The 62,993-nt window shown below is 42.0% G+C and overlaps 1 protein-coding gene across 1 annotated transcript; it reads right to left on the reverse strand.

Annotated features, from left to right (window-relative positions):
• Positions 1-14,459: 14,459 nt before the first annotated feature.
• On the reverse strand, positions 14,460-60,271 carry LOC133133828 (forkhead box protein O1-A-like). Its single transcript, XM_061250069.1, has 4 exons — positions 59,258-60,271; positions 20,658-20,849; positions 18,886-20,121; positions 14,460-18,039 (listed from the first exon to the last, which is right to left on the reverse strand). Exons 1-3 carry the CDS (start codon positions 59,840-59,842, stop codon positions 18,916-18,918), a joined length of 1,983 nt encoding a protein of 660 aa, XP_061106053.1. The 5' UTR covers positions 59,843-60,271; the 3' UTR covers positions 14,460-18,039; positions 18,886-18,915.
• Positions 60,272-62,993: the final 2,722 nt, after the last annotated feature.

The following is a 62,993-nucleotide window of genomic DNA, read 5'->3' on the forward strand; positions in this document are numbered from 1 at the left end:
AGAAACGTCTGTTCCCCTTTGTCCATGCTCCTTCCTGTCTCTGCCTTTAAAAGTTCACAAGAGTCCCAGGCAAAAACTGCAACAGACAACAGGTGTCAGCCGAACACAAGTTCAGCACTGTACCTTGCTCAGAGAAGACTCCTCTTACCATGACTCTGTGTTTTAACCTGAATTCCAAACACACTCCAGTAATTCCCCGTCTTATGCTTTATATTACCTTTCTTCCAGACATCTGCCATTTGTGCAGTTTTTACAATGCAAGACAATGCAAATATCTGTCAGTGGTTTATAGGGGAACACCACTAGCTCTTTAAATACTCTCAGTTATGCAATCAGGGCCTAATGCGTTATTTGTCTTTTGTAGTTTTTGCATTTTCAGTAAGGACTGCTTTCTTCAGGCAGAGGACTGCTTTCTTTCAAAGTACCTTTTAGCTACAGAGTCTGATGAAGGGGCCTTTCTCTGTAACACATCAGTCTCCTTGCTTTCAATGAATATCTCTCAGGAAAAGTGCTGTCCTCAAGTCTCAAGCTTTATAATATATACAGTATATAATATTATTATTATTATTATTATTATTGTTGTTGTTGTTGTTGTTGTTGTTGTTATTATCATAATAATAATAATAATTATTATTATTATTATTTTTATTTTTTATTATAGTAGGTGTTTAGTAGTAGGTGTGCTATTATAAAGGTGTTTTATGCCTTTATAAAAGCTTGGAATATTTAAAGGAAATCCAGGATGTCAGTCAGGATGTGTAGTCACATTCCACTCTCTTCATCTTTGAACATGCAACAGAAAAAAAGAACTAAAGTGTCAAAGTATGTCATTTCCTGTAAAATGATTCCCCTCCATTGTTAAGGAGGTTTTCCTTGTACCCATCTTAAATCAACTTCCTTTTGTCTGCACTAGGTTACAGTGACAATAGGACTGACATTCCTTCAACAAGTATCCTGTCCTACTTTGATTCCTCCGAGCTGTCGAATGAAATATTATTTCTGCTCCCCATTGTAATGTGACTCTAAAATGTGATCCAAAAAGCATTTTTGATATCTTTTCAAGATTAGTTATGGCATCCACACAAAAGCCAAAAGCAACACATTTTCTTCTGGTATTCAGTGCAATAGTCAAGCATGCAAGTAAAGACTGGAATATTTTTTTGTTTACTATGCTTATTCATGAGGCATGAGTCATGACTAAGCATAGTAAATATACAACTGTTGCATTGAAGACATGAAAATTAATTGCAAAGGCTGCGGCACATTTCCACATACTTTTTAAATATTTTTTAAGCAAGACTATTTCTGTTTACAGGTCTGTCCTTGTCATGCAAGTATCATACTCTTTGCTTGTTTTTTATTTAATTAACATTTAATTACTCTCCTTTCACATACATTCCACAGAGGAATTTCAGTGTGAATTTACTTCTCACATGTGAAATCAGGAATATAATAAAACTGCATTGAAAGGAACATTGATGAACATGATCTGCCTTCATTTTGTTATTTCAACTTGTGTGCTTGTCTTCCCGTTTATTTATTTATTTATTTATTTATATTTAGTTACTTATTTACTTATTTACTTATTTATTTAGTTACTTATTTTATTTTATTTTTTACAGGAAAAATCAACAGACTGGAAGTGCATGCCACTGCACATGGCTGCACCAATTAGGGCCACTGCAGCAGCCCGGGCCCTTAATTCCCCGGCGCGATGCCTCAGCTGGTCCCCGGCATTAGGAGCAGGCCTTCACCCACTGTGCAACCCCATGAGGACAGACTGGGCCTTATTGACTTAAAGCACTCTCCATTAAGTCAGAAACAATGACTGAAATATAGATCAGTCCAACGCGTACATCTCAGGCTGGCCAAGGACCATGGCCCGCTTTAGCATGATTAAGAACTCAGGAAGTAAGGGTGGGGGCAGAGGGGCAGCTGTCAATAACATTTAAACAATAATATGGGAACATCAGACGACATGCTATGCTGGCCTGACCTTGTTTTCTCAGTGCTGATCAGGGTCCTGTGTACATCGCTGGAGCTTAATGGCTTAACAAGGTCTACTCTGCGGTTGCCATGGAGGGCAGAGTGTGCTGGCGGTGGAAGAGCAAGGTTTGAGGACAATTATTTCATGGGTGGAGCTACAATGAATTGTCCATCAAATTAGTTGTATCTCCACAGCAACACACATTGATGAAACCAGGCCATTGCTGATATTCAATCAAAGCCATTGGTTTCTAGAAACATTACTGTGCTGTCACAAGTGTATACATATAGTTGAGCAAAAAGGGGACCTCAAACATGACAGTGGAACATCAGAAGAAGGATGCTTATGATCATACTAATTGTGAAATACGGATTTCTGATGGTTTTTGATGGGCTATTTTTCATCTAGATGGTCTTGGGCTTTTGTAGAAGCTTCCCCAGCATGCTAAAACTTAGCCACTACTGGACCATTGCACAACATTAGGATTCAAATAATACCACAAAATCATTCAAACCAACAAATAGTAAAATGACTTTTCCAATGACTCAGACATTCAGTACAGTTATCCCCCATGAAGGTCCATGAAATACTGTAAGCAGGGATGTCAATAACATCTGACTGTGGACCTGACTGCATTTTATTTCCATATGATGGGAGAAAAGCTGTATTCAGATGGACATGAGGCCCCCTTCACTAATGCTTTCCCACTAGCCTGTGCTGCCATGGCAACAGTGCAGCTGCTGAAAAAACATTGGCTAATTAGGTCTATGGTTTGTCATCTGGTTCCCAAGGCTGATAGCACCTATGGTACTATACTATACCACCATCAGCACAGGTATCTAAGCACCACAGCATCAGTCTGCTGTTCCATGACTAAATTAAATATTTGGCAGGGAATGTTTCATTTATATCCTGAATTAGATTTTCACGGCTCTTGGAACATACGGACAGATGACAAATTAAAGGAAAAACCAGCCTAAAGTGTCTCAATAAGGTGTTGGACCGCCACAAGCCACCAGAACAATATGCATCTTGGCATATTGCATTCTACAAGTCTCTTGAATACTGGTGGAGGAATGGAATAGCATTCTTCCAAAAGTTATTCCTTCATTTGGTGTTTTGGTGATGGTGATGTCTAACATGTCAGTCCAAAATCTCCCATACAGTAGGTGTTGAATTGGGTTGAGGTGAAGGATGATTGAAGGATGATTAATCTCACTATAACACTTTTCTACATCTGTAGACCAGTGCCTTTTGCACCACTGAACTCGCAAATGTGCATTCACTTTTGCAATGAGGGGAGTATGCAACTCAATGATCATATCCCTCTCTACATATGTAGTTGTTGATGGACTTTTCTTGCTGACAGTTTTATCACGTCATGCATTCCATTTTCATTCACCTGATGAAAAGTTGCTCTTCTGGTTTTCCTTACAGTACACCCTAATTCACAAGTCATTAAATGTATACTTTCGACGACAATTTACAGATGCCTTTTCTATAAATCGAAATGCAGATCTGATTTATACACTTTCATCAAGCTGAGTAGTCTTTATGACTGAAGCTCCTGCCAAACGTGCCCCAATAATAAACCTTTTCAAAGTCGCTTCTTCTTGTTTTTTACATTCATTGAGGATTTTTCCCTTTTTCTCCCAATTTAGTAGCCAATTGTACCCCGTCTGATTCAATTAGAGCTAGTCTTAGATACACTGCCCACATCTCTCAGCGGCCCAAAGGAGCCGTCTCGTCTCATGCTCGTGTCCGTGATTCCGAGGCGTCCGTGGTGCTTTTTGTTGTGCGGTGTTATACTAACCCTGCCAAGTCCCTCCATCTGGAGCAGCGAGCCAATTATGCTGCTCCACGTGAGCCAGCCAAACTTGCCTTTTGGCATGACCGGGAATCGAACCTGGGTGTGCAACTGCAGCAAACTGCAACCACAAGTCCGCTGCATCTTAGCCACCACTGTTGCGCCACTGTGGCCCTTAAAGTCACATTTTAATATGTGCCACAGAGCATGATAGGATGTTAATTGCTTAATTGTATCATGCAGTAAACCTGCAAGGAAGCATCTGCATTTGTTATATTTCTCCACTTGTTTATTGAGTTTTTTCCTTTAATTTGTACTTGCATTTTGGAAAAATTGAACCTTTTGGAAAATACTATTTTACATTTACTTCACAGTATACTATACATATACAATACTGTGTAAAAGACTTAGACGCTTGCAAACTGTATTGTTCACCCAAAAAATGTAAATTTTGATATATATTGGAAATATTGGAGTGCATCCATATTCTATGTTCAAAAATATTTTTCAAGGCATATGATGTACATGTTCAATATATGGAAACATATTTTCATTGCAGTGATGATAGACTTATTTACTTAGCACTCAAAGGTCCAATAACAAGGTCTGCCACCTCTTGAAGTCTATACCAATATCGACTGTCGGCTGCCCAGAAATAACCTGTGGCACAAAAACAGGGGAAATTGCTGGCTACCTTTCATTTAATAATGAACTGGACCAGAAAGGCCCTATACAAACAACAGAAAAAGGACCAAAGCTTCAGTCACCCATGCTGTAATGACCAGCCTGGCATGAAAATAGAAAGTGATTGAGCTTACTTGACACCCCCTTGCACTCAAATAGAACTATAAATGTTACTAGCTCCACCCATTCCCAAACAACTCAACACTCTGATGTCCAATATATCCTGTAGCATGTTAAACACCTTTACCCTACCCTCCCCCTGCCCCAAACATCAACCAATCAGAGGGCAGGGATAAGGCCCCAGATATACCATCCCTGGAAACAACAACAAATTAAGGATTTTATTGTTAGTTGCCTGCCATGCTAAATGGCTCTCCATGCACTCAGGTGATCAGTTAAGACAGGGTTAATTGAGTGTGAAACCAGCAGCATCTGGTAATGTGCCTATTAGTCAGAGAGGAAAGGAAGGAGAGTGATAGGGGAGGTGATGGGAGCAGCCTTTGAGTGTGTGAGGAGCCTACTAGCTGTCATTCTGCATTCTGTTTATCTTCTGACCTTTTATTTCATGCTGTAAAGGGATATCTTCCCATCTAAGGTTTCTACTTCACAGAATTGCATAGTGTTGTGGAAAAAGTAACGGCATATTTCTTTCAAATTAAAATATAAAATCCATGGATTCGAAGACTTTGACCAGTCTATGGAAAATAAGGTCATCGGAGCAGCAAAGAGACTTTGCTTCCAACAAGGAAGCGTGCACTTATCTTTTCATGCTCTATCAATTCATCACATTAAGATAAGACAATGAGGGGAAGGGCCCCTTTCTCGGAAAAGGGGGAGACGTGGCTTTCTTAAGCAAAAGCATTAGTAGGGCTATTATGCTCAAAATAAACAGTCACGGAGCAGAAGTTGGCAAAAATTGCACAAAGGTTCCATAACCTGCAGTTCCCTTCTTATCCTTAATCACCAAGGTTACAGCACATCCGGACCCTCATTAAGAGCAGACTTTAGCCCCGTTTGACTGCCAGCCCAACTCTCAGCGTTGCACCATTGCTGATACGTGGCTATCAGTGTCACTGAGACTGGCTCTGATATCCCTGTCTGACTTTGACTTGTGCCTTCAGCTTCAGTGCAACTAATCACATTCTCTCACAATGGCCATTATGAATCACTGGAAATCAATCAAGTGTTGCAATATATTGGCTATATATTTATTGCAACATGTTTTCAGACATTCAATTACATATGAGATTTCTCAATAAGCATGTAATCAATGCTGGGGAAATCCCCGTTTTGACAGAAGTACATGTCATGGGCTACTGATGCACATAAAGGCAATGTAAGGAGCTGGTTCAGTCAGTTTACAGTATGATTGTGTTCAGACAAGGAAAACGATGGTACTGATAGGTTTAACAAAGGAATCACAATTACATCAGGTGTGAAAGTAATCCTTGCTGATATGTTGTACCTTGCTGCTGGAAATTACTGTTCAGTTACAGATTGCATCAATGTCTGTTGAGTTGGATTTGATTTGTTATTGCATTCTGTAATCAGATTATGCAAGATACATGTTTAAATTATATCAGGAAGTCCTCAATGGCTTGATGCCAAATGTACCGCATTTAACCTGCAATGCCCTACATTGTGGCACAAGTGAGAGGCATTTGGCCAAGTAATGTTCAGAACAGAACATTCCAGATGATATGTTTCTTTCAACCAGCACAGAAAATTCCTGGTGACTGTTCAGGTTTGAACCCAAAGCAAATCTGCACACGCAATTTGACAAAATTCCAGGATTAATTCCAAACAAATCTATTACAAATATGGATATTTTTTCTATCCCAAGCATCATCAAGCAATGAAAAAGTTGGGGAAATCCCACCTAAAGTGATTTCATCTATTTAAATCACTTTCCTTTGAAAAAGAAGCCTAACCCTGCTACAAACCATTTCAGTACTATGAATAGACTGTGGTGTCAAGCGAGGTCAGGTGTGCAGTGTAAAAAGATTTATGAATCACATTCACAACTTTTGAATTAATTATCAATGAAAATGATAAAAAACCATCATAATCTAGACTGCCTAAATTTACAATATCATTACATGAACTTGCCTTGGCTATGTTTTTGACTGTGGCAGCTAATTTAGCAAGCACAGCATATCATGAAAAAGTTTCCTCAACCAAAAGAGCCCAACTCCTGACCTATCGCCATCCATCATGTTGTGCATTTGCGAGGTATTGAAATACATTGCTAAGTAGCACCTGCATTGAATGACCTTCTAAACTGTTATGAAAGCTGTAACATTTTCATACATGGCTTCTGCATGGTGGCTTCATTTTGTTTGGATAAATAATTACTAGTTAAAATGTAAGTGAATATTTATTTGCAGTTAGATGTATCTACTGTAAGGAATGGGTGAGCTGTAGATGAGGGTATAGTTATGTAAAACTAAGCCTACTTTCTTTTTCACATCATTATGTATTGTCAATGGTTTATTTCACTAAATCACCATCTGGGGAAATTGTTGTTACATAAAGTAATGTTCTGTGCATTTAAATTGTCATCAAACCACATTCACCGATTTGTTTTAGCACATTATTAGTTCAGAACATGTGTCCTCAAACCCATGAAATACTGTATCTGCCCGTGAGTTCTTCATAAGTGGGCCCAGAGATGGGTCACTGCCATCTGTGTTTCCCCCTCTGTCTCATGGACAGGAGTCACAAGACCTGTGGCTCAGCACCACCCTGCTTGCACCAGCAATGCCACTCTCTCCTTCCGCCAAGCTCACAGCGACCAGTCACGCCACTCCTAACTCAAAATCATTTCTTTTTTTTACTGTTTTTATTTAAGAGTTTTTTTGTGTGTGTTTGTTTTCGTGATTATTCTCTTACAGGTTCTCAAGAAGAGAAATGTAGTAAAATGCTGAATTGCATTGCTATTGTAATAAGGCAATCATTTAAGTAACAATTGTTCACTCAGTGTCCCCAACCAAAATAAATTGCTAATGATACATTATGGTAATCATAATTGATAAATCAAATGGTTAATTTAACAAAAAAAGTTAAATGGATTCAATGTCATTTCAGTGAGGCAGACTTCTTTTTTGCCACCATTTTGTTTCCTCCTGACATTTCTAAGCATTTTAAAATGTTAGGAAACCCAGCACTGAATGTGATTTTTGTGAGTATAATATTGAAACAGAGCTGAGTGTGTTGAGCAGAGACATGAATTTCAATGATTGTGATGTTAATTAAAGCATCACACAGCCCACGTTGGAATTCAACAGTGCTGAATGGTCTTTGGAGTTCCTCCCTGATCTCCATTCCCTCCTCTTACCAAGTGAGTAATTAAATACTGCACATTAGAGGCAGAACAGAGATCTTTAGTCCACAGCTCGCTGAGGTACAGTAAGAAGCCACAAGGCCTGGAGGGCAAATGTGATGTGCTCTAAACGCTGAAGTTTGTGAAGCTTTTTTTGGAAGGACTAGGAAAACAGTGATGCCCATTCAAACCCAGCACATGACCCAACAGTGGGGGAAAAACTCACAAGGCCACATTGTGACGCCAGAGACTAATCATATTACTTTAGCAGCAGTGCATGCACTGGAAATGTACAGTATGAATGTACAGTATGACGGACAATAACTTTTCAACATCTGCCTTAATTGAACACTTTTAATTTAAGGTGAATATTTGTATTTTTTTATTTCGGATCAGCTCATACATATTATCTCTTGCAAATTGGTATAACAATATTTACCTGAGTTTAAAGGAGCAGTAGGTTATTTGAAACCTCATCTAGCACAAGGAAGAACTGTAATCCCAACCCAAAGCATGACACCTCTTTGCTAGTTGCTTTTGATCAAAACTCCACCCTCATGAGTGGTTGCCAGGTTCTTTCATGACCTGTGTCTTTGTGTATGGTGGTACTGTACTGAACACACAGTGATAGGAAGCTGGCTTTTGTAGCATCCCTCCATTGTCAAACAATGAGTGTTATGTCAGACAAGTGTTAGGGAAAAATGCCCTTAAAAATCAATCAAATTACCCTTACACAAGTAATGAATAATACATTTAAACAGCAACTTGCTGGTGATGTAATTTGTCTTACTGTATGTTGGCTAGCTGTGTGTGGTGTCGTTTCATGTGACAGCTTGACAGCTAACACTAGCATTCTTCATTGTTTATACAGCTTGAAGAATAATTTGGGCTTAGCTAACACTCTGGTTGAGCCATGCACTTACCAACAAAGTCAGCCATTTCTTTACTGTAACTAACTGGCAGCTAGATGCACATTTTATTTGTGAGAAGCGTATGGGAAGGCTACTTGCTCAGGGGTGTTTTTGGAGGTGATAAGCCTAGTGTCTGATGTCTCAGATAGACATTAACACAACATGGCTTATGGGCCATAAAATATATTTGAAATTAAATTCATCGTCAATATAATTTTTTGGAGGAAAAGCAATACTCTGCATCCTTCTGCAAGCTCTGTGGATGTCTTTTTTAAAAATGATTTGTCAGTTAGACATAGCATCTTTAAAACAGGCATTTAAATGAGCTATTATGAGACCTACAGTATATACAGTACAGTAACTGACAAGTATTGCTGTCACTAATATTGAGCAATTTCAAAATATTTCAAATTTGATTTCAGTTTGAAAACTAATATTTTAGCTGTTGGGGGGAGTACCATTTATCTCACTGTTCAAGGTATAAATAATAAAGCTAATCAGCATCAAACGTGATCAAAGTATTGGTTTTGAGATGCTCTGTTCCAAGTGTCTGATTGCTTTCACACAGACCAGCAAAAAGATCCTGTTTCAGGGCATGCACTCAGCTCGCCACCCACACTAGATACCTCACCTGGTGCACCTGTAACCTGTCATTACCTGCCTCAGAATACCAGGCCTAGGCCGTGATCTGATCTGATTTAGCTTCCCTCTGGAAAAAGGGAGGGCGAAGGAGAACACACACGACCTCTGCACTCGCCAAGCCTGCAACTCAAGCAGGGGCGCACTAATCAGATTGTCCATTCAAAACCTTTTCAATAAATCATGCAAATAGAATGGACAGAAAATGCTAGAACAGAGGTTGTCCTGTGCGGGCTGGTCCTATTCATTTCGGTTAGCGGCTCACATCCATCAGGTCTGTGAAGGACTAACCCGGGGCCTCCTGAAATACTCAGTCAAGGTTGTGACCTTTTAATCTTTCTTTTTCACTGTCAGCAAAAGAATGTCTTTGAGGCAGGCTGAATTTTATAAATTCATACCTTTCTGTGAAATCTGCCATACAGGTTAAAATTATAAAACTACATGAGTTTTTGATTTATTTTTAATAAATAGATTTCTAGATTTGATGACCTTTGTAGCAAAAAAAAAACCTGTCCTATCTTTTTAAGCCAAATTTTAAACCATTGTTTCTTAGTTTAACATAAAAATCCACAAATAAATAAATAATAATTCATCCATAAATATTTATGTGTGTGTGCGCGTGTGTGTCCACGTGTGTGTGTGTGTGTGTGTGTGTGTGCACATCCTGAAAATGCAAGACAGAATTAGGTTGAAGGGGAAGCTATTGACAGATGTGGAGGACTTGTGACTGGAGAACTGAGCACAAGGATCTGCTTTCCCTTGGCTATGCAGCATAATTTTTGTACACACACACACGCACTGGCATACACTCATGCACATGCACGCATGCAAGCTACATCCTTAATATCCGCTTGGTATTTCTCAATCAACTTCCCATTTATTTGGCTTCATTTGTGGTTTTCTCTTTTAGAATCATCCTTATTTTTCCTCTCTGTACTGACTTTTGATCAAACTTCTGAATTAACAAAAATAAAGCAAATGGCAATAAGCCAAACATATACTGTGTTACAAATAAGTTTAGGGACGAACACTAGCAGGCCAGTAGTACTGACCTCTATTGTTATGAAGATCTTTGATAAATATATATTTTCAACCTACTGAGCCAATAGATCTGTGGAGGATGCTGTATCTCTTTGCTAACATTCACCTTCAGGCCTCACACACCTATGTCCTAACATTATTAGTAAATTACAGCTTTGCTTTTAATACTACCCTACCTGCAAGACTTCTATGGTGACTTGATATTGAGCAGTCCATTTGCCTTTGGATTTTAGATGTTTTAACCAACAGGAAAGAGGCTGTAAAAATCAATAGTATGCTCTCAGAACCCACTGGAGCATCCCAGGTCTGTGTGTTATCACCACAGCTCTACTCACTGAACACTAATGAATGTGTATCTCATTCAGATACTGTGAAAATCTATAAGCACCCTGATAACACAATGGGAGTAGGTTTTATTACTAATGGGGAAGAATCAGCTTATAGAAGTGAAGTTGAAGCATTCATGTGGTGGTGATCGGTTTCCAATTTCAGCCTCAATATTACAATAGCTAAATAAATGGTAGTTGATTTTGGAAGGAGGAAAGATTAACTGTCACCACTTGTCAAACTGTTGGGAGAGTGAACTCCTTTAATTAGTTTTTCTATCTCTGTCTGGTATGGGTACACTGAAAAGAAGAAAGCCTGCCCACTGAGATGCTCCTTTACACACCTTTAATGCAGACAACGAATCGATCCCATTGGACCTTCATCAGGTCTAACCAGATCATGTGCTACCATACCCATAAATATAGTATGTGTTTCAAACTATTTGATCACCCATGACCAAAGGCAGAGACTTGAATGTTCAGCACTGGTATACAGGAAAGATAAAAATTTGACGAGCGACAAATTCAAGGAAAAACCAGCAGAAAAGTGTCTTAGAAAGGTATTGGGCCATCACGGGCCACAAGAACAACTTCAATGCAGCTTGAAATAGATTCTACAAGTCCCTGGAACACTACTGGAGGGATGGAACACCATTCACTGCAGTTTTATTTACAATTTTTTTAATTTTTTTTATTGGCTCAACAGAAATCAGCAAACACTGACTGGAAAAGCTCAGGATGGAATTGGAAAAACCTTGCCTGGGGTGTTCTCCTCCACTGGAATGTCATTAATTAAATGGCTAGAGGGGACAAGGTTACTGTAATTGTTTAGTGAACATGACCTGAACTGAGGAGGTTCAAGTCTGTAAGTATGCTCACATAGTCAGACTGCCAATGCTTATGGCTCCTGGGTGGAAGAAATATTGGCCTGAGAATTTCACTTACTCTGCATTTCAAGCATCTCCAACTCCAAGATACAGATAGACCTTAATTCTGTAATATTTATTGGAAAACTCTTCAAATTAAGTAATTGTGGTAAAATATCACCACATGTCATCACCTTAAAGCTCAAAAATATTTGAAAAGAATATAAGACTTTACAATACAGCAATGCTGAATAAAACACCCTGTGAACAAACAGCTCAGCTACAAAACAAATCATCAGCTCTCTCAGCAAAGTTGAAATAAGATGTGATCTGTGGAGGAAACTATGAATTAAAACTATGAATTTCATACAGACTTGTATAAGTCTGTATGAAATAGCCCACCTGTGACTTTACATTTCAAGAATCCAAGCCCTAGTCTGATCTGCTTGGTCTACAGCTTTTCCCAGAAAGCATTGCATAATTTAAGGTGGTCACCCACTGTAGTCAATCCTGGCTAAAGAATGAATTAAATCCATCCTGAACAGGAAATCAGAAATCAGCAGTAATTCCCAGGGATGACACAGTCATAAATGCAACATAAAAGTTTCCCTGTGAACACACTCTCTTGGACTGTTCTACATACCAGAGGAGACTGCAGATGCTTATTGGATTGAACATGTCCGTAGCATCCAGCTAACAGCTGCCGAAGATATCAGCAGTACACAGCGGCAAGGAAGGAAAAGGAGAACTTGTGTACAGAAAAGCAAACCAACTATATTCCTCAACCAATGTTGAAATAGGGAGAAAGCATTAATGTAAAAGGGGGACTATTGCTGCCATTGCTTTACTGGAACAGAGTCCTCTTATTGCAGGGCTGGATCCACTTTGGGACTTCATGCCAAAGTCTCTCTTTACTCCTTTATTCAACCAGATGATTTATTTGATCTGAAATTTTGATAGTCATGAGCTACAGCTGCAAATTAAATATGAAAATATGTGAAAATATTTGACTGTCATCGGATACAGGAAAGCATTGGTTTATTGCCATATTGCAAAGTCAGGCTATTTACTGGTTCTCCAGGACTGGAGATGTGTGCTCTACTCCGGGGGGGATCATGTGTAGTGTGAGATTGCATGTTTGGCCAGCCTCATTTCCCCTCATTTTCCTGATGCCATCTTCCTAGAGATAAGAATTCTGACTATTTGAGATGAGCACTGACAGTTTACATGTCCTTCGGGATGGAATTTGGGGGTTTATTTACCAGGAACATGACCACAACCCCTGTTTTGAACCTCACAATCTTTCGGAGGTAAACATGCCACTCTCTTTTCCACTGCAGTCACTCCACACACTCTCATCTGTTTGTCCAGCTGCAACTTTGGCTCATAAATTTATGCTTGTCAAAGAGAACTGGAATTGAGTGACCCCAAAGAGAAAAAGATTACAGGCAAAGAGAACCTGCCAAGTTGTGAAGCCATTCCATGATTCCAGTCAAACTGAAGCCACCCCACAACCACAACGATCCATTTGTCTGCATGTTAATACAGAGTTCAGAGATGTGAGTTAAGATGGCCGTACATACAGTTTTCTCACAGGTTACGAATTTGGCAGATTGGATGGCCTCTTACACTTTGTTAGATCATACTGTGACAACCAATCGGATGATAGCATAAACTATACAGGCTCCCAACCAGATCAGAAAATGTCACGAATGGGACCACTGTCAGATTGGTTCATAGGAATTGAAACACAGAATCTACTGGCAGGACAACACACGTGAGGAATTCAAGCCAGTCGTGGGTTTTTTTTAACTTACAATGTGGAGCCTATAAGCCTGTGTGATACCGGGTTGGAACGGTATCACACAGTAGACGTTTTTCTTTTTTGGTCCAGATCTGAAAAGAACAATCAGGAGCCTGCAAGCTATATAACGTACGCCAGCCTTTAGCATGTGAGCATCAGCTACAGAAACTGACATCACCTTTGAGAAGCAAATGAAAGGTAGACCATTTCCCTTGGCTGGGGACGTTGGTCTTTAGCTCAGTGGGAGAAAAGGTTTCTCTTGTTATGCGGAACAGCTGCCGAGGGCCACATTTTCTGCAACAACAGACATATCCCTGTTACACAAAGGCAACAACACAGGGGAGCATGCAAAGGGTAATCCTACAGTAAGGTGCTATGTCCACCAGCACCTCTATCTTTATAAAAAGCGCAAGTGCTTAGCGTGATAAGCTTGTTGTTGCTGTGATATGCTTTAGCAGCAATATCTGTCAGGTGTACTGAATCATTTAGCTACCTTTTGGTCTATTTCTATCAACCTTCTGGCTAATGTTGTTAGCCTACTAGAGGGATCTAATCATACGAGAGTTCTTGCCTTCACCATCGCTGGGGATGAGCTGGAACTAGTTCAATGACTCTGCATTGACAGGAGGGGCCTTAATCTATTTGGGTTCAAGAGACAATTAGGAGAAGAAAGCAAAATGGTAAATACAATAGTTTGCCCAAGAGCCCAAATTGGATGAAGCTAGCCAGGAAGCCTTCCATTTGTATTTATATTTCATGTCATAGACACAGATTTTCAGACAAAAATGATAAAATATACATCTTTGTTTCTGTTATGTTGCTTGTGCATCTGCTTTCTCTTTGCCGGGGATGGTCTCACCCTTGATTCAAACTGATTGGTGGATCTCAAAGTGACAAGCTGTTCTCTCCAGTCAAAGGCTGAAGCCCAGCTACAATGGTACAGTGAGCACATTCCTCAAAACAACTGAATAACAGGAAAGGGCAACATTCAAGTGTGAGAGAAAGAAATGACACACTGTATTTCACCTCACTGCACACCAAACAGGATCTTACAATAAGGAGACAGGGACAATTGTAATCTTTTAGGTAACATAATTTATGTACAATTATGGCTTCATACAGCAATTGTTAAAGACTGTTGTTGCACACATTTTCCTTTCTGAGCGGTTAATTTTTGTATTACAACAGAATATAATGTTAGGCACTTGAACCTCAGTGAGCAGTTTAAGAGAGAGTTAATATAAGGGTATTAATATAACAAGAATATAATAAAATATATATAACTAAAAAGGGTTTCTCTGGGTCATGCTGTAAGGCAGTGATCATTCATAAGTCTGTTGCTTAGTGCCTTCCAAAAGGCAGCTGGTATGTGTCTATGCAATTTATATTATTTATTCTAATATTTTAATTCTTTTTTTTGTCATTCAAAATCAACATGACTGCAGTTGCTATTCTCGATTATAAATCACATGATACAAATCGGATTATTTACTGAACATGTAACAGGTTTTTAATAGAATAAGCAACATATTACTCTCATACTCTGTTCACAAGATTTTGCCCTGGTAATAAAATCTTTAGAGATTAAGAAGTGCAATTTCATCATCGTGTTTAAAATTGGTCCATTGATTCAATGTCTACATAAAGACTGTCCAATAAACATACATTTTGTTAATGACTTGAAGCATCATATTCGCTTTTTCTACTTTTAAAAACATTTTTATAAACTGCAGCTAAATACAAGAATAACAGTGTCGGTTTACCAAAAAAGCAGAGCACTTAAATCATTGCATCACCTAATATCTATATACTTCATTTTTAACTTATACAACTATTTCAAACAAATACATCTGGGACATAAAACTCAACAACTGTATATTACAAGATTTTTTCCATCATCAATAAAAACAAAACATGACAAAAAAGGGTATGAGAATGCATAGGTGAGATTCACAATTCACAGAAAAACACAACAATAATATACGGTATGTGTATATATATACATATATATATATATATATATATATATATATATATATATATATATACACATATATATATAATTGTATATTTGTAAAGGACCCATAAAGTGTAAGATGACACTTTGAAATGAATGAACGCTGCAGTTTGGAACCACCTAACAATTTTACCTATAAAACTGTAAATTTCCTCGTAACATTAACATACAACATATTATACTGTACGCTGGCATTTTAAAAAGTGGCATTCCCCACGTATAAAAAGGGACTATCAAATGGCATAATTGTAAGATCAGGTATGCTTTTCATGAATAATGTCAAATAATATTGTTGTAAACTGTAAACTTTTACTTCACATAAAAAACATAATCAACTTAAATTAATCCCATCAAAGAGTTTATGGTAATGGTCTGTCTGTGTCTATGTAATAATGTGTGTGTATATACAGCATATATGCACACACACACACACACACACACACACAGGACATCTAGGCATTAATCCGTATGTACAGAGCATAGCGTACATATAAATTCCAGTCAACATATACTGAGTCAGAGTTATTTTTAAAGGTTAAAAAAAACAGTGTACATGCAATGTAAATGCACCTTGTAAATTTGGTAACACTGTCCAGTAATCAACAGGCAGAGAAAAAATCTATCAAACACACTGACTTGAACTCCAGCATCCATTTTCTGCATATATCCTCACATTAGCGCATCTCTCCCAACATCCTAATGCACAGTGCACCATGATGGCCAGCAAGAAATGGAGAGAGAGGGAGAGAAAGAAGGAAGAAGGAGTGACAGAGCATGGGAAGGAAGGAGGAAGGGAGAGGTAAAAACAGACATGGGGGACACAGGGAACTGACACTGACAGAGTGGGCGAGGCAGCTGGCCTCTGGGCTTCATCAGCTCAGAGAAGCATCCCTTTTCCTTTTCTCTATGGCTGTCTGTAGTGGCACTGCAAAGAAGTTGGGAAATCACAGACTAAATATGCACCCAACAGGACTGGCAGGTATTAGTAACAGCTGTTATCCTTTCTAAAATCCTTAGCTAAAAAGCTGTTGTCTTGATGTACACTCAACAAGGTGAATGTTAGCTTAGCTAATGCCAGTTTACACCGAAATAATTACATACTTTTGTGTTCCCCGCAAACAAATGGTCTGAAAAGCTATGAATTTGGTGACGCAAATGTTTGCCTTGTTGAACGTGCATCATACCTGATCTTGGAGTACCTTGTGTATGATGGTTTTCATCCACTCTCTTGATCAATTAACGTTGCTGCAAAAATGTAAGTTCCATAATCATATATAATTATATATTTTTATCATTGTACATTAGATGTCTCTAATTCATAACAATTAGGCTTTTTTTTATACTTCAGAGATAAGCTAGGAATGTAAACTGGAAAATAGAGCGGAACTCCAGGACCAAGGATGATGAGAAGTGCTGCTGTGGAGAGCCAAAACAGCCAACGGGTCTCAACCCCACCCCCCATGTGCCCCAATCTGTGCTATTCAGAGCAAACACTGCCTTCAATGCAGGAAACAATAACACCATAGAATACGAGGTTGAAACACAAATTTGAGGAGAAAGAAAAATACACATAAAAATGTATATAATAAGCACCTGACACACGTGCAGTTGAACAGAGAAACACATGTATGTCTATGTTTAATACATACGTTTCAGCTATGTACAAGTACAGTAAATATCAAACTTGCTAACAGCCCTCATTACAAAATTGAAATGTAGCTTTTTTCAATCTTTTTTTTCCCTGTTCTCATATAATAATAAATTGCCAATTTTCTGTCCTGACTTTCTTCTCACAGTTCCATAAACTTGTTGTACAAGAACCATATACTACACAAAGTAGTATTTCTAATAATACAGACATTTTTAAAATAATGAAATATATACCAAAATGCGTTATGATAGATGTGAAATGTTGACGAGCAGACTCACTCACATCTTCCACATCCTGCTTTGCCTGACCCTGTCCAGACTGTAGTATTTACTGTACATGCCACCATAGCCTAAACATACGTGCTAGTTGACTTTCCCAGCAGCTCAGCCAAAGACGGCAGAGAAGATTATTTTCACACAGAGCGGTATTTTATTTGTACTGCGCTGGTAGATTATGACATTTGACTCATTGCCGAAGGACATCACTCGTGTTGACTCAAAGGATTTAAACAAAACACACATGAGAAAAGTGGAACGGCAGGTCCTAGTTTCCTTCAAATTTATTTCGAGCACACATGTGCCTGTGTTTTGTGTGTTCCATGTGTGTGTCCAATGCTGCTGCAGTTCAAAACCAAAGGTTATGTAGGCACTTTTTGTAGAAAGAGCATGTATTACTGATATCCTAAAGACCATGTAAATAAACTCAGCTATGAGAGTCATGCACTTGTTTGGCACTTGTTTACAATGAGAGTTCCAAAGGCAGTAGATGTTTAAAAAAAATCTAAAGCAGCACATAACCTGAACACAATGCACAGCATATCCTGATCAGGAAATGTCCACACACTGCCAAATCTGACAAGATCCTTCTGTTTAAAGAAATCATGACTCAAGGTGGAGGAGGTGAATGGCTTCTTTGGATTGCTTTTTTCCATTTTCCTGATGAAAGCCCAGCTCAGTGTGAGGTGTTTTGTTTTATAGATATAACCTGTAAAAAACAAAAACAAGCCAAAATGTCAACATCTGCACAAGTTGTTTTCAATATAGAGTATCACAAATATGGCCTTGAGGCCTGCATTGTGTAACAAGATTAACATTTCCATTAGAATTTCACCTTGCGTTTTAAAAGCAATCATGCTGACTTGTGCCCAGAACACCAGCCAAGACAGGTGTTTCTAAATAACTTTTTATAGAGAAATGTTTTGTGAAGTGCTTTGAACAAACCACACATGCTGTCGATGAAGCGACTTGAATTTAACCATAAGTCACCAAAAGAAAGCATATTTTTTAAAGCAGCCACAATACGCAACACATTTTCTGTGATTAACCAACTGCCCCCAAAATGGAAATTGACAACTTCCATTTTCAGGACGCAGACATTCGAGCTAATGCAACATAACTAGCATCAGGGACTCACCATTTATAGAACCCATCCTTGTTACAAAAACATGAATACAATGTTTATCCCATTTTCTTGGGAAAAAAAAAACCCAGCTACCCAACCTGAGCCTCTTTAAACTTTACTGTGAAATACAGTGGACATAGCCATTTCCTCGTTCCCTTGCCACAATCTCCCATGGGTCATTATTAGAGTCTTGTCTACTGGCTATGATGTTGATGAAGGGCTTGACAGGAATCGCACTACACAGGCAAATCAGGACACCTGCTCTACCAACACAACAACCTTTTACAAATTAAGCTATATTTGGTGGGATTACTATCACAATAAATGTAGGTATCAACCACAAACCGGTTTAACCAGGTATGGAGAGGAAATCAGTGTAAGTGAGCGTGAAAGCGTGGCACACAGGCGCCCAGGCGGGTAGGGGCTCACCTTGCCTGCTGTGTGTTGTCGTGGGGCCCTCTACCCTGAGACCCAGCTGTGCTTCGACACAGAGGGGTCAAAGTTGAAGTCCAGGGAGTCGCCATCCATGAGCGCATCATGCAGGACCGACTCCACATCGCACTCCAAGCGCTCGATGGACATGCCGTCCAGGTCGCTAGGCAGCCTGTCGAGATGCAGCGGGTGGGAGTGGTGGTGTGGGTGGGGGTGCGGGCGGTGGTGCTGGGGAAGGCCGGAGGGACGGCCGTACCCGTTGCTGTGGAGGGCGCGGTATCCAGGTGGGGCGGCTAGGTGGGCCTGGTGGGCGTGGGGTGGGAGGTGCAGGTGGGACTTGGTGGCAGAGGCCAGGCGGGGGGGGACTCCCGCGTGGGTCATGCCCCCCAGGGAGAGGAGCGTGTGGCCATTCACACTGGCGGTGCTGGGCGGGGCTTGGCCTGGGAGCATGTGAGGATGCTGGTGGGGGCGCTGACTCATCATCTTGACCCCGTGTGTCAGCTGGGCCTGCTGGGAGCTGTAGGCGGGCATCATGCGCCCCCCACTGGACTGAGGAGCAACCGTCTCCACTGGAGGCATGAGTTCAGCACCGGGGTCACCGTCCGTGGTCAGGAGCTCCTTCAGGAGGCCCGCGGGGCAGCTGTATGGGCCCAGGTAGGAGCCAAATCCAGATTTGCTCTCAGACAGGGCTTGCATGGGGATGGGAGACATGGCGTTCACCTGCCCGTACAGACATTTTCGGTAGTCCTGTTGTGGGGGCTGTTGGGAGACCATATTGGGAGAGCTGTAGGGTGAATACCCCGGGCTGGCCTGCATCATAGAGGAGGGAGAGGACTGGGCGGAGCCACTGCTGGCGCCACCCCCCGCCCCAACCTGGGCATTGTTGGGCGAGAGGAGGTTGAGGTTGTCCAGAAGGTTCTCCATGGCATTCTCCGAGCCGTGTCGGCCCAGCGAACCGGCAACCTCTGAGAGGCTGGGCAGGGTGGCGGCCATTTTGCCCGCTGACCCACCTGGGTAGACCAGGTGCACGTCAGGGTCGCCCAGGTCATCCTGCTCGGGCATGAAGGGTGAGAGCCGGCCGCTCAGGGTGCTGGCGTTAGAGCTGGTGCGCGGCCGGAAACTGGTCCAGGCATCAAAGTCGTCGTTGCTGTGGGAGTTGGGGCTGCCAGGCCACTTGGAGTACTGGGAGCCAGGGCTGTCTGCTCCACCATCCACCCCACCCTGGAGAGACACCTGGGAGGACAGAATGGTGAGCGCTTCATTAAACGGTGTAGCCTGTAGCGTAGTGGTTAAGGTACATGACTCGGAACCCACAAGGTCGGGGGTTCGAATCCCAGTGTAGCCGCAATGAGATCGGCACAGCTATTGGGCCCTTGAGCAAGGCCCTTAACCCTGCATTGCTCCAGGGGAGCATTGTCTCCTGCTTAGTCTAATCAACTGTATGTCGCTCTGGATAAGAGCGTCTGCCATAATGAATAATGAATAATGTAAAACCACCAAGTGAGAATTCTCAATGCTGTGCTATGTGTACTGCATGCACTTTTGTTGCACCTTGTGGAGAGGCCAGAGACAAATTTCCACTGAGGTGGAAAATCTAAACTACTCTAATAGCAGGCGGAGTTACAATGAGCTGTCAATCACTGAATTGCAAGAAGCAATTAAAAGAGTTGATTCTCCAATAATATGAGTGACGCACTGACTTCAACCGAGCAGTTACTTTGAGGAATATCTTGGTTTTTGAGCAGGGCAGGCGGGCGTGCCTGACGTACCTTCTTCTTGGCTGCCCTCCCTCGGCTTTTAGCGAACTTGCTGTTGTTGTCCATGGAGGCGGCACGACGCCGGGGGGACTTCCCGCTCTTACCCCCCTCTGGGTTGAGCATCCACCAGGAGCTCTTCCCCGTGCCCTCGTTCTGTACCCGGACAAACCGGCTGTGCAGGGACAGGTTGTGTCGGATGGAATTCTGGGAAGGAAAAAGAGGGGGAGAGGGTGGGAAACGTCAAACGCATGTCTGGGCATACTATATGCACAAGTCTATCTCAAACACACGGCTACATATATCTACATATATGTTATGAAAAGTAATTGTGCAGACAGCCTTTTTTTAAGCACAGACAGTCAGATGTTTCTAAGAATATTTCCATTTCAATAAACCTTTCCTGCAGAGCTTTGTGGTATGCCCTACTACAATAATACAACCAAGTGCAAGACATTACAAGCTGTCTTACACTGACGGGGGGGGGTGCCAGTGTATGGAAAATAATACTCATACACAAGTAATGGCACACAAAACTCTTGGTTTAACACATGACTTCATGGCTTGGAGCATTTTTTAGCAGCTAAAAAATACAAATTTTGCTTTTGATTTATTATGAAAATGTAAACTGCCAAACAAACCATAATTTCTTGGCAAACACACTTTACATTAAGTAATGGGCGGGGGGCTAAAAGTTTTGATATGAAAACAAGAGAAAATATATTAAAGCAGAACTGATTGTTTGGTGTGGTATGAATATGTGTACTGTTACACCCCAAATACATTGAGCTGTACAAAACTTTTTTTTTTTTATTAAAAAAAAAATGTTAGTGACTAGCATTTAGAGAATCATTCAGCATAGCTGTTATCTCTACAGGCACTTATGCAGTACGTGGAAAAAATGTGTGCAAATGAATTTACTCCATTGTGGTCCGTGTGGCACATTCTGTACTTGTGTAAATACATGCGGCCCATATTGGAAAGTCTTAAGTACCACAGGTATAAGCTACGGGACACTCGTCCAATATACAAATCACACCAGGTCTTTTCCAGGAATGCAATAGGCTCATGTGCCCTTAAGCATAGCGATTGTTAGATTTTTTTGAACAGAGTCCAAATCTTTTCTTAAGCAGTCATAGAGAGAAATGTGGGTGTGTGCGTCAGGGGGCATCTGAGGCTGTGCACCGCTAACGTTGCCAACAATAAAAAACAATTTCCCCAAGCAGGAATACATTAGTGGAGTGTGTTACATAAACGGCAGGACAGGGAGTAGCACACTTGGGGTTTAAATTGGGATAAATGGTGGAGACATGGCCTATTGAGTTTAGGGGGAAAAAGGCAATTTGTCAGTTTTTTTATGAAGGCGACATTTAAGCACAATCAAAATAAACAACTCGGGACTCACAATACGTCAAATGTGTATGCACACACATCCTCTGTTAATGACACTTGGCTACCCAGCCTTTTCCACTCACACCGGCTTGGAAAAAGCACAGACAACTAGAGAAGAAGGGGTGGTTCCTTGGGAGGGGAGGTTATAGGGTTGAGGGTGTTTTTCTTTAAATATTTAAGTATTTGGCAAGTCATATACAATACTATATTATTGTTGCACTGTAAGTCCAATACATGAGCAAATAATACTTCTCCATGCACAACAAAGCTTTACCTAAACCTAAGTGGAGACCAGCTAAGAACAGTATAAATCTGCCAGCAATGGAGCGTTGGAATTCACTTGTACTGTATATCACTAAATAAATCGATTAAAGATAACCAGTCCAAGCACTTTCATTTTTATTAAATACAAAAGATACAAGGAACTCCACTGCAAAGTTGCCATGTACTGACAATGGATGACATGGATAACCATCCTAGCGGTAATACAGTAAATAATGCGCAATAAACATAAAATGTGCCTTTTTATGGTTCATAAAATATCTTAAAATGGACCAAAATGGAAATCAAACCCAATGAAAATGAGACTGCAGAATTTTTAAACTACACTGAGAAAGAATGTATGAAAGAAAGAGCAAGCCTTCTCTGTTGTGCTAAAGGCAGTGATCTCATTACAGCGTCAAGAAAAAGTATTTGCCCCCTTCCTGATTTCCTCCATTATTGCACATCTGTCACACTGAATGTTTTCAGATCTTAAGACAACATGTAATATTAGACAAATGGGACTTGGAGTTTCATTTTTTTAAAGAAAGAAAGTTATAAAACACTAATGTCACGCATGTCAAAATGTAATTTCTCCCTTCAACTTACTAACTGCTTGCATCAACTTTAGCAACAATAACTGCAACCAAATGCTTCCCAAAATTGAATATCTTTTACATCAAATGAGCAGGTTTTCAAGCATGAACTGCTTGTTTCAGGTCCTGCCACAGCATTTCTATTGGGATTTGGTTCAAGTCAGGACTTTGAATGGTCCTCTACAATTTTTTTACAATCTTTAATTTTATTTATTTCTCTATTCAGATGTGGACTTGCTCTTGTGGATCATTGTCTTGCTGCATATCCCAATAACACTTCAGCTTCAGCTCACAAACAGATGATCAGACATTCTCCTAAAGACTTTTCTGGTACAGAGCAGAATTCATGGTTCCATGAAGAATGGGAAGTTGTCCAGGTCCTGAGGCAGCTAAGCATCCCCACACCACCATGTTTGACTCTGGGTATGATGTTCTCACTGTGACATGTTGTAATTTTCTTTACAGAAGTTCCACTTTTGACTCATCTCTTCATATATCATTATCCCAAAAGGTTTGGGGATCATCCAGGTGCTTTTTTTTGCAAATGCGAGTTCAACATTGATGTTTCTCTTGGTTAGCAGTGGTTTCTGCCTAGCTACTGACCAATGAATCCCTTTTCTGCTCAATCTCTTTCTTATTCTTATTCCTTGCAGTAGCTGGGGCTAGAGAGGCCTAAAGTTCATTTGATGTTCTCCTGGGATCTTTTCCACTGCACCCATTTTGGCAGGCTGGCCATTCCTGGGAAGATCCACAACTGTTCCATGTGTTCTCCATTTGGAGACAATGGCTATCACGGTGGCTCGATGGAGTAACAGAGCCTTAGAAATGGCTTTATAACATGAATTAGTTTCTTTCCATGGGTGACAAAGATGCACTAATGGAGTAAATCAGGAAGGTGCAAATACATTTTCATGGCACTGTATACATGTAGCTTATATTATTCACTTAGATCATATTTCTTCCATATTCTGACATTTGGTCTGAAAAACAGCTGAACCACTTGACCACTTCTATGTATCTAGTTGCTGCCACATGATTGGCTGATTAAATATTTGCATTAACATGCTGGTTTACAAGTCTACCTAATAAAGTGAGTGTAAATTAATATATAAATTCACACAGACTCAGCCCCAAATTCTCTCCTACTTATTTTTTTCTCTTTTGGTTGCTATGAATCAACCAGGTTTGTCATCTTCACTTTTTCATGAGAGGCTCAAGAATGAGATGTTCCAGGTTGAGCTGCTGTCTGCCTGTTTAATGGTCTGATGCCAACACTACATTAATCGAGACATTAACATTAACCGAAATCACCCTGTGGAACAAAAACAATCCCCAGCAAGGGTTTTTTCTGCCCTTCAGGCACCAGCACTACAGCACCATCCTTTTCAAATTTCTTACCGGCAAAACATGAATGAAGGTGTTCGCGTGTGAGAGTATGCATGGAATATCTACAGCTGGGGGCCATCATAAATTCACCTAATCCTCCCTCACAATAACACTCATACACAAGCTTCCTGTTGAACACAGGAACACAGGAACACAACCCATTACCAACCCTCTACAGTTCCGCCTCATCCCTCAAACATATCAAACATATCAAACACATCAAAAATGGGAAAAATAAAAGAGAAAGAGAACAAAGATAGTACTGAGCCCTGAGTACACAATTCTGACCAAGGTCCCTACAGAAAAGAGAGTACCACCGAAAGCTTATATTGAAAACGATGATGATTAACGCATGGAGTTTCACTGATAGCTGGATTCTCCAACACAACGCTCATATTTATAAAATATTGATCAGGTTTCCCATGTACGTACCCTTCTGCATACTGACATAAAAGGCTGCACTGATCCAAGATAAGCACTCCAACTCTAAAATACTTAAAAATACAGATCCTGAGAGGCCAACGAGTGCAGAAATTGAGTACTTCAGGACAGGAGTCTGCTGTGTGACTCACTTCCTCTCTTCTGTGAGCTCCAATGTGAATTTTGGCCATTTGGCTGCCTACAGGGAAGAGGGGCCCAGTCCTGTGCTGTCAGACCCTGGGCCCAGCAGCCAAAAAACAGGTAGCACTGTAAAGCTTGGCTGACACTGAGCCACTTTATGAAAGCATCACATGTTATTACAGGCTGGGAAACCGTGTGCTGCCTCTGTCATAAGACTAGGGAGTCATTAGTGAGTGGGCAGCTTCATGTGCCAGGTTCTCCTGCACTGTAAGGCCGGGGAAAGCAGGGTGCTTAAGAGCCGTAAACATACACACATTGAAATACATTTTCAAATCGCACCCACTGAAAACAGAAAAAACAATTATCCTCTGGAGTACATTCTCCATTTACACCCCACTTTCCGTTTTAGCCCAGAGGAGGAGAATGGATAGACAACCAGTGTTTAGGCAGAAAAGTTTCATTTTGGCAGAGACGAAAATGAAGAACGACAGAAAGGGAAAGGAAAAATTCCCTTTGTTTCCAAAAAGCCTCTTGTTAGAGAAAATTAACAAAAACCACAAGCTTCTTCCACAAGAACGCCCACCCTCTGCCCCTCCTTCCATCAGGGAAAGGGGGAGCCAGAGAGGAGAAACAAATCCAAGGAATGACACTGCCTGGGCGCCTTTTCTACTCTGCTATACTTTACAGGTCAGGAGCTGCAGGGTAGAGCACTTTACTTGGATCCCAAAGTGTGGTGAACTGGCATGGAAAGCCCTTTTTCAGAGGTCGCAGACCTGTCCATGCAGTCAAAGTGTTAGGTTCTGTGGTATTTACACAATTTTATATTCCATGTATTTATCCTTGATTTACCCCGCGCAGTCCAACTGAGGTAGACACTTTATCAAAAGACACTTTATCAAAATGTCTTCACTTGCCTCCATTGGCTACTGATTTTGCATCAAATTCAAATCCGTTGTGCAAGCCTATCAGGCAGTTAAAAGGACTGCTAAACTATAGTCTAGATAACATTGTAATTCTTATTGATTATAGATTGACCTTCTGGGCCACTTATGTAAGGTTCTCTGGATAAGTGCATTTGCTACGAGATTGCAATGCAATATAATGTCAGGGGTCAACAAGAGTTACACAGTCAGAGTAATTTGGTCTAGACATGATCTATACAAGAAGCACGGTGTTGTGACAGACACAGGTTGTGACAGACACAGAAAAAATATTTTTTTTAAAGCCAAACAGGGAATTTCCCAAAACAAGTTGCTGAGTCTACAACTTCTCAGAGTCAGTGAATGTGTGTCGGGCAGAGTTCTGCAGAGAGTCGTAATTAAGCTCACATATGGCCAAACCATTTAACCATCACATCACTATACCCTGATATGTCTATTACATGACTGCTGCATTAAATACGATTACTTAGTTACCTCAGTACATGAGGGAAATGCAGTTCATCCATTTATCAACAGGGATGAAAGTCAGCAGAACTTCTGGCCTGTCTGGACACACATGCGACAGAAAGACCCACAACAACCAGTGTGATTATGAGGTTTGTACGCCACAGCCCCTTGTCGTGATAAGGGGCTGCATTTAACATGCCGCAATGGTTCCATTTCAGTAAACCCAACCAGGGGATTCAGCATGCTAATTCTGCTGTTTACACCAGCCAGGACTGGTATAAACAGCTGACTTTCAAGAGGAAAATACCAACAAATGTCCAAATACCAAAGAGACTAAAAAGACCAAAAACAGAAGCAAATATTCTCCAAGTATGTTGCAGAACCTTGCAGACCTTTAAGAGTGAACAGTGCATTCAAGCAAAAATGGAGGAAAGCATTTTCACATTTTAGGCAATGTGTGATCAGCTGACATGACGTGAATGTATCACGCTCACCCAGTGGACATTAGTCACCGGTGGCTGAGGCTTGTAACTGTTAGCTACTGTAACCACGGCTGATTGGTGAGACGAGAGTGCCTCTAATGACACTGACACTGACACTGTTAGCGTGTCAGAGAAAGTGCTGGCGTGGCATCTGAGCTCGACAGCCAGCGACCTCTGAGAAAGCGTGCGAACGTCGTTTGCCAAAATGCACAGTAAGTCTTTACATTATATTTTAAGGGGGCCTTCTCCCCCTTAAAAGAATGGCTTTTAATGTTAATGTACTTGGGACTGAAAATGGTTTCTTTGTTTGCTGTCTCACAGGGCTGTGCAAGAACATTCCCTAACACTGCAATCACTCATCTGGCTCAAAGAGTATGCATTATATTATAATCACAGTCATTCTTCAGAAACAATATTATTACGATTCTGAGGCAGAGTCATTATTCACGACTATGGACTTCAGTATACAGATGCAGGACTCATTAAAGACCAGAAAAATGGCACTTTGGCCTGGTTTGTACTGTAAGCATCCCCCACATTGTGGTAGAAAATCCTGGCTGATTCAGTGCAGACTGTGGCACGCAGTAAGGGCTGCAATTGGCTGAAACCCGCACTGACTACACACTCTGTAGAGCACATATATGCTGGAAGGCCTTATAAAACCACTGGGCACGGTTATTAAAAAAATGCCACTTCATATCAGTCGAAGAGTCATTCCCAGTGAAAATTGCCATTTTGAACCATATATTTTGTTTTTGTTTTACTTTTGTTTGTATGTCCATTTGTGATGCCTTGCCTCAGAAGAAAATGCAGTCAGTGTGTGCTAAGGCCAAACGTGTTATATTTCATGAGGAATGGCTGTTAGACAAAAACAATGCATGGAAATCTTTCCTGCTGGTTGAATTTAGATGAAAAGCGAGCTTATGCTTTCTGACTGACACCATCCATAATTAAGAGCGCTTCAATTAAGTTTTACCACATACCTCACAGAGAGTCCAGGGCATGAATAATGAACGTGCTCATAAAAGCAGGTCACAGAACTATATACAGGAATATGTTAACGATAACCAGCGCATGGCATTTAGCCCATGGGTATGACAGCAGAGAAATAAGATCTCAGACCTATGAAAGAAGTTTGTTTTGATTGGTTCCTCCAAAAATCATTGGAGGAACCATTTCTGAATTCATACATAAAAAGAACACAGTTGTACTGTATACAACCTATATTTGCATTTACATATGCATACATTTCTCAAACCAAGAGCAGTCACCCACTCACGTAATATGAATTATTAATGAAAGGTCTGAACCTTCCCAACAGACACACACACACACACACACACACACAAACCTAGGCACTGTGCAAACAGACCACACTCTGACAGGCCCACGGAAAAGCAGTGCTTTTCCCAACAAGACAACCAGGAAGTCCACATCTTAGCCAAGAATGAGGAAGTGGCCAGATGAAAAGACTGACACAGGAGGCACAGCTTACTTCCTGTCAGGCAGGAAGAGCGGTTAGGAGGGGAAGAAGGGGGGAAAGAGAGCTGGAAGGCTGGCCACAGAGAGTTTACAGCAGGGCCAAGACAAGCTCTTCATCCAGGCTCCCTGCTTGGCTCTGGGGACTAATACCAGTGGTGTTTGCATTCTATTGGTTGTGCACATTGTATAGTATGGTGACTGAGAGGGGAGGGGGTTACCAATTGCAGACCGGGGGAGAGAGGACTGGGGACTAGCCGGAAATTATAATGGGCACAACACGTCAATTCTTCTTTTCCTTTTCCCCCTTCGCTTGGCGCCCCCCAGACAGACGGCACCCTAGGCGACCATCCCTGTCATCGCCTGTGCCCTGTATTAGAGTATCCCTGCTGATAGCAATCAATCAGTCTGGGCTCTATCCTGCTTAGTGAAGCTCAGCGGACTCTTTTACAGAAATGGTTATAAAAAGGTTCTATATGGGGGGGGGGGGTAATCTGCACTTTAATCTGCACTTTTTTAAATTGTATGTACAAATCTAAAATATGTCTGTCGCAAACATTATTTAGCTCAGTGTATACATTTCTCTCCCTAGTATAAATGCTGTAACAGAGCCCAAAAAAGTTCAACAACTTCATAACAGACCATACACAGGAAATTGGAAAAAATAAAATCCAATTAAAACACAAATCTTCGCTCTGCACTCTGCTCACCCAAAGAAAAAACGTTCTTATTTCTGAAATTATTTACTGTTAATCAGGGAGGCAAGGGATCGAAAACAGCTGCTAAATGCTAAAACTGCCCAGGTGTGGAGATGCAGTCTAACTCAGTGTTTGTGCGTGTGACAGAGGGAAGGAAAGAGAGAGAGAGTGAGAGCAAGGGGGAGTGGGAGGGTACAGAACAGAGGAGTGAGTGATTTTTTTTTTTCCACTAGTAGACAGGGTCACCGGGTTTACTCTGAGCACTGAACATGGCTTCCCCACAGATGCGGACAGACAGATGCAAACAGGCCGGGGGGCGGAGGGGCCTTCAGACGTGACGTTTGCAGCCCGTCTGGCTCAGAGAGACACAGGCTGCTCTGCGGGTGTCTCCCCGCTCCAGGGCTGACATCTTTAATGAAGGTCTCCCGGATCCACCAGCCCAGGCTTGTCACAGTGCAGCCTGCCAGCAGGCCTTACCCGCCCCTTGCTCATGTCCCCCCTCCCCCGACCAAGGGGAGGAAAGCCTGCAGCTCAGAGAAAACACTGTGCTGCAGGGCCTGTCCTGTCTCTCACACTCTTTTTTCCATTCTCATTTTGGAACTGTCGCTTCTGCGGTCTCCCCTGGCATCGTGACCTGTGTGCACCACTGGTTCCATTCGCTCTTTCTTTGTCTCCGGTGTTTGGTTGAAGACTTCACTTCAAGAGTGAAACATGCAAAGCAGGAAATTACTCACTCTAAAATGGTGTTGGTAAAGTCTGAAGTATTAACCCCCCCCCCTGCCCCCGCCCCCACCTCCTTTAATCACTGCACCTTGACATTTGGAAAAAAGTAGAAAAAGAGAAACTGTATTTTTCCACTCCAATTTCCTGTCTTTAGTCACAGAAGTGTGCGCATGAAGATATTTCTGAATGACTCTCTTTCATGTGTACATCATGAGTTTGTGAGAGTGTGTGTATGCGTTTGTGCAATTCTGTTTCTCAATGACTTTGCATGTCCATGCGTGTGTGCATGTGCATCTGAGTGCATGTGTGTCTGTGTGTACACGCGTGTGTGCTGTTTTGGGCGTCCCCGTGTGCACATGTGTGTGCTGTTTTGTGAGTCCATGTGCACGTGCGTGTGCTGTTTTGTGCGTCCCTGTGTGCACACGTGTGTGTGGTGTTTTGGGCGTCCCTGTGTGCTGTTTTGTGCGTCCATGTGCACGTGCGTGTGCTGTTTTGGGCATCCCTGTGTGCACATGTGTGTGCTGGTTTGGGCGTCCCTGTGTGCACGTGCGTGTGCTGTTTTGTGCGTCCATGTGCACGTGCGTGTGCTGTTTTGTGCGTCCCTGTGTGCACGTGTGTGTGCTGTTTTGTGCGTCCCTGAGTGCATGTGTGTGTGCGGTTTTGTGCGTCCCAGTGTGCACGTGTGGGTGCTGTTTTGCGCGTCCCTGTGTGCATGTGTGTGTGCTGTTTTGTGCGTCCCTTTGCCTGACTCCCTGAGGTCAGTGCAGTGAGGCCTGGGGAGCAGCAGAGGGCACAGAGGGCTGCAGCTGTAGTGCTCTCTCCCAGACGCAAGACCAGAACGCGCGTCAACCAAAAAACCCCCAGGGGCGGCGGGACACCTCTGGCGGCCCATTTGAGTAAGCTGAGGTCAGACCCGAGAACCGTCAGAGCGCTTTCTCTCAGATCTACTGCCCACCTCGCTGAAGATCTCCGCACTACAGTGATGAGTATCTGGGTCAGGGCTTTCACCAGCCCTGGGAGGCATGGCTGTAATGTAATAACGCTCTTTAACCTTTCGCCCTCTGACACACCGAGTAGGAGGCGTGAGCCTCTCCCACCGCGAGCATGTCTGCGGAGATGAGAGAGTAGCTTTTACAAAGGACAGCAGAACACCACCGCATAAGAACGAGGTGCTGTCCCCGTTCGCACAGACGAAACTGCCCACAACTTCACCGGCAAAATTACACCTAAATCAAGGTTTGTTCTGACTCAGCCTAACAGTCGGTCTATCCTGCAGTTTTTGCAACTGTCTGTAGAAAAATGACACTCAGCAAATGTGGAAAGGGAAGGAGACAGAGGGGAAGGAGACCCATAGCGAGAGGCTAAAGAGGCTGTGATTACAGTACATGCCAGACTGTCTCAGCAGGTCTTACGCCGTCAGGTCACATCCCTTTTATGTGTGCACCGCCTGGGGCCTGTAATGGAAAATGTCTCAAACATATGATACAAGTCACTTGTTCATTGTTTCTTTTTCACGAAAACTACGGGCTCTTTTAATGCACAGTCCTGGAATATGGATACTTAATTATTTTAAATAAAAGCATTACACTTCTATCTGCTGTTGTTAGCCTATATGCATGATATATGCCAGGTAAACATGTACATGTCATTTTGCATGTGCTGTATTATACAGTACTGAGCAGAACTCTTAGGCACCCTAAACTTTATTATATATATATGTTTCTTTTTTTAGTATAAAAGAACACATTTGAGATTTCCAAATATTCTTTTTCCAAATGATTACATTTTCCAGAGACATTTTTGTATTTAATTCAAAAAAGTAACATATTATATTTTTTACATAAAAACTTGATCAAGGCTGTCAGAGATCAGAAGCAAGGAGCCAACCAAAGTCTGCAGAAGAACTGTGGCAAGTTCTCCAACATGCTTGGAACAACCTCCCTGCTGATTGTCTTATAGAACTGCAGGACAGCGTTGGCATCTCAGAGAAGTGATGCAGTTTTAACGCCGAAGGGTGGTCACAAAAAATATTGATTTGATTCAGTTTTGAACTATTCTGCCAAATTACTCAAATGTAATGTAAAATGTATAGTATGTTTATTTAGGACCTTTCATTGAATTATTAATGAAATAATCTTATCTGTACAGAATGTTATACAGGTGCCTAAGACTTTTGCATAGTACTGTATAAGACACAAAAACACAATATCATAATTGTTTTGGGGGCAGGGACTAGTGCTTGTTGATATTTGACAGCAGTTGAAATGCTTGACTTGAAGGACACACCGAGCCGTGAGATGGGCAGGCAGAGTGTGAGGAAGTGCCTCTCAGAACAACCCAAATCGACACAGGTGCCCCAACGGTTGGAAACACAGCACACCCAAGTACATGTCTGTTTTCTTTTTGTTTTTTTTATCTGCTAACTCTGTGTTTACGCTGGTTGGGCTGCCGTACGTGCAGCCAGTGAAGGGGGGTTATATTTAGGAGAGCAGTTGGTGTTAGTCTCGACACCCCGTGTACTGTGTGTCAACAAGTCCGCGGCTGCGACCCCCATCTGTATCCTGTCTCAGGGGGGTACTCCCCTGCATCGCCTCAGGCCGCGCCCCGGTCCTCCCAAGAGCCACACCTTCAAAACCCCCCTCCCCCCCTTACCTCCACCTCCACACTGCCCCTTTCAGAGAGCACACAGCACAAACGCCTACCTGAAAATAAGGTTTCATTTCAATAACAGAGTACAATTTTCTCCAGTCCCGAGACTGCAAATGAAAGCTGCCATTCAGCAGGAGCCAGAGAGAAATGAGTCAGGCTGGGAGAGCCACAGCTGCCATTAGAGAACGCAAAATGAGTGCTTGAGAGCACTACCTCTGCCTAAAAGCAGAAAACACGGCTCGCTCGCTCTCTCGGCCCATCTTGAAAAACCTTTTTGAAAACCCTGGCTCGTGAGCATTCGCAAAAATGACGAAAAAGAAGAAAATGGAGGTGCACACTGCAATCCACCAGAACAGGTTACAGTACACTGCGTAACACTGGAAGTGACGGGCTCAGCATCTCAGATTACCACTGCATAACCGCAGGTAACCAGTTGTGATTGGCCTGTACCTCTGCTTGCTGCGGCATAAACACAGGTTACCCGTTGCCTGCTGACTGGTTGCCTCTAGCTTACTGTGCAGAATTGTGTACTGATGTGAACTCGACTACAAATGAAAACAGTACCATCTGGGCTATTCTATGCATGAAAATCTCTTAAACACAAGGCTATAGCCCATAGTCTGGGCTCAATGTGTGGGACAGATCAAGAGTGGTCCACTTGACATGTTGACACGTCCACTCGTCCTACGATCCACGGCAAACGCACTGTTTGGGCGGCCTGTAGCGTAGTGGTTAAGGTAAAAGATTGCTCCAGGGGAGGATTGTCTCCTGCTTAGTCTAAACAACTGTACCTCGCTCTGGATAAGAGCGTCTGCCAAATGCCAGTAATGTAATGTAATGGATGACCAACCCTCCGGATGCTGCGACTCAAAGTGTGCCCCCCTGCACAGGCCTGAGGCACAGGTGCTGCACTGTGACAAGTGGAGCTTGGCATTCTCAGTAACTGCAAAGAGCGAGTGAATAAACAAGACGTCGACAGCCAGGTGCGTTCTGGGTAAGGCGGTCTCCTGATCGACAGACCGACGAGCAGTGAGCAGGCGGCCACATGTCTACACAGTGTACGCACTATAGCTAAACCTACAGTATATCTACACAGTGTACGCACTATAGCTAAACCTACAGTATGTCAACACAGTGTACGCACTATAGCTAAACCTACAGTATGTCAACACAGTGTATGCACTATAGCTAAACCTACAGTATGTCAACACAGTGTATGCACTATAGCTAAACCTACAGTATGTCTACAGTGTACGCACTATAGCTAAACCTACAGTATGTCAACACAGTGTATGCACTATAGCTGAACCTACAGTATATCTACACAGTGTACGCACTATAGCTAAACCTACAGTATGTCAACACAGTGTACGCACTATAGCTAAACCTACAGTATGTCAACACAGTGTATGCACTATAGCTAAACCTACAGTATGTCAACACAGTGTACGCACTATAGCTAAACCTACAGTATGTCGACACAGTGTATGCACTATAGCTAAACCTACAGTATGTCTACAGTGTACGCACTATAGCTAAACCTACAGTATGTCAACACAGTGTATGCACTATAGCTAAACCTACAGTATGTCTACACAGTGTAAGCACTATAGCTAAACTTACAGTATGTCTACACAGTGTACACACTACAGCTAAACCTACAGTATGTCAACACAGTGTACGCACTATAGCTAAACCTACAGTATGTCAACACAGTGTATGCACTATAGCTAAACCTACAGTATGTCAACACAGTGTATGCACTATAGCTAAACCTACAGTATGTCTACACAGTGTACACACTATAGCTAAACCTACAGTATGTCAACACAGTGTATGCACTATAGCTAAATCTACAGTATGTCTACACAGTGTATGCAACATGGCTATGTCTGTCTGCTACCAGTCTCTCTCCCTCTCCTCTCCTCTCTTTCCTCTCCCTCTCCTCTCTCTCATATGCTTGGGTTTTCCTATTTGAGAGAAAAGAAAGAAAGAAAAAAGGGGGCAAAAAAAGGTAAGCACAGGCATTTTTACACCCTTCTAAAGCCATGGCTGGCTTACTGGCTGCAGACCTGTGCACAGTGCTTGAGGTAGACCTGAACAGACTGAACAGCCTGTTCCGCTACTTTTCAGAAACTCTAAGTAAGCTCTCAACCCCCACCCCCACAATTACAAGTTCCTCGATCCCACAAAACCCACGCCTCAACCCAGTCTGCGATCACAATCTCCAACCCAATAATGTTTGCCTGGATCTTATTCCTTTCTCAAACTAATTCCTGCACTTATTTTATTCTACTGCAACCACTGGCATTGCACTCTCCAAAAGATTATCCAGTGGAGGAAACAGGGTGCAGCGACAATGGAGTTAATGAAGGCACTATACAAATATGGGCAGCTCAGAGTTCAACCCAAAATAAACCTAATTCACCCAGATGTTGGTTTGCAGATGGTTTGCTTTGGGTTGGGAGGGACGAAAGTGAAGAAATGAGAAACGGGTGACAAAATTTGCAATGATAAGCTCACAATGACAGATTTAATGGGGTAACCACTTCCTGCCGTGCACTTCCTGTATCTCTTTCCACCTCCTACTTACATCAGCCTGTAACTGGGTGTACGCACCATAGCTAAACCTACAGTATGTCTACACAGTGTAAGCACTATAGCTAAACTTACAGTATGTCTACACAGTGTACACACTACAGCTAAACCTACAGTATGTCAACACAGTGTATGCACTATAGCTAAACTTACAGTATGTCTACACAGTGTACACACTACAGCTAAACCTACAGTATGTCAACACAGTGTATGCACTATAGCTAAACCTACAGTATGTCTACACAGTGTATGCACTATAGCTAAACCTATAGTATGTCTACACAGTGTATGCACTATAGCTAAACCTACAGTATGTCTACACAGTGTACACACTATAGCTAAACCTACAGTATATCTACACAGTGTATGCACTATAGCTAAATCTACAGTATGTCTACACAGTGTATGCAACATGGCTATGCCTGTCTGCTACCAGTCTCTCTCCCTCTCCTCTCTTTCCTCTCCCTCTCCTCTCTCTCATATGCTTGGGTTTTCCTATTTGGGAGAAAAGAAAGAAAGAAAAAAGGGGGCAAAAAAAGGTAAGCATAGGCATTTTTACACCCTTCTAAAGCCATGGCTGGCTTACTGGCTGCAGACCTGTGCACAGTGCTTGAGGTAGACCTGAACAGACTGAACAGCCTGTTCCGCTACTTTTCAGAAACTCTAAGTAAGCTCTCAACCCCCACCCCCACAATTACAAGTTCCTCGATCCCACAAAACCCACGCCTCAACCCAGTCTGCGATCACAATCTCCAACCCAATAATGTTTGCCTGGATCTTATTCCTTTCTCAAACTAATTCCTGCACTTATTTTATTCTACTGCAACCACTGGCATTGCACTCTCCAAAAGATTATCCAGTGGAGGAAACAGGGTGCAGCGACAATGGAGTTAATGAAGGCACTATACAAATATGGGCAGCTCAGAGTTCAACCCAAAATAAATCTAATTCACCCAGATGTTGGTTTGCAGATGGTTTGCTTTGGGTTGGGAGGGACGAAAGTGAAGAAATGAGAAACGGGTGACAAAATGTGCAATGATAAGCTCACAATGACAGATTTAATGGGCTAACCACTTCCTGCCGTGCACTTCCTGTATCTCTTTCCACCTCCTACTTACATCAGCCTGTAACTGGGTGTACGCACCATAGCTAAACCTACAGTATGTCTACACAGTGTACACACTACAGCTAAACCTACAGTATGTCAACACAGTGTATGCACTATAGCTAAACCTACAGTATGTCTACACAGTGTATGCACTATAGCTAAACCTATAGTATGTCTACACAGTGTACGCACTATAGCTAGACCTACAGTATATCTACACAGTGTATGCACTATAGCTAAACCTACAGTATGTCTACACAGTGTACGCACTATAGCTAAACCTACAGTATGTCAACACAGTGTATGCACTATAGCTAAACCTACAGTATGTCTACACAGTGTATGCACTATAGCTAAACCTATAGTATGTCTACACAGTGTATGCACTATAGCTAAACCTACAGTATGTCTACACAGTGTACACACTATAGCTAAACCTACAGTATATCTACACAGTGTACGCACTATAGCTAAACTTACAGTATGTCTACACAGTGTACACACTATAGCTAGACCTACAGTATGTCTACACAGTGTACGCACTATAGCTAGACCTACAGTATGTCTACACAGTGTATGCACTATAGCTAAACCTACAGTATATCTACACAGTGTACGCAACATGGCTATGCCTGTCTGCTACCAGTCTCTCTCCCTCTCCTCCCCTCTCTTTCCTCTCCCTCTCCTCTCTCTCATATGCTTGGGTTTTCCTATTTGGGAGAAAAGAAAGAAAGAAAAAAGGGGGCAAAAAAAGGTAAGCATAGGCATTTTTACACCCTTCTAAAGCCATGGCTGGCTTACTGGCTGCAGACCTGTGCACAGTGCTTGAGGTAGACCTGAACAGACTGAACAGCCTGTTCCGCTACTTTTCAGAAACTCTAACTAAGCTCTCAACCCCCACCCCCACAATTACAAGGGATCTGGGGGGGCAGGGGCTGGCACTAGAGGGGGCTTGCACTGGATCTGGGGTGGCAGGGGCTGGGCCTGGGGGGGCTGGCGCTGGTTCTTGGGTGGCAGGGGCCGTACGGCATTACTGTACTCAGCTACGCCAGGGCCTCCCAACCACAGAGCGTCTCTGCTCTGACTGAGAGGAGACACCTGGGTCAAAATACTCCTCACGGCACATTCAAATCCCTTCAGTCACCAGGAATACTCCTACAATACCGGAACATTCCTGACAATATATTACAATATTTAAAAGGTGCCTTTGCCTTTGGTTTGTCATATGCTTTCAGATTTTGCCAGCATCTAAAGTGTTAAAGTGCTTAAGTTTTCCCCTGCCCCAGCTGTAGTAATGCCAGTGAGAGAAACTCACACGGTTACCAACAGGAGACATCCACAGACATCTTCAACACACTCACACACACACACACACACACACACACACATCTGACAGGGATGCCACAATCCAGTCCTGATGGACTGCAGTAACTCACTAATTGGTTGGCTTAAGGGTCCACACAACTTGTTTCACAGGCCTACATTGGCTACTGATTGAAAGAAAACCATAAAAACCAACAAGACTTGATCCCTGCATTAGATAATCCTATCAGGACTTTGATTCAGTCAATGGAGTATACATGGTAAGAATAACCCATGAAGTTATTCTACTTGATTCTGCTTGGGGGCGGCCTGTATCATAGTGGTTAAGGTACATGACTGGGACCCACAAGGTCGGTGGTTCAATCTCCGGTGTAGCCACAATAATATCTGCATAGCCGTTGGGCCCTTGAACAAGGCCCTTAACCCTACATTGCTCCAGGGGAGGATTGTCTCCTGCTTAGTCTAATCAACTGTACGTCGCTCTGGATAAGAGCGTCTGCCAAATGCTATTATTGTAATGTAAAATGATCAAAAACTTTAATTAACCCACTTGTGCTGGCAGCAGATTAAACAATCTGTTTCCAAACCTCTGCTCTGATAAAAGCCTATTTCATATGATGGTGACTCAGCTGAGTTAATTCCTTCCTGTTTCTCTATGTCAAAATGCTATGGTATTAACCATGTGTGGACAGTGTACAGTTTAAGCAAACCCTCTTTTGAAAATGCAATGAAAGGGTAGAAATCTACATGGAAGGCCGCCAGGAGTCAATGCAAACCTGCTGCCATTTTCAGCTTGCTGTGTTTGCTCTTTGATAAGCTATCATGGTCAACGGCGAGTGATATTTAACGCCCTACTTTTCAAAAGGTCAATTAATAAATTCTTCATAAAGAACACGGTGATGAGAAGCAAAAGGTAAAACATAGACCTCGATGTTCCCCTTTAATGCTGTTTCTCGTCCTAAGGTCAAGCGATCTTATTCATAAATGATTCATGTTCTCATAAATTTATGATGTGTAGATAAATAAAAGCATACCTGTGTAGAAACAGGGTGAAGCCACACAATCAAAATGCAACCAGCAAATTTCATCTACAGCAACATTAATTAATAATTCAACTTTGAAAGAGAGATTTATTTTTGAGTGTGGCGATATATTTTTTTACATTTTATGTAATTAAAGTATTAGATATGTTATAGTCCTGAACGCTTTATTACACTGTGATAGATGAGGAGTGTTTCAAAGACAAGAATCCCATCCAATCAACCAGATCAGTAAAGATTATAACAGACTTTTTCAGTTTTTGTAGTGGTTTACTCACTGTCCCCCATTCACAGGTCTCTCAGTGTCTCTCTCACTTTCTCTCTCATTAGCCCCCACCATGAGCAAGACCCACAGTGACCGGGATCAGAACTGATCACAGACACACCACGGTGCACACAGCAGGCACAAAGAAGGCCCTTTGTCACACACCCTGACGTCAACTCCCCATAATTTGATTTAGGAGAGCAGAGCCGCTGCAGGGAAGGAGGGGAGAAGAAACCCAAAAAAAGAACCCACAATGAGCAATGTTTTAAAGCGCCGTTTGAGAGCAGATCCCACTATCCAATTTCAGCACACAAGAGGGGACCATTGTGCCCCCAACCCAAAATTCTACAGAAATATCCACTCTATTTCACTGAGATTCAGAGCCACACAAACACAGTATATTAGTATTAATATAGATTTGAGCATTATTATAATATTAGAGTATTCTGCCTCACTATGTATTTCCTTCACATCAACGATCAAAACTTTAAGACTTAATTTGTGTACCTTCAGATTTTCAGTAATAATATACAGGAACACCTTTCTGGCAAAGTCAACTATGGTGCACCACTGTGATGTCTTCTTTTAATTGTCTTTTAATTTCTCAATAATCTTATTCAAACTCTATAACCCATACAATTATTTATGAAATACAAAAAAAGATAGTGATGGTAATCATAGTAAAGTTAATAACAAGAAAAAAAGTTCATTAACATCACCGTGGTTTCAAAGCCTCTTCTAGCTACAACAGAGACTGAACACTATACATTTTGGAAAATTCAATTTAAGTGGCGTTTATAAGCCATTCTGTAATAGGGAAGTTATCTAATTTGTGTTGTTACATAATTATTTTTTAAAATCCAGAATTTAAATGACATAAAATTACTCAGAAAGGCTTAATGTCATTAATGGCTAAGCCAATCTTCCTTGACTAAAACCTTTATCACTCTAATTTCAAGAAAAGAAAATGGTCTGCATTATGTTGCTGAGGCAGATTTACCACCACTATTTATTGTGATTAAAGGATATGAACTTATTTCTCTTCTGAGCGCAAGAAGGTTTTCTTCGTAGATATAGAAGAGGGTTCCCCATGAATTATTATCGAAATAGTAAATGACTAAATTGTAGGAAAGCTGTACATATCAATGTATTGCGCTATATGCCGAATCCCACCATCAAAGGTTTCTCAGCATTAATCCTGTTTGGTCCAGAGCTGCACATACAAACAAAAAGCTGAAATGCACTGAGGATTAAGCTGCATTATAATCTTGACTGTTTTTGATTTGTGCCTTTTTTTCCTGCTTCACACCACACTTTCCCTTCCCCTGCTTGGAGCACTGAAAGGAGCAAGCTTGTTTTTGTGGAATGTGAGTGGCATGGTTCCAGCGCAGGCCCGGTGGCCTGGCCGACCCCAGGGCTTCCTCTCCAGAGTTTCAGCAGTGCAGGGGAGACTAGCGGGGCAATGGGGAGGGGAGGGGGGGCATTTTCACGCTTTTGTTTTTTTGTTTTTGTGCCATATCTGAAAAATCACTCCCTCTCACATTCAAAAAGACTGCATCAGGGAGGGGGAATATACAAAAACAAAACAATGTTGAATCTACCCAGAGGTTAGTTGAAGTCAATAAACTGGAGTATTTTTTTGTCACGACAGTGCTGGGTTTACACAAGCACATGTACGATAAAAAGATGGGCAACTCGCAAAGTGAACACATGATAGCCATTCAAAGTGGCGCTCTGTCACCCAGCAGTTCGCGTTTGATGCGGGTAAACATGTTCTTGTCAGACACACATCTGAGATTATCTGAAGTAAACTGAAGCAAACAGGGGGGTTCCAAGTAACAGAAGCCACACATGCACTGGAACCCTGCAGTCCAAAGCAGAGATTTTGAGTGTAATCACTGTATTCTTCTTTGTGTGTGAGTGTGTATGGGTGGGGGCATGCATGTATGTATGTATGTATGTGTGTGTGTGGGAGGGTGCATGTGTGTGTGTGTGCGTGTGAGGGTGCATGTGTGTATATGTGTGTCTGCATGTGCGTTGGGTCCGTGTGAGTGTGTGTGTGTGTAGGTGGGTGGGTGCGTGTGGGTGTGTGTGTGTGTGTGGGTGGGTGCATGTGTGTGTAGGTGGGTGGGTGCGTGTGGGTGTGTGTGTGTGTAGGTGGGTGGGTGCATACGTGTGTGGGTGTGTGTGTGTGGGTGGGTGGGTGCATGTGTGTGTAGGTGGGTGGGTGCGTGTGGGTGTGTGTTTTCATATTCCCTCAAACCTCAGCGCGGCGGTATCAGACCCACCGGGGGCTAAAGAGCAGGCGGCGAGGCCAAGTGCAGCACTATTAGCAGACTTCCTCCCTCCATTGTATCTGCACAGGAAGTGCTGGCCTGCGCTGATACCGCCGCCCCCCCACCTGCCAGCCGCCCGTATGCAAAACACAGGAGCCGCCAGGCCCAGAGGGGCGGCACGGAGGGAAATCAGAGCATTTACAAAACTCACAAATCCTACGCTTCCTAATCATAGCACTCGGGTTCCAGAACACAAAACGACAAAATAAAGAGCGGTACAAAACATGTTATGCCGAATGTTACAACAACGTTACGACAATGTTACGACAACATTTTCTCAGGCCCTCGACAACAACATCCAAGACAGTGTTTTTTCTTTTCTTTTGTTTTTTCCATTGGACTTCAAGGTGTGTCCTATGACGGACTCAGTGCATGTTATACTATATTAAAACTCTTTTTTGCCTTTCCAATGGGCCTGCTTTGCACTAACAACTCAACCACCCAGGGGCGGGTGGAGAGTTTTATGTTCAGTTTATGTTACAGCGGTCTGTAAAAGTGCCCCCCATTTCTGTTTTCAGTATATTTTATTCTTTTAACTTATTCTTTAAATAGAAAAATATAAAATAATACACTGATCATTTTATACCTGGAGTTCCCCTGCTTTCAACAGAGTAGCCTCTTCTTATTCTCTCATTGAGCTCCAGAATGAGCAGGTGAACAACACAATTCGGAATAACACCTTTCTTCAGTCAAGTTCTTAATCTATCACACACACACACACACACACACGCACACACATGCACACACACGCACGCACTGCCCAGTGTCTGATGTTGCTGTATCTGTTCATCCATATACAGCTAGTCTTGTGGCAACCTGCTTTTCAGGTGTTACGGCAAATATCTTTACAATGGCACGGATTTAGTTGTAAATGTATCCATCTACACCTCCGGCGGGGTACATCCAGCCATGATAAATTCACCTGCTATAAGTTGCTTTGGCAACAGCTCTTTGGATTAATCAGTCCTCATTCATTATTAGCAGTGTGCTATCTTGCTAGCACAGCATTCTTGTTAGTGCAGCAGTCTGGAGACCCAGGAGGCAGTGACGGGTTACCCCGCAGTGTCCTGAGCACAGCGATACAGCCTGAACACTAGGGCTGCACAGTATATCATATAGTTATCGTCAACGAGATATGAACATGTTAGATAAACACATCGCAAAATACAGCTTGAACTGCGATTAAATAGTATTTATTTAAATTGATTCTCCATTACATTGATTGGCTGTTCATGTGCAATTTCCTCTATAAAAGCATGTTGGAAATAATGTACTGTATTTCATTTTTTTGTTGAGTGGCTATAGGCTATTCATTGTCTGGGGACTATGTTAGCGGTGTACCTAACGCAGAAAGACTCAATAGAAGTCATGTCATCGTCGCAATATCAAACAACTTTATCCCATATCGCATATTTTTTCCACATATCGTGCGGCCCTACTGTTCGCCAGAGATTCCGGTCCCCCACAGACCCCCTCACCACACCAAACCTTTTCCCCACCCTCACACTGCTGACGCCCGGCCTCAGACCACTGGCGTGGCTGCCAGCCTCTGCCTGCTTCTACCTTCTACCAGAAACACAATCGCCACACTCAGTCGGCTGAAGCTAACCCTGAACAGATCCAGAGGATTAACTGGATCATCACATTCCTCAGAGTAACAGTTATCAGAATGTTACCCAATCCTTTCTCTATTTATAATTAATTTGGCAATTACCTCTTATCTCTCAACTTATGTGACCCTCTCCTCTCTGTCCATGGCTTATGGACACCCACTGCAGCAACAGTGATTCAGGCTGGGGAATGGAAAATGGGGAAAGTCAGCACCCCTGCACACTTGTCCACCTGCAGAGGTCTCCTCTTCGCCTTCTCATGTAGTGTTGCATCTGATAACGTCTCCTTTGTCAAACCAAAACTCAAATCCAGGTGATCTTCCTGTCCCACCCAAATGGCTTTGCGGACAACTTCAGCAAGAAGAATGCAGATATCCACAGCTCATTTGAGATATCACAATGGCAAGCTTCCTATGGTAGTCGGAATGGGAGAATCTTTGTCTAACATCTGATGCAGACCCACCTCTTGGTTCTTGGCAAGTTGGTTCCCCTCTCACATAGATATGGTATTTTATGGTTTCGTTTTTATGGTTTGAAATCTGTACATATTCTGAATTTGTATTTGTGTGAGCATAGTTCATTTGCATTAGTGCTTTAGCAATATTACACTACTCTGAGCATGCTGGTAGCCAGGTCTGAAACTTTGGCTCATATTATGGTGAATGCAATTATGTCTCTCCAATATAGTATGCGCCTCGGGATAACAGTACCTAAACGAATGTAATGAATAAGCAAGGTGTCTTTCAGCATCAAGACCAGAATACTTGGGAGTAAGAGCCAGAAATGCCATCATAGACCTGTGCTAATTATAGCTGTGTGCGGTCTTAGACCAAGGTCAAAGCAGCCTTGGTCTAAAACACAAACAGAAAGAGACAGAGATTCAGGGAAGTCTTCTGGTCCATCAAGGTCATCTGAAACCTATTTAATACTAATAATTCAGAGCCCTTTCTACAGCTGCCCTCTAATATAAATATTTTGGAAATTATGAGAAATAACATTATCTTTCAGTGTTATCAGACTATAATTGTAGGTCAAAAGGTCGGTAGAGCTGTAGATTAGAAGGACAAATATTCTATGCTATTCCAGATTATAAAGATAGATTATTAGGTTTAGCATAAAGTTAACTGGTTATGTGTACATTTACAGTGGGTGTGTGGGTCTACATTTGGGGATTTTGAGGAAGATTACCAAGTATGTCATACTACTTTATTTCTGGGTAACATATTATGCATGATGTGATCATTATTGATAAATGACTCTTTCAGTCATTATTACAAAATTGCAACAGTAAAAAAAAATCATGTATGGGCAAATCTGAGCACACAAACATTTAACACAAAGATGACTCACAGTGATATGCGTATCAAAAAACTGCAACACAAACAGCTAGCCGTACTATGTTGTCATTCAATATTGAAGTATTTACCCCTCTTTACATTTTCACCCAGTATATAAAAGATTTAACCTGAAGGCCATTATGTGTATAATGCACATGAAAAGAAACGCTGCCTGTCAAAAGCAATTGCGCAGGAAAGAGTAGCGCAGAATTTATGGCGTTTACAGCCCAGCTCCAGCGGGAGGGGCCCCCAGTCACAGTCCCCTGAGAAAAACGGCGGGTTCCAGTAAGGCGGCGGGCGAGGGGCTGCCCTGTGGGCCGCCGGCGCCCCGGCCCTGGGGAGACAGGCCTCCATCTGGGACCAGGGTGGGGTGGAGGGGGGCTCCCAGGGCAAACGGCTGGAACGCCCAGCTGGCACAGTCACACAGGGGGGATAAATAGCCTCAGTGTGGGTTGGGGTGGGGAGGGGGTACAGGAAGTGACAGGCCTGCCTGGGAGGCCCTGATCTGGGGGTGGAGGAGTGTTATCAGCAGGCATTAAAAACAGCACCCACCCTACCCTGCCTGTTATTACTACATCAGCTATCATTACAAAACATCACCATTATTATCAGTCTGGATTGTGCTTTTCTCCCCATTGAAAATCTGTTTATATACTGTATGTGTGCGTGTATATATTGCATTTTTACACCACTCTGGCAATTCCCAATAGTATCTGTAAGCAGGGATGGGCAGTAATTCCCTGTTTGACCCAACCCTGCATTGTCCCACATAATCACAAAGAACAGAAAACGCACATGCTCAGTAACACATCCAGGCAGCCTCTGCTTCTCTCTCACCCCACAGTACACCAGCTGAGCTGCACAGTTATCATGCCAGAGGGCTTCCATACATATACAGGGCAGCATGTTTGAGTGTGGTTTTGCTACATTAAGCTCAGATGCACACATCCTTTTGTGATGTCCCACATTGCAGACTGCAGGTGTGTGTGTGTATATGAGAGAGAGACAGAGACAGAGAGAGAGAGAGAGAGAGAGAGAGAGAGAGAGAGAGAGAGAGATTATTTGAGTGGCAGTTTTATGGGACAGTATGTGACTTGGTGGCCCAAACCGCACTGCTATGTAATACCTGGCCTCAAACTACTACTCATGGTGCCTGCGAGGCTGGCCTGGCATTTTCAGATTCAAGTGCACACACACAGATACACATGTACACACACACATATACAGATACACATGTACACACACACACACATACAGATACACATGTACACACACACACACACACATACAGATACACATGTACACACACAGACACACAGATACACATGTACACACACACACACACACAGATACACACACACACACAGATACACATGTACAGACAGACACACACAGATACACATGTACACACACACACACACACACACAGATACACATGTACACACACACACACACACGCGCACACATACGCACACATACAGATACACATGTACACACACACACACAGATACACATGTACACACACACACACAGATACACATGTACACACACACGCGCGCGCACACACATACGGACACATAGGCACACATACACACACATAAGCACACATGCGTACACATACAGATACACATGTACACACACACACGCGTGCGTGCACATACGCACACATACGCACACATACACATACATACACATACACAGACACACACGCACACGCACACACAGACAGACCCACACTCATGCTCATGGACATAAATAAATGCACACGCACACCCAAATGACCTCAAAACAGGTAAGTATCCCACGGTGCTGTGGGGCCAAGGTGGAGACTGAGAACAGCCAGTGGCAATACCCAGCCATGGCCCCTGGCGTCCACAAAGGAGGAGAACATTCCCCTTGCTCCCTCCTTCCTCCGGGCCTACCACATTTCAGGGTGGCGATGTCAACAAACGGCGCTATTTTCCAGCCACTCAGCAGGAAATGCATCACAGCACATTGTGGAGATGGGGCTGCTGTTTTTACAGGAAGGAGTAAAAATAACTTGAGCGGTTATGACATGATACAGCTGCTGTTATCGGTTCTGCCCATTAGAAGAAAAAGAAGCCATTTTGGCTCAACGCTGACGAGGATGCTCATAACTTTTAGTACAGTTCCACCAATTATGTTGGACTGTATGCATTCCTTTGTGAGCGTTTGTGAGAGGCCTAAAGCTATACCCCCCCCCCCCCCCCATGCGGGGGCAGGGGGTGTGTATTTTGTAATAACGATGTCCTTCTGGCTCATCCTCCTCCTCTCATCTGTGGATAATGCAGATAGGGGCAGATTTACATACATGAAGCTTGCAGTGCAAAATGCCGCCTGAAGAAGTGGTTAAGGTACATGACTGGGACACGCAAACAGAGCACTTGTTAAAACACTTGTTTAGCGCTTTGAATATCATCACTGCATGTGGCGATATCCATGTATTGACTGCCATGTAAAAGTGTCCATGTAAAATCCAGCGCAGGACAAAATGCATACCTATTCCAGCTGTGGCAGCTATTGTCGTTTCCATGACACATTTTATTCCTCCCAGAAGCAGTTATTTTATCAAACCAGCTAAGTTACCAAAAAGCACCATATCCGTAATGTGGCCAGCAGTGCGGTAGGATTTGGATATTTAACCAATGTTGACTGCCGTTTTCTTCTTAACAAAAAGAGCCAGTGGCGAAGCAGCACTGAAGCTGTTCTTTCCACAGGAAAATCCTCCCAGCCCACCACTGCTTAGGGTTACAAAAAGTCCTGTGCTCAAAAACAAGATGCACTGCACACATGGATGAGTAAACCTAAAAAATTGATGTGCTGGTTTTTCAGTCACCTACTTTGTTTTATAATGGCGTCATCAATGCCAGGTAAAATTATCAAGGTAAAAAGAAAATACAGGACAAAGGGCATGCCATACATGAAAAACTATTTTCAGGCTGAAATATAGGACATCCTGGCTCTTCGGGGCATGTTTGGTGACTGCCAACCCTACACAGTTCCATACCCACAGTAGTTTCAGGACCAACTAGGTGAATCAGATATGATGTTCTGTGTTTGGAACTGTGCCACCATCTCACTGCACCCAGAAGGACAAACAGACGGATAAGCACAACAAGAAGGGAGCAAACTAAACCCACTGTTCTCCCAGTTCCTCCTGAAACAGGAGAAGAATAACCCCCCCCCCATACTCCCCACCCCGTATCATAGCATTCTACAAATGCTTTTCAAGATCTTGTACAAGCTTGTCTGTCTTACTTTACTTGGCATCCCACTGTGCCTTGTCTCTTTCAGAATCACATACCAATATTCTAAATGTGCTGCCATCACTGGACAACCAAGTCAGTGTGCAGCGCTGATCAGCTACCCAAAGGAAGGACACATAGCCAAGTTTGATTAGGTGCTGAAAAAAAGAGAAGAAAGTCACAAACTCCTCTAGCTGAACCATGCATTTGCAGTAATTTCGCCAACATACTAACAGTCAGTGCTTGGACTTTCCTTCGATTCCCTTTGTCTAGGCACCTTTGTATTCCCCATTCAACAGCATGAAAACAGCACTGGAGAACCAACCAAAACAAAAAAGTTATGTTCTGCTTCCTCGGCGACGGTTGTCGAGGCCATGGTGGGAGGCTGAGTGATAGCCTCCACTACTGAAGCATGAGAGGAGAGGAGGATGCTGGGAAATGAGCTCATAGCTCTGGAATGGAGGATGTTTGACGCTTTTCCCCAATCCCCGGTTGAACTGATTGAAGTGTTTGCGTCGTCTCCTGTTATTGTCAAGCAGTCCCAGGAACATTTCATTGACTGACCGCCTAAAAATAATTTGCATGCCGAAACCCCCCCTGCCCCCATGGATGTAAAGAGGAAAACTTACTTCGAAGAATTTAGAAGATATTTAAGTCCACAAAGAGTTTGATTTTCCCCAGTGAAGTGCCTTCATAATGAGCTGACTTCATTACCCTCACTTACTTTTTCTCAACATTGTGCAATTTAGTTCAAACTAGTTTTGCAGCCTACTGTTTCCAGGCAGAATTAACAAGGTTATGCTCTCACACTGATGCAATTTTTGGCACCCATAGAAATTCTTATGAACACAAGTTCTGAGTCTTTAGGTACTGATCATCCAAGACTTTCTGTTTCACTGGGGTAAAAACACAACCTCCTGTAGGCTGTGTCTGAAACAGCTCACTTGCCTACTATTGAGTACACAAGTAATATACAAGTTGTATACTCAATATTACGCAGGTATATGCAATATTAGTGCAAATAAAAATAAATACAAATAAAATTAGACAAAACGTTGACCTTGAGAAATCAGTCCATGGCTATTACAAAAAAATAGCTCAATGCCTGGAAATACCCATCTCCACTATTAGGACAATAGTTACAAAGTTAAGAACAACTGAAGCGGTGATGAACCCACCTGAAAGGGGATGCAAGTGTATTTTGAACGACAAACTGTGTTAAGGATGGTTGACGAGCAAAACAATCCTCCAAGCATCATAGTTGGATAATTGCTGAATTGTGGGGCTGGCAATCCCTGCTGTGATGTACAGTGGAAGATATGCAACATTGTGGGGCTGCCTTGCTTCCAAAGGCCCTGAGAACCTTGTTAACCTATATGGAAACATGGGCACTTTCAAGCACAATGAGATTTGTCTCAATAAGAAAGAGGGAGACTTTCTAAATCCTAAGGATTTTATGTTAACAAGAAACTGAGAAAAATATAAAGTTAGCCAAAATAACAAACCAACGCTATGTTTGTGCATTCTGGGAATTCAACTGCTTACAGACAACTATGACTGCAAAGCACAGCAATAAAACACTTATCACAGTGCATGCTGACACACTCCCGTTAATGTTTTGGTTGTCCGTCTTGTTGAGATGTGTGGTCTGGAGATTGGCCCTATTCCTTTCCCTCAGACTTTTACATATACCTTTAACATTTTAGGCTTTTAGTACATACTCTTATCCAGAACACCTCCCACAGCTCACATTTCTTTCCATTTATAGAGCTAGATATTTACTAAAGCACTGCTGATTAGTTAGAGTGGCATGCAGAGTTATGGGCAGTTGGGAACCCCTGGTCAAGAGCATGTTTTGTTGATTTCTCAAGTCAAGGCAAACTTTTCACAGGAAAAATAAACTTAAACATTACACATTTCTTCAATTTAACATTTTCTTTTTACATTTTATCGGTTTAATTGGCGCTGTGCTCTTTTCTTCAAATGCTTCCCCTGTTTTCTCCAAATGCATGTTTGGTTGTTGTGGCCAAAGAGTTCACATTTCGTTTCATCAGGCCACAGCACTTTGTTGAAAATCGTCTCTGGCTTATCTAAATGCTCGGTCACCTACTTCAGACACTGACTTTTTTTGATTTCAGGAAAGGTTTCCTTATTCCATGCAGATAATTTTTCTGTAAGCAACACTGCACAGTAAATCGCTGAACCACTATTCTGGTGTCAGCTAAACGTTTCTGCCGGCCCTTTTCAGTGATGTGTGGGTTTTGCGGTGCATACCTGACCAGTCTATGAGCAGCTTTATCAAAAAATGTTCTTGGTCTTTCAGATTTTACCTTTAACTCAACAGTTCCCCTTAACTTAACTTACATTTTTCTTTCGGACAGTGGATATTCCAAAATAGAAACAATTAGATATCATCTTCTAACTTTCCCCTGCTTTCAATTCAAGCCAATTATCATTATTTTCAAGTCGTTAACCAGCCGCTCTGAGGCCCATGGTTGTTGACACCAAATACAACTCTCTGAGAGGTCAGAAGATTACGGGTCTTTATTAAGCTGTGGATTTATCTTTACCTGGCTTAATTTAAGGGCTAATGAGTCAATCAAATTTTGAGACTTGGATCAAAAGGAAGGGTACCTAAACATTTTTTTTTTTTTCACATGCCACATTTACTTTTTTTTTTTTTCTCCATCCTGTTAAATGTAGCACATAAATAGTAAGTGTGTATTAAAATATAAGTCATTTTTAAGTTTGTACCCTGCAGAGGTTGCATTAACGTCTTTAAGAGATTCAACAAAACATGCAATTTGATCAGAGGTGCTCAGACTTTGGCATACCACTATACCTTGCTTAAGGTTACAACAGCAGTGCCCTACTTGGGAAGTGACTCAACAACCTTAGAGTTGCAAGCTCAGTTCCCTTAGCAAACAGACAAACTTGACATGTGTTAAGGTATGCAGCCACATAGAGAATGAGAAAAAAATTCTGGGTAAAAACAAAACTTCTGCTACGGTCTTCCTACATTTTCATCTGTTGTGATCCCGATTAAACTGTACATATTATGTTTCATCCCCATTCTTTCACTATAAAAAAAGCATCCAAACACGAGCGTGCCTTGCTCTCATCGGGGAAGCTGTTCTTCATGACGTGTGGGGTCTAGCAGACTGTTTAAAGAGAAATGAACACCACGGGTTCTGCCTGTTCACTCTCTCACATCTGTTTTTTATAAAGAGAGAAAGATTAAGCCAAAGGTCCTCGACAGCAGCTCGGCGGGAATGTCAGAAACAAATGCAGATAATACTATATCTTTTTTTTATTTTTTTACTTCTTGTTTCGGGTCTGTCAGTCTGAGCATCGGCCTGTTGACCGTTAGCAGGGTTTTAAACGCAGGGCTCACATGCCTCTACCACAAAGCACCTTGGAGTTCCACGGACTGACAAGTGGTTGTAGACCAAGGCCTGAGGTGTCGCGAGTGCTGTAAATAATTTGTTACATAACACATTTAATAATCCTCACCTTATCTGAACTGCAGTACGTCTGCACTGCCTCACAGTGGCTAGGGAAATGCGAGTAGGAGAGGAATCCTGCCATGTCAGACTAGAGAATGCTCTTCGCTGCTACGTGCACTGCTAAAAATAATAGCATAGAAAAATATTTCAGGAAGCGTTTTACCCACGGAAGACATATGAAGGTTAAGACCTGCAAGACCCCTTTTTTAGGAGGAAGAGGGATGGGAGAAGAAGGTTCTGAGCAATGTAATTTCAGTCCAATTGTGCGTGCCACTTTTTTTTTACAAGCAATAACACGTTGTGAAGGAATGTTCTTTGGCATGAAGATTAAGCCTAGTCAATCCCAGCAAAAAATAAAAATAAAAACACTAATGCCTCTCTTTGGTGTACCAGCACCAGCAGGCAAGGTCTTCATAACTCGAGGAGAGCAGATCATGCTATGATTTTTTTTTTTTTTTTTTTTTTTTTTTTTGTGTGCTTTTTTTTGGTTTCGAGCTTACCTGTGAAATGTGCAGTCACACCGCTGTGCTCCGTCACTAGGGCAGTGTGTGAAAAGAGCGTTCATCTGAGGCCCCAGCCACAAAGATGAGACCAAAAAAACCCCCCAAAAAAACCTTATCACCTGTCCCCGTGCGCTCCTCATAAACTGCTTTTTATCCTTGGGTGAGGACATACTAAAGGTGTGTGTGTGTGTGTGTGTGTGTGTGTGAGAGGAACTTAGTTTGAGCTCACGTTTGACCTCTCCTTGGGGTCACCGCACCCCAGCCCAGTCATAGGAGTCAATGAGTGCCTTTGAATGCCAATAACCTGTATGTCATTCCTTCCTCCCCCTGATTGTGTCTGTTTGGACTCCATGGCCCGCCATGTTCCATGTTCCAGAAAGCCAGCAGTATGTACAAACTCTGTTTGTTTTGTGATGTCCTTGCCAGGCAGAATTCTTTGCTCTAAAGCTCGGGAACTATTTGAGAAGGGGGGAGCATGCGGTATTGATAGGCAGGAGGAATCGATCCAGTACTTCAAAGAGCACCCCGGTAATAGGGATTGTTTGCTAGAATGGAGGCTGAGGGCAAAATATTTGCAGTGACGCAGGGAGACAGAAACTAGATACACTGGGGTAATCCAGTGAAACCACAGCTACTATACTACTCATACCTTGGGCGTACCCTGCATGCTCGCATAGACGCAAGTGATATCACATGGATCTACATCAATGACGGCTATCCGGATAACATTATTAAAGTTAGGGAACCAGATGACCTACATTCTGTCCGACTTTGTTTTATTCTATTCAGACAACGCTTGAGAAACTCATAAGGAGCCGACGCGCTCTGTGCAAGCTTAACTGTAGTATGTCCCATGGAAAGAAGCAGTTGGTGACTCAGTTTGGTAGAAAACTGCGGATGTCTATACTCTTTCGAATGAGCAGTGGGTTTTTAGATATGTACAGCCCAACATTGGGCGCCAAATGCAAAATATTATGTTTTTTTTTTATTTTTTTTTGTTTTTTACTTGAGCACTACTGCATCACTCTGACTCCCAAGCCTGACGATGCCTGTGGGCACTGCTGAGGAGGAAGGGTGAGGAGATCAGCTAGGCCACAGCTCAGAGAGAGAGAGGGAGGTAGAGAGACTTGAACAGCTATTTCACAGATGTAGATGTGTTTAGCAAAATTCCTGGGTGATTTACCTTTCAGGAAAAGGCAAATAAAAACTATATGAGCCCATTTTCAGTGAAGCAAATGTGGCTTTAACGTCCAAGATCTTATATTCTGTTCTATGTTTTTCATCTCCAATTTAGTTCCACCACAGTTTACGTGCCAAAAGGCAGCTGCATCCACCTTCTCTCGAATCCTGCTGTACAAAACACCCACACAATGGCGCCATTTCAGTTATTTCAGTGAAGCATACACTTATGCGCTCCCATCCCCTCCCCAAATTGTGGAAAATATTTTCCACAATAAGAGTATAACAAGCCTGTTGTTTAGGTTCCCATACACAGATAATTGAAGATAGGGATTTGTCCAGAGTATCTTGAAAATGGGCCCATAATTTAGACTGCAATTACAGTAACAGTGAAGCAACCCTGTAGCTCTGGGGAGCAGAATCAAAGTATCTGCCGTGTTATGACTTTGCCCTGGGAAATGCATTGGGAATGCTTTGCTTCTGAAAAACCAAACCTCCTCCTTCCTTTCCCCCACCACCCCTCGCAGCTCTGGGCTGCACCAGACTTCCCCACAACATGACCACAGTCAGGGAGGAGACAGAGAGTCGAACGGCCTTGTAGCCTTTAGCTTTCCCACACACCCAGCGGCCTCCTCCTCCCCCCCTCCCCGCCAAAGCAGAATGGGAGCAGCATGCCACCCTGAGTAGGCACGGTGCCCATGAGGTCACCTCAAATCTGGCAGAGAGAGACCAACAATCCCATTCCATACACTCTGATGATGATGATGATGCAGGCATGCAGCTGAGAGAGAGAGAGAGAGAGAGAGAGAGAGAGAGAGAGAGAGAGAGAGAGATGGGGACTTACACAACCCTAACTGAAGTCACACAGAGATGTGGAAAATGTGACTTGCGACTTGACTAATACTCCTCTTTAATGACCAATTTACATGAATGAGTCAGTCATTCATAGGGTTCTCAGAGACTCAAGACTCCTCTCCAAGACTCGAGACAAGAGACCCTGACTTGGCCGCTAAGACACAACTGAAGACTCAAAATCATTTAAAGGGACAGTAAAGGGGCTGGTAATAGTTTAAATAACCATAAATGATCACAGAGGAGTGTATCCACTATACATCCACCAAATATCTCTTCAAAGTAAAGTAAATAACTACAACAACACACATTTCAAGTCAGACATAAATTCTGTTTTGTAAACAACATCAGGATTATATGGACATGGTCTGGACCACTACCTCATCTCCCTCCTCAACTCCTCCCAAAATGTACAGGTCCACACACAAGTAAATTATATCGGAGAAGGATAAGACTGGGTGAGGGATAAGGTTGGTAGATGTGGCAGTGTTAATAAATGGAACTCCACCCAATTTGATCCACACATAGGAATACAATAGATGGAAATATTCAAACTGATACACATAAGTCTATACTTGCAATGCATTTGATTTCACATTTTTTTCTAAAGCTTAATACGTACAGTACCATACTAACCCCATACAATGTAGTCTGAATCCATTCGCGGATTTACCATCACTGTCACTTTAAATTGACTTTTTTCCCCCACAGTGGTGAGACAATGACAAAGAAATAAGAAAGCATGTGAGAAAAAGAAAAATTAGAGGCTTGATTGGTGAGTTTTAGGTAGAGATAATTGTTGTGAAACAGTGAAACATGAAAAACATGAAAGTGAAATAAGTGAAGTTATGTTATGTTTACATGTTGTTTTTGAGGGGTGGTAAAAGTTCCTCCCTTCCTCTCTCTATCTTTCTCCATCTCTCTTTCAGACAGTCAAAGCACCAGACTGCTATTAAACCTCAGATCTCACCATGCAACAGCGACAGCACAGAAAAATCCCTTGACAGAAAAGAATTGCGACACCATTACTTCAGTATAGACATTGCGGTATCACAGCGTACGTGAACTGTGACACCTACCATGTAAAAAAACTCCTCTCAGGTATTCCTTTGAAATGACTAGACCATTTTGGATTACATTACATTAGATTACATTATGTGGCATTTAGCAGACGCTCTTATCCAGAGCGATGTACAACAAAGTGCAAATCAAACACAAGAACAAGTGCAAAAGTAGACCTGAGAGGACAGTACAGTTCTGAGTCCTAGTGTAAACATACAGAAATTCAGAACCCTTGAAGAGTACAATCAACTTTCAAACTAGCATACCACAGTTGGTAGCTAGAATACAACAATACAACAGCCAATAAAAACAACAATACCTATACAAGTAATGATATCTATACATAAGTGCCATTACGGTCTAAGGCTAATCACGGTGATTGTGAGTTGGGGAGGGAAAGGTGTAGCCTGAAGAGATGGGTCTTCAGTCTGCGCTTGGATCCACTGGATCCACTTGCATCCACTGTGAAAGATGCTAGATGAATCCAACATCCTTTAAGCATCAATTAGATAGTGCTCATAAGTTCTAAGACTAATAAAATGATTTGTATGCAAGTTATGTAGGCTTACACATATTTTCGTAAGGCCTGAAAAATGTGTCACCGGTGTAGAAAAGAAATCACATACAAACATTTCAAAATATTTTATTAGCTAAATCATAGTAGCTGAGCTCACTAAAAATGATTGACATTTCTCTTCACACACCAATATAATCTTTTTTAGAGAAAAAATCTTTTTAGAATGAACCTCCAGACACCAATCCCTCTCAGGATATAGCAGTAATCTTTAAATCAGGAGACCAACTACTTTACCTCAAGGGGTTTACTCACATGATGAGCTGTGGCCATGACAGCCCTGCATACATATAATTACCAGCAGCATCTTAAGAACAAGACACCTGACAACACATCGTCCCTCTCTGATCAGCAAAGACACTGAAGCTCTCTGACAGCTGGAGAGATTCAAGAAAGAGAAACTTTCCCCTCAAACATCTCTTCTGGCCCAATACACTCATAAAAAGCATGGTAATGTCTTGCCCTGATGCACAATATACCAAGAAGCACATGTTTTATCCACCCGAGAAGAACAGCTGTGCGGGGAAAACTTGGAATCGGCCATGAAAATTGTAAGGTCACGCTGATTCTCAGTTTCATGCGCACAGCAGAAACAGTGAGGGGAATCAGGTTGTGTTTTGTGTTAGGCAGTAACGGGGGGGGGGGGGGGAAGCTTTCATCAACCTTTCTCCAGCTCTCTCCCAGCGAAGCAACAGATAGTTTTTGCCAGATACTTCTGCCCCATAATGTGGGTGTTACACTCCTGACACGTTCACGACCGTCAAGTAATTAGCGAGATTGAAATACCGCAGGTGGAGGACGATGATGACAGCATTGTGGGTGGAGCAGGGCTGTTATTGGTCAGCCGTGGGAGTGAAAATGCCCTCTCCTCTGTACTCCATCCTCTTCATTCACAGTACATTCCCAAGTGTTACTAAAACTGTGAATGAGCCGCGGAGAGCATTAATCAGAGCACTCCAGCAAAGATAATTACCCTCTTAATGGAATTCACACCTACCCATAAATCACATTCTCGCCCAAGACATGTCATGTTTTGGCCGCTGTTCAGTGCAATTACTCGCAAAAGCATCATTTCTGTTTTAAAATTTCCAAGTACGAGCAGCCAATGTGTGATTATTTGTACATTGCATCCAAGCAGTTAATCTGACCCTTAACTCTCAAACTGAAAAAATCTTAGAAGATCATTAAATCTTAGGTGTACAGTAGCTTAAAACACATGGAATGCAGCATGTTGTGAACCCACCTGGGCATTCTCTTATCCTTAAAAACTATTTGAGTGAGTAATTTTCCAGGCAGGACAAATAAACTGATAGGGGCAGCCTGTAGCATAGTAGCTAAGTTACATGACTGGGATGCAGAAGGTTAGTTGTTCAAGCCACAATAAGATCAGTGTACCTGTTGGGCCCTTGAGCAAGGCCCTTAACCCCACATTGCTCCAGGGAGTTTTGTCCCTTGCTTAGTCAAATCGACTGTAAGCCACCTTGGATAAAAGCATCAGCTAAATGACTAAAATGTAAATGTAAATATATGATAAAAGACATCACACAAATCCAGGGCAAGGGACTGCAAACAGAGCCTTTGACTTCATGGCGACATTTTAATTCTTCTTTTGGATGCACAGTGTAAGAAGAAGGCAGGCTATGGTCCTGAATAAAAGCAGCACTGTCGGTGGGTGTGCCCAGCCATGCAAGCAGATCCACAGCCCACGTGCAACGTGTCATTGTGACTGAACTGGCTTACATATCAAAAGCAGCAACTTCTTCATCCTAATGCACAAATCTGCTCTCACAAGCACAAGTGTTCAATCTAATCTGAAAAGGGCCAGTATGGGTGTAGCTTATTAATCACAACACCTGATTCAACTAAATCACTTATTATGGTCAAGACCATGATAGATAGAATCAGGTGTCTTACTCCTGGTCTAAACAAAAACTTGCACCTACATTGGCCCTCTTAAAATGAAATTGGACACTCACGCTCTAGTATTAATGGAGAGAGAGGGAAGAACATTTGAGGAACTGCATATATTATTTAATTCCTATTCAGGTCGTATAGACGAAATATGAGTAGTAAACGTTTTTCTTTTCACTGCAACAAGCATGTATGTATGTACTTTTTTGTTTATTTTTGTTATGGCCTAGATTGTGGTATTATCATGCTCCCACATACTATAAGCTGTAGATATGTTTCTGTACAGCCCATATGTCTCGTAAGCCCATATGGTCTGAGCATCTGAAATCGTACAAAACCCAATCATTACATCTTACTCGGGTGCAAATGACACTCGCCACCGCACGCTGCTATCACGCACATAGCAGGCAGGAAAACGTGCTTTCACGCTGGCACAGAGGAGTTGGGGCTTTTTCTCACTGCGAAGGAGGTAGACAGCCAAGACGCATCACCTCAACTCTCAGTCCCACAGACTGCCGCCGCGGAAAAACCCTGCTTCAAGAAACACTGAACGCCAGGGCCAGCCCCTACCGAGGCACTTTGCTTTGATCCATGCGCTGTTCAGGCAGTTGTACAAAATCACCATTTTCACATGCAAAGCACAAACGTTTATAACCTTTACAGCTTGATGATCACTTTAATAAATCTCAATGTCCTCTCCAATGAGGTAGGACATTGTGGAAATATAACAGGTTGAGCCAACTAATTGCCTGGGTCCAGCTAGCTCTCTGACTAATGAGTGGTACTCCACCAATAACATTTTATTAACGCCACAAAACCAAAACATGTACAAAACTGTAAAACATCTATTTTGACAGTCAAGAAATAAGCCCAATGTCTATAGATGGAATAATATAACAAGTGGCTGATTAGCTTGGAATCCAGCAACCATGAGTGGTCAAATACCATATGAAGCATTTTTTGACAAATCATAATTTTTACTTCTGATTAGATCAATCACTTTTGGATATTGCCTTTAGAGTATTGCAGATACAAATTAAGAACATATTTATTTCGTTCAAAATAAAGCATGTAGTCGATCTTGAAGCCTGACAACTACCCATTTCAGCAACTGTTTGGTTACAGATAATAACAGCTGTTCATACACTGTTACTCAATTTCAGCTACATTAATCTAACAGTACCACCGTGTATATGTTAACGAATGAAAGGTGACCAAAAAGGACATTATTTCTCTCAAAGACTGGTAACTGGCATATAAAGGGGACAGGCCCCCATCAGTCCATGTACCCAGTAGGCCCACTTCCATTTTTAAATATTCAAATATCTAATTAAATAATCACTTATTAACCGAAAGAGGTGCTTTTGCTACCAAGCAGCCCCAAAGAAAAATGATGTTGAATGTTGACGGAAATCACTCAGGCAGAGAATCAGAGTGAGAGATGGTTGATGCACAGGCATGACACAGCACTACCCCATGTACTATCCACTTCAGCGGAGATATGGACACTTAAAAACTAACCAGAAAACAGTGTTAGTCATTTGTCAATCAATACAATTGTTGAATGATTTTGAAGAAAATTGTTATATGGAACACTTGCTTTGTAATTAAAGATTAGAGATTAATCTTCCCATTTATTATTGCTTTTTTGTCAAAATATTTATCTGACTATATGATATTGTTTAGATTTAGGTGGGCTTAATGGGGGCCTTTCCCCTACTCTGATATATTGTGACCTTATCAAGTTTACTAAAGCAAGAAGCATGCAAGTAAATGAGTCATCACCTAAGTAAATATGAAATTTAGGATTACACCCTCCTTACAACACAGTTATGTCCTCAAATATGTGGCAGCAGGCCTTCAATATTGATTAATGGAGAAAGATAACTACCAGAGACATACAACATGCTGTACACACACGTGCGCTGGGAATAACACTCGTTCAAAGACACTGACAAACAAGTCTGTAAAAATGGTAGACTGACAGGTCTGAAACAATACAACCGCGCATACAGAGACATCACGCGCAATTACGCACTATTGCGCACGATCCAGTGGCTTTTAACGCTACTCCCAGTTCACACCCTGCCGCCAAGTTCCAGACAAGAGCCTTTTCCGCGACTGCAACAGACCAGAGTAGGCTATACATCAATCGGATACGTTTCTGCCACAATGAAAAATAAACAATAGCATAACCCTAGCTATATCTCTGTTTTTAAACGGGCATAAATGCATATGAAAACAATATCCACGTGTCATACAGAAAGATTCAGCAGAAAGCTGATACGTTTAAGCATTAGTGGTTGCTTCGAAAATGCATAAACAAACCAAATGAAAAAACGACCATATGTGTGCCTAGTCGCTAATATTTTCTTTCCACCTGTAAGGTCATATTAGGTAATACTATAATTGACGCTTGCTTTCTTGAACTATTTTGCATGTATGGGATCATAGAGTAACTAAATGAAATTAATAAATTAAAACTGCATTCTCTCTATTGTCTCTGTGAACAGTGTCGCTCAACTCTTACCTTCCAACCAGCAGAGCTGTTGCTGTCACCCTTGTCCTTAAAGTACGGGACGCTCTTCACCATCCAGTCGTAGATCTGAGACAATGTCAGCCGCTTCTCCGGAGAGCTCTCTATCGCCTTGGTAATGAGATCAGCATAGGACATATTTCCCCAGGCATTCCGACGAGATGAGCTGCTCTTTCTCTGAGCTGCGGTGGCGGCGACCGAGGAAGTTGTGCCAATGGGAGAAGACAGCGGTGCCACCTGTTGCTGGTGCGGGATCTGGGGGCTCGGGAGCTGTTGTTGCCGCTGCTGGTGTTGTGTCTGTTGGTGGATGCAATTCTCCCTGCACTGGAAATCATTGCACAAGACGAGAGTTTTCTGTTCCCGATAGTCTTCGTTCTCTTCTAACAAACTCAGATTATTGATGAAATCGACATTTGTCCCCGGTTCCTGCTTCACAGAGGGAGCCGGTGAGGATGTGTTAGAGTTAGCGGGGTCACAAAATTCTGGACGAGGAAGGGGCCAGGTACATGAACGGGGCCGTGAAAGCGGCTCGAAATCCGGGTCGATCTCCACTAATTGTTGCTGCGATGCTTCTGCCATATTGCAAGCAAAAGTAAGAAAAGTTGAGACAAATACAACGATCACATAGGCCTTCGGTTATTCATAAAAAGTCTGAAATGCAAAGGAATGGTAAGAACCACTTTACCACTTTTTGAGCGTCTCGTCTAGCTTGCTTACTGCATAGCTAGTTAGCTGCATAAGCAACAACAGTTCTACTGTCCAATCAAGACATACGAGGCGAGACAATTCGCTTTAACAGCCAAATAAAGCAGATCCTTTCGAATTGTGGTATTTTTCAGTAGTTTCGTTCCCCGCCGTTGTTTTACAGTCCAGTTTCAGCTAGTACACAAACGGTGTTCACTTCGTACCATGTCTGTCACCGGCAGACGCAGTTTGTTGGACGTCAATCTGAGTTATAAGGTGCTAGGACGACCAGTAGTCAGCAAGACAGCTAGTTCCACCCACACTTTGAATGACATTCTTCAACCGCCAATGATAGCCGTGTATCGAAAAGTAAACAGCGTTCTGCCTTTTATATTTACACCTCGGGTAAACTACACATTTGCTTGCCAATAAGTTTGTAGAGAATTGTTTCAATAAAAAAGGCACGTGCGCTTTCAGCCAACAACAAAATGAAATCGATCAATTAAAGCTCCAAATTTGGGATGGGAACTTTCTGACAGCTGAGCTTATTTGAATCAGAACCAAGAGGAAACGCGAAATATGACGTGTCATTATTTTTGTGTATAGTTATAACGGCCGTTTGGGCAACTGTCATCAAATCTGCAATATTGCAAATGCATGACACACGCTAATTCATTAACTGTACACACGGGTCAAGTAATAAGTAAATATCCATGCCTATCCATGACATGTTACCCTGCTACATGTGTGACTTAATTAGTAGTTGTAGTGACTTGCCTACTTAGCCCTTGTAGGGTCTTTTTGTCCTGCTGGACCCATTTCCTGCTGCATAACGTTTGTCAAAGGAAAATATAGGAGGTTTAGTATTTGTTTTTATAAAGCAGAAACATATAGCCTATTATTATGACACAAGAATGGCTTAAAATGACATAAATTATACCTTAATTTACCCCAGAAAACATACAGTACCAACTAAAATAGTAAATGTCTGCATTTATATAGTGTCTTCATCCAAAGTGCTGTACAATAGATGTTTCTCATTCACCCAAACTAAGCATACAGTACTTAACCTAAGGCAAGAAACCATTAAAAACACTGTATATTCAATAGCCCTTAATTAGCTGTTTAAGAAGTGTTTAAGAGGTACAACGAGTCACACTTTAATTATACTTTAATTAAAAACAATGTCCAATACCTGATTTAATACATTATAATTGCTAATTAAGGGCTATTGAAAATAACGTGCTTTTAAAATGTTTTAAAGTGTTTGTTAGTTTTTGCCTTGACACATGAATGGACCATTAAGGGATCTATGTTGTCCCTTTAAGGGGTACTTAATTAGATTAAGGGTTAAAATAATACAGATCTAGGCTTAGTTTTAATTCCTGGATTGATAAAGTTGTCCAAATAAGAAAAGCCATGGCTGTAGATCATGAGTCTTTAATATGCAACTTATTTATGTTGCGAGGCTCAAAAAAGGCTAGAAATATTTATTCTTACTACAGATTGGGCCATGTAAGAGAGCTAAAATGTTTGTATTAAGAATTACTGCATTTATTTATTTACTTATTTATTTTATATATTTCAGAAGTACATAGAATCTGGGCTGGCTGGTAATACCAGTGCATTGTGTGACCTACAGCACAACAGTGCGGTGCATAATTATGAAAGCATGTCACAGCCAAAATTCTAATGAAAATACGTAAACAGCGCGTTTTCCTGGCTGCTAGCGGTAGGCCAAACCGAAATGAGGCCAGTTATAATGGCTTTTTCACCCCCTTGTGGCAGATACATACTACTACAGTGTGACCAACGAACGAACTGAGCCCTTCTCATCGCTCAAAAGCGCCTCCGTTGGTCATTCCAAACCCAACTGCGCTTATTTTCCTATCGCGCAATTATTGGGCAGCGATACTCCCGACACACAAGACATTAGTCTAAATTAGCCATTCCAAATGATGAAAAGCTGCATATTCAATGTTCATACAGGTTAAAAAGTAAAACATAAACCCGTTAAGAAAGGGGTTTCAGTGGCATAGAATTTCAGAAGAGGATTTCAGTTGCATCGAATGCAAGTTTCTTTCCTGATATATAGTTTACAGTATTTGATCAAATAAAAACAGGTGGAAGTATGTTGCACGTAATAAAACAGATGTTGAACATCTGTATGGCAGCTGTTGGATTTGAACGATTTGACTGGATTTAAATATTGAATATTGACCATTTTTATTGATAGTCTATACATTTTGTCAGCGGCATCTATTTGTGCGTTGCATGCTCAATACTGGCGGAATATTTTGCGATTCCTCGAAAAACTGAAGCAGACTAGCCATTTTTGTATGCCGTGTGCGACATACTTTGGAGGAGTCTATTGGTTTTCTTCAAAAAACATTGCTAATTCACCTATATGAATGCGTCACTAAACTTAAATTGCATGTGCAAGAAAATTCAAAACAATTCCAAACTATGCAGTCCCGGCCAAATGTTTTGTCACATGAGTGGACAAAACTGACAATTGCTAATTACCCAACTCTTAATTAGCTAATACAGTTAGGAAACAACACAAATTAATCATAAGTGTCTAAAGTTTATTTAGATACTAGCAAAACAAAAAATTCATAGATGCTTATAAGGTTTATTGCTTGATAATGATGAACAAGCCAGTTTCTACCTGGACAAAAGTCTTGTCGCAAATCAAATTATAATCAATAAATTTGATCTTTCTCAAAAAGTTAATAAAATACCAAATGAAAAATCAGTCTAGTATTTCATCATGGACTATAAGTTAAGAAATTAATATCTTGTATGGGTTCCTTTGGCCTGCAGAACAGTTGCCATCCGGTTTGGCAGAGAGTCATAGAGCTTGTTGATGAAGTCGTCGGGGATGGCATGGAAGGTCACCTTGCAGGCATCCCAAAGTTCTTCGGCTTGGTCCTCCAAGCTTCCTCCTTCATTCTTCCCCAGATATGCTCAATAATATTGGAGACTGTGCTGGCCATCCCTGAAGGACCTTGATCTTCTTCCCCCTGAGCAACTTCATAGTGGA

The sequence above is a fragment of the Conger conger genome, chromosome 7 (genome assembly GCF_963514075.1).
Source record: "Conger conger chromosome 7, fConCon1.1, whole genome shotgun sequence".
In the NCBI taxonomy this organism is placed as follows: domain Eukaryota; kingdom Metazoa; phylum Chordata; class Actinopteri; order Anguilliformes; family Congridae; genus Conger; species Conger conger.

Coding starts and splice junctions, on each gene's coding strand:
- LOC133133828 (XM_061250069.1), bottom strand. CDS start 59,842: ATGGCAGAAGCATCGCAGCAACAATTAGTGGAGATCGACCCGGATTTC. Junction 20,850..59,257: donor ACAGCTCTGCTGGTTGGAAG/GTAAGAGTTGAG, acceptor TTTCCTTCCCAG/AATTCCATCCGACACAACCT. Junction 20,122..20,657: donor GGAGGGCAGCCAAGAAGAAG/GTACGTCAGGCA, acceptor CTGTCCTCCCAG/GTGTCTCTCCAGGGTGGGGT.